At 34.4% G+C, this 72,089-nt stretch overlaps 2 protein-coding genes across 4 annotated transcripts; both read left to right on the top strand.

Moving 5' to 3' along the window:
• Positions 1-44,531: 44,531 nt before the first annotated feature.
• Positions 44,532-44,864, top strand: LOC120170837. The gene has a single exon (XM_039178692.1). It carries the CDS (start codon positions 44,532-44,534, stop codon positions 44,862-44,864), a length of 333 nt encoding a protein of 110 aa, XP_039034623.1.
• Positions 44,865-67,513: 22,649 nt separating this feature from the next.
• On the top strand, positions 67,514-71,061 carry LOC120170796 (phospho-N-acetylmuramoyl-pentapeptide-transferase homolog). Of its 3 annotated transcripts, XM_039178665.1 has the most exons (8): positions 67,514-67,597; positions 67,658-67,943; positions 68,303-68,487; positions 69,071-69,518; positions 69,626-69,690; positions 70,113-70,300; positions 70,474-70,682; positions 70,809-71,061. In XM_039178665.1, exons 2-8 carry the CDS (start codon positions 67,695-67,697, stop codon positions 70,989-70,991), a joined length of 1,527 nt encoding a protein of 508 aa, XP_039034596.1. In that variant the 5' UTR covers positions 67,514-67,597; positions 67,658-67,694; the 3' UTR covers positions 70,992-71,061. The 3 variants fall into 3 exon arrangements, with proteins under 3 accessions (XP_039034596.1, XP_039034595.1, XP_039034597.1); XM_039178664.1 differs by lacking the exon at positions 67,514-67,597 and having other exon boundaries at positions 67,604-67,943; XM_039178666.1 differs by lacking the exon at positions 67,514-67,597 and having other exon boundaries at positions 67,815-67,943; positions 68,343-68,487.
• Positions 71,062-72,089: the final 1,028 nt, after the last annotated feature.

Below are 72,089 nucleotides of genomic sequence, written 5' to 3'. Positions count from 1 at the left end.
TGATAAGATTGAATCCTCTGATGCACCTCTGATGCACCTCTGATGCATCTTTTGTTTGTCGGGCAATCTTCCCAATGATTATATAAAAGCTATTGGATCGTTTAAGGAGAAATGAGAGCGTTAACTTGCAATGCCGGAAACATGCAGCGCTACTGTTTCTTAACATCATATTGAATGTCGGAACCAACTTATATAGCATCAAAGAGCACGTAAAATGGAAGAACACCCACCCACCGCTTCTCGCTTGCTGTGTTGTTTCTCTTTCGACAGCGGATTAAGAAATATTTTTCAGGGTGAGCACCAACGTAAACAACATAAAATTTTTAAATGAGACGAGTACAAATAAAATTTCAAGGTAGGCACCGTTCATAAAATAAGTAATTAATCGAACAAAATTCAAATTTCAGGTTGGACATGTAAAATTTCAGAGTGAGCACCATCAATAAAATAAGTAATTGATCGAAGGAAATTCAAATTTCAGGGTGGATACGTGCCAATCCTGATCAAACCCTGGCTCCACCACTGCTTCCAAATCTTGAAGAAATATGAATCAAGCCGCTTCCTGCTGACAGAGAAATAAAGTTCCACATGCAATAACAAACTTCAATGGCAGGGAATGATAATTACAATGTCACATACGACATTGTAAGAATTAAAAACATCGGATAAAAGGCTACTTGCCCAAGCATGTTAAAAAAAAAGGTGCATTCGATTACAACACTACAACAGAATAGGTCTATAATGACGTTTTTGAGCGACGTTTTGAGTTAATGTCACTAACTTTAAATATATAGTGACATTTATATGATAAACGTCATAAAATGACAATTTTAGCGGCGTTTTTTTATAACAGCCACAACATATTTGTACTTTAGCGATGTTTTTATAGGTATCATATTTAGTGACATTTTTTAGAAAATATATTGACATGCTTATACGTTACCACTATATAATGATAAATAATGATGTGTGTGTCTACAAAGTCCACAAACTTTAATAAAACCCTAACTAAGAACTCCCCTACCTCTTCATCTAAATGGTAAGATCTTTGTTTTCATTCTCTGTGCGTATAAACTCAAAATGGAAAAGAGGAGGCTAAGAAATCCCCCAATTCCGACCAAACCAATACCTTCAAAAGTACATCATCATCGGCGACACTGGTATTCCCCCTCTCTCTCTAAAAGCTTTCTGAAAATCCCTTTTTTGAAAACAAATTGTTCAAAGTTTTTCTATTGGTTTTAATTGGGGTTTTTTTTACAAGCGTGGGAAAATCATGTTTAATCTTGCAGTTTACCGACAAGAGATTCCAACCGGTTCATGATTTAATAGGGTTTTTTTTACAGGCTTGGGAAAATCATGTTTGGTCTTGCAGTTTACTGACAAAAGATTCCAACCGGTTCATGATTTAACCATCGGTGTTGAGTTCAGTACTCGGTTAGTCACCATTGATGGCCGACCCATCAAGGTTCAAATCTGGGATACTGCATGAATGTTCTTTTTCTTCCCCTTTTTGGTACTCTTTGTTTGGTTATTTGCTTAAAAGGGTATTCATAATTACATATATTCCTATACTAACGATAGGTTAGTCTTCTTTTCTTTTCTACATTAAACCTGAGAAACTGTTTGAAAGAATACAATGAATTTCTTCTCTTTCTTCCCTATTCTTAGATGTGTGCAACTTAAATTGTGCATGTGCCATATCCTGTTACAATTTCTTAGAGGTGGAACATACTCTTTTCTCTTCCTTCTTTTACTTACATACCACATACTAGAGTCACTTCAAATTTTTTGTACTCATCTCTAATGCTTATAGGTAGTGTTTGCATCATTTTCAAGATTAACATGATAATCTAATCTTTATGGTGGTTTATCATTCATGATATCGGATGTACTTTGGTTATCGATCATAAATATTATTAAACTATTAGCAAATACAAAAACATTTTGAGAGGCAGTAGGTTTTAAACTCAAACTAGAAAAGGATGTTAATAAAGTGTAAACAACATAGTGGAGAAGAAAATGAACTCTTTTTATTTATATTGTGAATGGTGAAAATACATATTTTTATAGGAAAAGTTAGGAGTAAGTTTCCTATTAGAAGTAAACTACTTAGTAGTTATCCTTATCTAACTTTCTAAGAGTTAGTGTTATATTAAAATACTAACTAATTATCCTTATCTATCGCATAACCTACACTCCCACTCAAGTTGGGGAGTAAATGTTGAAAAGACCCAACTTGGATATAATATCGTCAAAGGTAATTCTTGGAAGTGCTTTGGTGAGAATATCTGCTAACTGATTCTTCGTTGAAACATAATTGAGCTTCACCGTTCCACCATTCACCTTTTCAGAGATGAAATGTCTGTCAATCTCCACATGCTTCGTTCGGTCATGAAGAACTGGATTCTTTGCAATACTTATTGCATATTTACTGTCACTTTGAAGTTTAAACCATTTGTTGGCACATAACCCCAACTCAGTTAACATTCTTTGAAGCCAAATTCCTTCGCAAATTCCAAGTGCCATTGCTCTAAATTCTGCTTTAGCGCTACTTCGAGACACCATCGCCTATTTTTTACTTCTCCAAGTAACAAGATTTCCCCAAAAAAATGAACAATAACCAGTTGTAGATCTTCTATCCGTTAATTCACCTGCCCAACTTGAATCCAAAAAAAATCTTATTGTTCTATCATCACTCTTTCTAAAAATTAACCCATATCCTGGTGTCATTTTCAACTATACTGGCAGGGAACGCAATATCAGGTCTAGTAAGTGATAAATAAATTAGTTTTCTACTAGCCTTTGATATTGTTCTTTGATCACAGGACTTCCCAATTCTTCTCTCCTTAGCTTAAGATTTGCTTCCATGGGTGTTTCTGTCGGCTTACATCCCTTCATTCCAGTTTCTGATAGTAGATCAAGGATATAATTCCTTTGGTTGATTACTATTCCTTCTTTTGACCTTGCAACCTCCATGCCTAAAAAATACCGTAAAGTTCCCCAAGTCTTTGGTTTCGAACTCCTTCACCAGTAGCTTTTTCAATCTTTCTATCTCCATACAATCATCACCTGTTAGAATGATATCATCCACATAGACAATCAAAATTGCTTTTTTGTTGTTTGAAGGTGTTTTGACAAATAAAGTGTGATCCGATTGACATTGCTTGTAACCATCCTGAATGATCACCTTTGTAAATCTGTCAAACCAGGATCTTGAAGATTGCTTAAGTCCATACAAGGACTTTAGTAATCTACATGCTTTTCCTGTATTACTATTCACACCCGGTGGAATTCACATATATACTTCCTCCTCCAAGTTTCCGTTTAGGAATGCATTTTTGATGTCTAACTGATGAAACACCCAATTCTCATTAACTGCTAATGACAATAACACTCTCACAGTGTTTAGTTTTACTACCGGAGCAAACGTTTCATGATAATCAACTCCAAAAGATTGAGTGAATCCTTTCGCAACTAATATTTCCTTATATTTTTCAATGCTACCATCAGCTTTGTATTTTACCATGAATACCCATTTGCAGCCAACTGTTTTTTATCTTTAGGAATATCAACTATAATCCAAGTATTGTTGTTTTCCAATGCTTTTAATTCCTCTTCTACTGCTTTTTTCCACTTTGGATCTTTCAATGTTTCTTCCACCCTATCTGGAACAGTAATGCTATCTACACTTGCTATAAAGTTCTTAAAACAAGGAGTTAGCTTTCCATATGCAACAAATATCTCAATTGGATAATTTCCGCATTTTCTTACTCGTATTCTTTGAGCAATCGACAAGTCATTATCATCAATTAATGCATTTAATTCAGTGGAAGAACTCTGATTACCTTCTTCATTCTCCAAAGGATTCTCATTCGGTTCTGGTTCATGACAATGTCCATGCTGTGTGGGAGACTTGAGATTAGGTCCAGGGATTGATTTAGAAATTTGATTTAGAAATTTGATTTAGAAATTGATTTTTGTCGTCTCTTGTAAATCTGCAACTCGGATTGAGGTATTTGAGGCAAAGTGATATGTTGATCATGCCGAGGTAAATGTGTTTCAGTGGACTGGTTTGGCAAGGATACGTTTTTTGGGTTCGGTAGTGTTGTTTGGTCTGGCTGTAGTAATTTTGTAGGCTTATTCGACTGGTTTAACTGGTTTGACGGTGCTGGTTGATCAAAAAGAGTTGGTTGCAAATCAAGTGACAATTTTTGTGAGTCAACAAACTGATATTCATTATATAACTCCCATGAATAGCAATTTTAAGGAAAAAAAGGTGTTTTTCAAAGAAAATAACGTCCATGGTAATAAATAATTTCTTTGTATTAGGATAGTAACACCGAAAGCCCTTTTGAGTCGACAAATAACCCATAAACACACACCGAAATGCTCGAGGATCTAATTTGGACCTGGAAGGAACATTGTTATGAACAAACACAGTACAACCAAAAACTCTAAGGGGTAGCAATGAAGTCATCGTTTAAAATTGGGAAAAACTGAAGAAAAACATCTCTCGGACACTTAATTTGTAACGGTTTACTAGGGAGACGGTTAATCAAATAAGTGACAGTTAAAAGGGCTTCCCCCTAAACATAGTTAGGAACATTTGTGGAAAAAAGTAGAGACCGAGTAACCTGAAGAAGATGAATGTTTTTTCGCTCAGCAATCCCATTTTGTTTAGGATAATTGACACACGAAGTAAGATGAACAATCCCAGTTCCCTGAAAGAAAGAACCCAAAACATTGGCAAAATACTCACTACCATTGTCAAAATGAAACATTTGGATTGAACACTGAAATTGGGTTTCAACCATCTTATGGAACCATTTAAATATTTCACAAGCTTCAGATTTGGTTTTCATGAGAAAGGTCCAGGTAGTACGAGTGTGATCATCAATAAATGAGATAAACCACCGAAACCCATGTAAAGATGCGACCCGAGATGGTCCCCAAATATCACTATGGATCATGGTAAATGGTTTGGACATTTATATGGAGAAGGTAGATAAACACTCTTAGTTTGTTTAGCAAGTGGACAAATATCACAAGAAAAAGATTTTGGACTTTTATTGACAAACAAATGTGGAAACAGTTTTGCAAGATAAAAGGAACTAGGATGTCCTAAACGAAAATGCAATAACATAACATCGGTTGAAGGTTCAAGTAAAGGAAATTGTTGTATAACATTGAAGGAAGTAGATGGGTGGGAAAATAAAGTTGCTGGAAGTAGGTAAAGACCCCCACAAAGCCTAGCACTGCCAATCACTTTCCCCGAGGTGGAATCCTGAAATTCATAAAAATCAGAGTTAAATTTCGTGGTACATCATAAATCGACAGACAACTTGCTATTGCAAGTGAGATTGGGAACATAAAGAACATGAGATAACAAAATGTCTTGATTTATTCGAATAAACCCATGACCAGCAACACCAGATAGAGAATCATCAGTTGTTCAAATATGAGAGATAGACAGGTCGGCATGAAAAGTGTGAAAGAGTCAAAGATCACCTATCATATGATCACTTACACCATAATCCACAATCCAAGTAGGAGTGGTGGATGTATTACCCAAAGTAGAAGAAGGAATTCTACCTACATGTACTGATTGGGAATGAGTGTTTAACTTACTAAAAAACTGTTGTAACTCTTCCATTTGTTTTTTAGTAAACGAACTTTCTTGTAAATCAATATTCACAACACAGTTTCCTTGAGTATCACGTTGTTGATGCTGTTTTGAAGACTTCCCATCAGTAGGCTTGCCATATAATATCCAACAGAAATCTCGCAGATGGCCAACCTTCTTACAGTAGTCACACCAAGGTCTCCCCTTCTTTGGCCGAGTAGTAGTTTAGCAGACAGATTGGGACCAAGGGATATAATTGTCACCATTCAATCGGTGATAGGTGATAGAGGCTGAAGAAACATCAGAAAGGTTTGAATGGGGAGAATTAACGAGGAATTCCGAAGTGACCTCCGATGAAGAAGTGGCATAATTCATGATCGATGACTAGATTTAAGGTAAAAAAATTGGATAGATTTAGGTGAAGAATCGATCACCTAGCTGATACCATGTTGATAAAGTGTAAACAACATAGTGGAGAAGAAAATGAACTCTTTTTATTTATATTATGAATGGTGAAAATATATATTTTTATAGAAAAACTTAGGAGTAAGTTTCCTATTAGAAGTAAACTACTTAGTAGTTATCCTTATCTAACTTTATAAGAGTTAGTGTTATATTAAAATACTAACTAATTATCCTTATATATCGCATAACCTACAAAGGATTACATTGCTATAGTTGAATTATATATATATATATATATATATATATTTCACCTTAGTAATAGGGAGGGGAACTAAATCACCCCACGAGAGATTTATCCTTGGATCATATAATGTTGCAGTACCTTAACTGGTAAACGTGATGAGCAGTAATTGTTCTCTTTCCTTCTCGATCGATACTCTTGCTCTTTTGAATGGATTAGAACTCTTGTTTAGTTCCTGACTGGTCTAAAATGTAAGTATAAACTCGAAATTTTTATGAGGTCCAAGCTTAATTCAATTGATTCGTATAGTCGTCCTTTAAAAATAACATTAACCTTATCATTTTCAACCCCTCCTTTTATTTCAATAGCTTCCTTTCATTGTTACTATTGGAAAAATAATAGTTTAATTGAATAAAATTGATGCTATTTATAATAAGTCATGTCACTTGGTGAATAGACGTGTTATAATAAGTCATGTCACTTGGTGAATGGACTTATTTTTTAGTTTAAAGTTGAATCCATTCAATCATACAAATTCAACAATTCTCTTCATGAAAAGATTAAATCATTTCACGAAAAGGTTAAGCCCTTTCATCAAAAGGATACGTCCTTTCAAAAGGACTTAACCCTTCAATCCATTTATTCTCCTTATATATAGGTTACTTAAGGCACAATTAGAAGACACAATACAACATAAGTTACAAGACACAATTCACAGTGTTGAATTAGAAAACACTTAGAAAATTCCTTCCAAATTCATTCTTTCCGCTGATAGAGAAAGACAATATTGTGTTCGAATGATCACTATAGTTGTGCTTACTTTTATGATCGTTTGTTGTTGTATCTTGGGAGACCGACGTCCAACGTTACTAAAAGCACCTAGGAGAGGAAGAATTTGTCTTAAGGAAACTGTTCATACAAGCCTCTTCAAAAATCCTTCTTCGGTTTATCTTACTCTACTCATCATATTCAATGTCTACATACGAGTAAACAAATCACGTTCCTCTATTTTAATTCTTTACTTATTTTACTTCGTTCGATTATATAATAATATTTATTTATTATTATTATTTTTATCTTAGATTAACATTTTGTCTAACAATTTTAAGATAGATTAATATTTTTATTCTAATACGAGAGGTCATAAAAATGATTGTATTATTGAAATTATAGCCAAGGTGAATTACCAACGAATGAACATATGTGAGGCTTGTGCTTTGTCTTTTGTGGATGTCTTGCGCTTTAAACCATAAATTGTCCAAGCCGTGCATTATGTAAAGCATCAAAAGCTCTTAAGTGATTGTGCACCAAGCTTTGTTATTTGTTGTTGCGCACATAGCTTTGTCCTTTGTTGATGCTTCATGTTGGCAGCAATTAAACTAAGGATGGAATAGGTACCAAGTGACTCAAGATATGTTATCACTCTGATAATATGAATACGAATCAAAATAGTTTTAACAGGCACTTCAACAAGTTAAGCCTTATAAGACACGTAAGTTTCCAGATTTTTTATTTATTTTTCAAAGTTTTTTCAAAAGTGATAAAGAAGATTGTGATAAAAGAAGATTGTTGGAGTTTTGGAATCAATTCCAAATTGATGAAAGACAAGACAACTATATTGTTGTCCACGACTACATTCGTCAAGTGAATAAAGAATGGACAAATTAGTGATTTGAATTACTCTACTTTGAATTAAAGTTGAATTGTGATGGACATGAAAAGATTTCTATTTCCAAGGAAATGTAACATATTTTCCTAACCATTTTCAAGAAAGGTCACACACTTTCATTTGAATTCATATACATATGTTTATGTTTTGGGTTGTTGTGGATAAATCTAAACAAATTACCAATACATACTAATGAAGCAGATTTCACTCTTTATTGATTTTATTGCTTAATTTAACTAGCCATTTTTAATGGCTAAATTACATTGGTTGGTTGGAAAGGACGTTCTACATATAAAGGCTCCTAGAAGATCAATAAATAGTTATCTTCGTGCTCAATCTTTAAGGAAGTTGAAGGCATTATGGATGCATAGGGTAAGGCCCCATTAATTTTGTGTTATGACTTCAGAACCTTTTGCAGGTTCAAAGGAAAGAATCTATATTTTTATCCTGTTCACAATCCTTGATGTAACGTGATAAGGCTCGTATTTTTTGTGTGACGAATGTTGAATTTCGATCAAGAAATCGAAAAGGTATGTGTATTTATACATTGAGATTATACTACTGTTTTAGGTTTTATTAAATTTTCACCGTTCAACAGAAGTTAGTTTTGTTTCGAGATTTAATTTATTAAATTCTCGTCATTCAACAGAAATTAGTTCGGTATTGGGTTTTAATCTCGTTGTCCAACAGAAGTTAGTTTGGTTTTAAATCCTGACATTTAACGGATTCAACAAAATAGTGTTTATTGTACATTTTTGTTTTGGGTTTTAGTTTTACTAAATTCCCTCCATTTAATAGAAATTATTCAATTGTTAGATTTTAGTTTTGACTAAAATTTGTTGCGATAAATAAGGCATCGAACGAAATTATGATATGTCGGTGAACAAAAATCGGGTTTATAATCATGTTTCAGGATTTTAATGATGTTGTTTAACAAAATGTATTTGATTTAGTATTGATAATAGAAATTGTTTGGAGGTAACAACATTATTACAAATTTTGTTTTAGAATTTTAATTTCTAATTAAAATTTTGTTGTTTAACAGAAACAAATGGTAAAATAAATTGAATTAACTTTCAATTTATTGTTGGAATATTTTCAAATTTTGGTTACGTATTTTAAACGAAACAATGGTAACCCCACCTAACTCATGATTTGAAATGTTAAGTTATATTCAGATTTTGAATAAAATTCAACTATGTCAGTGGTTGTGAGCCGCAACGAGAAGCATGTGAAATTCATATATAGAATTTCAAGACGTAGCGACATAAGATTTTATATTTAATCATGTTGAATATGGTCAAATATAGGATGATCCTCCTATTCATAGAGAGGATGAGATAGACATTATTGTCATGAAAGCTTGAAAGCATTCTAAGTTTCTATGTCGGAATAACATCTTGAATAGATTGTCAGATACACTATATAAAGTGTATAATAACCATAAGATAGCAAAAGAATTATGAATGACATTTGGCCATGTTCTGAGTTGTCTTAGAACATGTGGAGGAAACTATTTTATTAGCAAAGTACATTTAAATAAGGTAACTACAAGAAAATAGGGGAGACACCATATGAGTTATGAAAATGTAGAAAATTTTCCTACAACTACATCAAAGTGTGAGGGTGCCTTGTATAAGTGTAATGGTAAATCGAGACACATACATCATCGACATAATATCATTAAGCAATTGATCTCAACTAGAGTTATCTATATTGATTTTGTAAGATCAAAAAATAACATTGTGGATCCGCTAAACAATGAGTTGAATCGGGATCAAGTTGATAAACATAAAAAAGAATGTGACTAAAGCCCATTAATATTTAAGGCACTATGTGAAGGAAAACCCAACCTAGTTGACTGGAGATCCCAAGATCTAGGTTCAATGGGACAACCTACTTGCATAGACCTTGTGAGGTCATTCTAGGGGTCCTTATCTCAAGTCAATTCCTATGATAAAAATAGTGACTAAAATGTAGAAAAGGTTAAACAATGCTTTTAATGACCACTATGTGTTTCGGTGAACCGAACAACATAAGTCACCTATGTGAGAATGAAGTGGAGCCGCTTCAAAGAGACTATTGGAGCATAGTTATCTAAACTCTTGCAGAACCAGGAGATGTCCACGGCTATATGGACATAACCATGAGAACCAAATTCTTGTCAGTGAGATATTTGTGTGAGGTATGTAATCGCTTACACCAACGACATGACAGTTCAAGGACATCGTGTCTACTGGACAGCCAATAATATAAACATATTTTCACAAGAGAATGTTCAAAGATTATCTTATGCAAATATCAAACGTAAAATCTATCACCATATCGAGTCAGTGTTTGAAATCATCAATTTCATTCATGTGGGGGATTGTTGGGAAAATAATAGTTTAATTGAATAAAATTGATGCTATTTATAATAAGTCAAGTCACTTGGTGAATAGACTTATTATAATAAGTCATGTCACTTGGTGAATGGACTTATTTTTTAATTTAAAATTGCATCCATTCAATCATACATATTCAACAATTCTCTTCATGAAAAGATTAAATCTTTTCATGAAAAGATTAAGCCCTTTCATCAAAAGGATAAGTACTTTCATCAAAAGGATAAGTCCTTTCATCAAAAGGATAAGTCCTTTCATCAAAAGGACTTAACCCTTCAATCTATTTCCTCTCCTTATATATAGATTACTTGAGACACAATTCTAAGACACAACACAACATAAGTTACAAGACACAATTCACAATGTTGAATTAGAAAACACTTATAAAATTCCTTCCAAATTCGTACTTTCCGGTGATAGAGAAAGACAAGATTGTGTTCGACTGATCACTACAGTTGTGCTTACTATTGTGATCGTTTGTTTTTGTTTCCTGGGAAACCGACGTCCAACGTTACTCAAAGCACCTAGGAGAGGACAAATTTGTCTCGAGGAAATTGTTCATACAAGCCTCAACAAAAATCCTTCTTCGATTTATCTTACTCTACTCATCCTATTCAGAGTCTACATTTGAGTAAACAAATCACATTCCTATATTTTAATTCTTTATTTATTTTGCTTCGTTCGATTATATAATAATATTTATTTATTATTATTATTTTTATCTTGGATTAACATTTTGTCTAACTGTTATATATACTTCTGGACTCATCCAACAATGTAAAAAGTCATCATCTCCATGATTCCGAATCCTCTACTTTCCCAGTTAATGATTTTCATGCTTTGAACATAAAAATTGACACAGTTTTACTCAAATAGGGTTATTCCATTCGTATAATTATATTTATCTAAGATTCCAGGATTTGATATACTCTCTTGTGATCTTCTTGTAATTTGCGGTCGACTATAGTGAAATTGTTTTTCCTTATTCCCGGGAATTGTTGTGTTGTTGATCAGCTTATTTACTTTTGGTTCTAATGCTTTATAATGCAATGTTAGGCCAAGCAGAGCATGGTTTTCGATCGGCAGGCAACATCTTCAACCAGGATTCCAAATTGAACTTACAAACACTTCTTTCATACGATTAGGAGCTAGTTCCATCTGAAGACATAGGATGACGACGTAAATGCCCCGCTATCTAGCATGACATTGTTTAGTTCCATTTGAAATTAGATTGCATAAGTGGGAAGCACGAAAATACACATGAAATTAGCTTGCTTTTCTGTTTCTTGTATATGTAATACATATATGTATACGTTTGTATCTATTTTGTGATATTAATACTTTCCACCCTTTTAGTTTCAAATGAGTTGTTTTTTATTTAAAAACCTGGAATATATGCTTTGATGATTCCTGCTGTGGGTGTAGAATGGTGTTTTAAGCTACGTATTCAGCTGTTCCTAATTATTTCTTTTGCAGCGTTTGTAAAGAAAAATACCACTATATATCAAACATATAATGGAGTTTGGGTAAAAATGCTACGAAAGACAAGGTAAGTCGCGGTGTTTGTTCACAAAACAGCACTATATGTCTCGACCTTTTGCGGCATTTTATGTATAAATGCTGTTATATGTCTCAACCTTTTGTGGTACTTTTGCAAGTGTCAGAAGAGTTTTTAGTGACACTTAAAAACGTCGTTAAAGGGATAAAAAATGTCACTAAAAACCTATTTTGCTGTCAACTTTGTAAAGATGGGAGTGAAAATTCTTTCAACTGAATAAGAAATTAACCTTCTATATGGATGAACCAAGTAACATCATTACGAATGGGAAGTTTACACGTAACATTAGATATTTTACCATAGAAGTTATTTTGCAACCATTTTTTCCCTTTTGAGGTGGATACACGTACATGCACAACTATAAAGACAATCATAATCAATGTACTCGATTCTCTTGCGAACATTCGCATTGGCCTCGGCTAAATCCTGCTTCACAAGCACCGGACCGACCAACTTGTACACATTTGCATCCTCCTTTAATAAATCCAATTCCTAATAACATTTGCATCCTCCTTTAATAACATTTCTTGTTAAGCTCTAAGATGATTATAAAATAGTATCTAAGGTGATTATAGAGTAATATATGTTTTAATCTGCTGTACAAGTTGATAATGACCGGTCAATTACCCTACTGTAGTCACTGATGCTCGAACCTGTGACCTCTAGGAACAACAATGATTTCATTAAGACCGAAGTAAGTTGATTCGTGCACAAATTAGCATCTAATTAAAAAATTTTAACGTTTATATATATATATATATTATATATTATGCAGACACAAAAATAAATTTTTTAAGATAAATAAAAACTTTTTCTACTTCTAATACTCTTCAATGGACTTTTTATGCAAGTTAAGAAAATAAAATTAAATATTTTAATTTAAAATCTTTGATTATATTTTGACACCCAAAACCTACGGTTAACTTTTAAACGAATTTTTTTTATTGAGTATTCTAGTTTTACTTTTTAATTTTATTTTTAAAAAATCTATGTTGGATTTGTGGACACCTATTTTTGCGTGGGATTATTTTTTGAATTCTAAAATATTTTACAATATGTGTGTATATATATACATACATACATACATATATACACACACATATTTATAATATTACATACATAATACATATTATATATAACATACAGTAGTGTAGATATTATATATAGTATATAGTAGTATATGTATTATTTTAATATATATATATATATATATATATATATATATATATATATATATATATATATATATATATATATATATATATATATATACTATAAATATATGTATTATATGGTATATTTTTGAAAACATATATATTATATATCGTATAGTATATACAAAATATATAGTACATATAATATATATATATATATATTATTAATTTTTTTTTAATCTTTTTTGGTTCATTTCAGTTCAACTGTCCATGTCCATGTTCAATAACACAAAATGAGTCCAGGAAATAGTCCTTATTACGGTCCAACAACAAAGGTCCAAGAGGCCAAATCAAGCAAGCATGCTTGACCCAGCAAGTATGCCTGATTGGCCCAACAGGATGACCTTACCTGACCCAACAAGTAAACTCGATTGAGGCCCAGAAGAAGATCCCATTATAGAAACTAGAGTTTCATATTTTTTCCTTAGCACCGCAAGAAGGAGGATCATCAGATTGAAGTAAAAGTCAACGTCCTGTAATTAAAGATTGCATTTATGGTTAAATAAAACCCTAATGATGACAAGCGTTGCAAGCCTCACAGTTGTTGGATCTGATCAAATGACTCAATGGCCCATAAATGCACCAGGAAGACTAATCGACCAATGACCGACACGTGAAGGCCATGCGCTGGCGAAATAACCCATGAATGACATCACACACCGAATAGAGACAATTTCTAGAATTAAATCAAAACACACGAGGAAACAAATCTGAAGCAAAATAAAACCAAATCAATCACAACAAACCCAATAACATGTGGATTCAAAACCAAATAAAAAACATGCTTTTTTTAATCAAATCAAAGATGATTGGGAAAAGATCCCTTCATTAACGCTAAATCCGGAAGGGAAAAAATCTCTCATCACCCCTATAAAAACCTACAAAGATTAAAGAAAAGGACATGAGCAATCAATTGAAAACATTCGAAATAGAAAACCACAAAAAACCAAAAATCAAATAATGGAGTGATGCACTTAGCTTGCATCCTTCACGCCACCAGGGAAAGAAGAAACATCCTCGGAAGAATCAAACACGAATTGTCATCAAAAAGAGAGAAGGTAAAAACCGAGTATGTTTTGATAGATATAGGAAGAATGGGTTGTTACATGGTTGTTTTGTGGCCGGATTTGGTGTCGGGCTGAAGTGAGCTTTCGATTAGTGGCTTTTTGGGTATTCTAGCACCGTGTGGTGATCGGAGTGGCGACAAGGACAATGGCTCATCGAGGAAGGTAGTTGGTTTTTGGGTTTGCTTTGGGGTTGGACGAGAGAATTTTTAAAGTTTGGGGTGAGTATTTTGGGAGAAAGGTTGAAATAAAATAAAAAAATTGGTTTGGGGGCTATTTATGGAAGGGGATGCGTGTAATTACCCAATAGTTAAATCGTTCCCGCAATCCCCATATCTTTGAAGTGTAATTTGTTTCGGTCCCTTTTTGTAATTTCACCTCTGAATTTTGATTTAACTTAATTTAATCCTCTTTTTTTATTTTATTTATTTAATTTCTTTAAATTGATGCATTAACATTTTTTTAATTTTTAACATTTACTTATTTTTATTATATTTGTGTTATCCTCTTTATGTTAATTTTAATTTATTTAATTCCCCAAAATTAAAATTAAAGGTGACTAACTTTGGATCGATTTTTTCAATTTTTGTTTAAATTATAATTTTCGTAATTAAGACAATCTAGTATGGTACCAAAAAGGGCGACTCGAGGGCGCTCATCCTTCCTCGATCGTAATTGACTCCCGAATCTGAAAAATTCTAGTAAGACATAGACTCGATAAATGGTAAGTATCTGTTCAATCTACCTCATTCGAAATGATCGGTGGCAACTCCATCACGATTCCAAGCCAAAGCGTGAACCCGAGATCACCTGAAAGATCGTTGCAACAGCTTGTCGACACTGCTGGGGAGACAAGAAGGTCAAGCTAAAAATTGATTACCTGGTTGTCTTTTTAAGCGAAAGTTGTAATTTTAAATTTTAATTTTTTTCGATCAATTTTATTTACCTTTAACTATTTTTTCAAATAAATAGTTGGAGTAACTGTTTTCTAATGATTTTAGTTTTAAAAAATAAAAGGACTTGCATCTTAAGATCTAAACTCGAGCTCCAAACCCATTTAAGTGGGGGTGAAAGCGATGCCTTCGTGAGAATTTATTCTCCGTGTCATGCCTAGTAATTAGCCCTCGAGATTCATATGTCTTATGCCTTAATAGGAATTTATTCCTCTTGTCAGACATAGAGAAATGTGTTCCGTCGAGTTTAACTCGGTCCGCATAAGCCTGTGATGGGATTAGGATCGAGGGTATGACAAGCCCAAGGGGGCACCAACAAAGAGAACTACAATCCCTTTTCTAGAACCCAAACTGCTTCATTGCGGTAGATTAGAGCCCACCCCGAAACCACGTGCAGAACCCTAGGATGTTGATCGTTTATTTCTATTATTATTATATTGTTATAAGCATGTGAACTAGAGATAAATACAGCTAGGATTGTATTTCCAATGAAAAGCATGAGGGATTAGAAATCATGTTTGGGAAGGAATAAAAGTGTGTGGGGTAGATATTTTGTGGGTAGGAACTGCTATGATTTTTTTTTTATCAATTTACTATACTAAATCATTTCTTTTGTTTCTCTTTATTTATTTTCATTTGCATCATTACAAAGAGGTGCTAATCTACAAAATGTTAATCAACTCTCAATAATCTTCATTAATGGGCAAAGTGGTTGTGATGCAAAAGGTTAAACAGAGGTTATTGATTATGGAAAACATTTTTTGGATCAATGCCTCGAACTCCTCATGCATTCATCATGCATTATTGCATAATTGTAAACATGCATTCATTATTAAAACATAAAGGACTGATAAAATGTATTTTATTTGAGAAGAAAAAGCACATGACACACCACGTCTGCATAATACCTGACTAAAACCAGACAAATGGAAGCCAGACTCAAGGACATCGAAGAAAACGTCATCAAACTATATAGGGAAATAGAAGAGAAATACAAGAGCACTTTTGACACCATAGTGAAAAATCAAGATAGCTTTATCGATCAGATTGTGGCAAGGCTAGAGGGAATAAATTTCGTAAATACCCCTATGACAGGGGGACCTAAAGAAATTGGGGCGCTGCCGCTATCACCAAAGCTAATAATCACACCAGGAGGTTTCCAAGGATATCCAGGGAACTCTTTCTCCATAAATCCACAGGCTTCCGTGATCGAAAGACTACATCCCAGACTTTGACGAGAATGATAAGTCTTAGAAAATGAAGTAGAAAATAAAACAGTTAGAGGACCAGATGAAAATCGTTAAAGGTGAAGAAAGCTTCTACGAAATTGATGCAATGGATCTGACTTTGGTCCCATATATGATCTTGCCTCCAAAATTCAAAGTTTCAAATATTGAAAGGTTTGATGGGAACAACCGCCCCTCTGCCATATCATAATGTTTTGTGGGAAAATAACAGGACATGTAGGAAACAACCAACTCATGATGCATTGCTTTTAAAAGAGCATATCAGGTGTAGCTATTCGATCATACAATAAGCTAAACAAGGTTCATATTAGGACTTGGAAAGATATCACAAAGTTCTTCCTGGAATAATATAGATATGTGAATGATATGGAACCTGATCGGGTAACTCTGCAGAACATGGAGATGGAGCGTAATGAGAACTTTAGACAATATGCACAACGATGAACAGATGTTGTGATCCAAGTACGTCCACCATTGATTCAATGAGAGTTCATTACCCTATTCATGGACACACTGACGTCACCATACATCGACTACATATTGGGAACTGGTACCAAAAGTTTCTCTGACATTGTCATGTGCGGGGAAATGATTGAAATTTTAATGCCCAAAATATCAAATTAGGGACTTTATTGAAAGGATTTAAAAAAATTGAGGATTTATTCGATTAAATGATAAAAAAATGAGAATGATTTGGATTAGTGGTCTAGACTAAATTGTAACAATGGATGATTAAGAGTATATTTTGGTCCTTTAAAGGAAAATAAATTAAAAATTCATTATTAGTAAGGTATTAAAGTTAGGGGAAAAGAAGAAAGTAGATACCAAAAGCTATTTCCCTTTTTTTCCTTCGTTCACGTGGTTAATCCCTCCTCTATAGCTCCAAAGGTAAACTTCAATCAATCAGTTTTTCCTTTTGATTATGGGTTGTTTTTGCAACCTTAAGTGATATAGAAGCTTAAGGAAAGATTAAATGAGATTAAAACTATGAGATAGATGAAATATTTGAGATTTTAGAAAATGAGTTTTGGAATGATATGTTAGTATATTAGTGTTTATTGATGTTTACTGGTAGATTTGACTTGTCAAAGAGGTAAATGAGATATTAGAAGCATTGGATAGGATTAAGAACATGTTAGAAAAAGTGGTGTGATTTTTAGATTTGAATGTTCATGGAATATTTTAGATGTTTTACGAAGTTAAATGGAGGAAAGTCAGTATAAATAGGTAGAGAAGAGTTTAATAGTATTGTTAGATGTAAATATAACAAAATTTAACCCCAATTGGGTAATGATCAGGTTGAAAATTGGAAAATATGGGCACGAGTATCGGTACTGATAGAACAATACTATACTATAGGCTTTAAATGGGAAGAACAACTGAGTAGTATTGATACTTATTCAAGTGGTATGGATACCAAGAGTGGAGTATCGATATTGTGAGAAAGATAATGTTACCATTGTTAACAGAATGAAAAAATGGTATCGATACCGTATAAGAGTATCTGTATCATTGTATAGTAGTATCGATACCATGGTGGGGGTATCGATATTATTGAGCCAGAAATGTTAAAAATAGGCTAAGATTGTTATAGAAAGTTAATAATATGTACTTTTGAGTATTGTTTAAGTATAATTCTTAGGAAATATACTAATAATTGACATTATACGTGTCTTTAATGGATGCTTGAGTAGATTAAAATCAAGCTCCCGAGACAATAAAAATGAAGGGCAAAGGCAAAGTACCTGAGTAATCAGCTTTGCATTTTGGATATGCTAGCGAGGCAAGCCAGGTGAGTGCACTTAATTATGTAACTATATGTTATAATAGTTATAGATGTATGATTGTTTAATATGTGTGTGTGGTGATTAACAAATAGGCACTAAGTGTGCAATTCATGGAATTCATCATATGTTGATGAATAACCGTTTTGACACTAAGTGTGCAATTCACGGAATTCATCATATGTTGATAAATAACCATTTTGGCACTAAGTGTGCAATTAACGGAATTCATCATATGTTGATGAATAACCGTTTCGGCACTAAGTGTGCAATTCACAGAATTCATCATATATTGATGAATAACCGTTTCAGAACTAAGTGTACAATTCACGGAATTCATCATATGTTGATGAATAACCATTTCGGCACTAAGTGTGCAATTCATGGAATTCATCATATGTTGATGAATAACCGTTTCGGCACTAAGTGTGCAATCCACGGAATTCATAATATATTTATGAATGACCCTATGGGCACTACGGGTGCATTGCAAAGAAATGATAATGACTGGAAAATAATGAATTGGTAATTGATCGATAAGAAATAATGATATAATGATTTCATTTTATGATTAGTTTTTACCTCACTAAGTAATACTTAACATGTGTTTATTTCACGCGTAGGTTTAATACAAGCTGAGTAAGAAGACCATCGGACATCAAAGCCAGAGTTGCCTCGTCAGTAACAGTATGACATACATGTCTACTTTTGATGTATTTTAGTTGGCATGTAATAGGTTTAGTAAAAATGCTCTTAAAAGCATTTGAATTAAACTTTTGTAAACCGATGAAATGTTGAACATCTCTTTTTGTTGTCTATTTAAGTTTAATGCATGTTTTATTATAAGTAAATTAAAATGTTTTATAAAAAGAAACAAAATTTTACAGGGTTTCAAATGAGGAACTGTTTTGAAAGTGATGTGACATTTGTATCTCATATATGGAAAGGTATACGAGAGACGGGTATTATAGAAAGAGCTATAAGAAGTGGTAAGATAAGGGGCACTAGACATTGATGCAAAGAATGAAACCGAGATCAATGGGGTGGAATCTTACCAAATAATTGACTGACCAAATCTCAAAAAAAAATCTAGAAAAGACTTATATTAGTCCAATTTCTATGACCTATGAGGAATTACTCCCAATTCTTATTAAGAAGAATTTTCCTTCTACTGTTCAATCGAAACCAAAAGAACCCACGTATCCTGAAGGCTATGATGCCAACATTATATGCAACTAACACATAGGGAGTTCATGACATACTACTAAGAATTGTGGGGCACTAAAGCGCAAGGTACAGAATTTGGTTGATTTAGGAGCGTGGACATTTCAGGAGTAATTAGACATTCTCATGCATTCATTATGATGCACTTGTATTCTATCTTGTTTGAATTTATAAGTCGATTGATGTTTAAAACACTTAGAATGAAATGTTACCTTCTAAGGTTATGAGCAATGAGCAAAATTTTAGTCTTTAAGTTCTTTAAGTATCAATTGAATTAAAGGATCTTCTAATAATTTGGGTTATAGACCTTTGACAAGTGACTTGATTACACTAATCCTAAAAAAAGATCCCTTTTATGTTTCACCCTAGACAAGATCCATTGATTCTATGCAAAAAATAAAATCAATTTATTAGACTTCCTCAAAATATGACTCTAAAGGCATGCCCTAGAATGCACGAATGAGGTTTTCTCCCGATACAAGTCGTAAGTGAAGTACGGGTCTTCTCGCAAACATGTAAAATGAGTCATTCGATGTACATGATATTGCTAGACCATTTAGACTGTAATTTATTTAGGTCATTCGGTGATGATTCATAATCTACACAGTTAGAAGGTGGAATAGATGAAACTAGCTTACATCAATTACTTGAAAATTGAGCTCTAAAGAAGAAATTTCCTGACTTTCAATGAAACTCAGACTATAACAGATTCTTCTTGACGAGCTTAAGAAATCTTGAAATCAAAAACTCAAGGAATAATATGATATTGATGCAAGTTATTTCAACATTGTTGGGGTTACTCCGCTGAAAGTAGTAAGTTGTTTATCTTCAGAGGTAATGTCTGAAGTAGCTATGGAGTTAATGTATAATCTTTATGAAGTAGGTTCTATTCGAGTTGTCAAGTTGAAGACTTTCTGACACTTGAATCCTCTAATTAGGGGTATTCTGCTAAAGTAATGGGCCACATTAATAGCCCTAACTTTATGAATAGGATTACATCCAGATCATGACACTATTCTCTATTTGTCAAGATGAATCTCTCAACAAAATCAAAAGTGAGAACATTAAACTTAATGAAGTATAATTTAAAGAAAAGCAGTAAAGCCTAAAATTTCAAATTGAGAATGAGTTCCGATGGAATGTGGACTAAGGGAGTTGAGAAACATCTATTATAGTCGACTACATAAAAACACTAAAAAAATTGTTTTTAGATTGATATTTCTGCACTGTCTATACTAAAGGAGTCTACGAGACCTGAACGAATGGAAGATTTCATTGGACTAGAATATGAACACTTTTTAAGCACTATAATACCAAATGTGCCCATTGAATCCCTTGAAAAACAAAACCGATCTAAACCTTTCCCAAATCAACCTTTACCATTAGTCCTGTCACTTGTCAAAGAACTATAACTTTGAAAGATTAAAAGAGAATTTGATTCTTTTTATATATAATGAACTCACGTTTTACAATTTGCTTCAATTGTGAGCCTAAAAAAAGGGGCATAATTTTGTTTCTTAAAAAAACTTTTTCACACTTTGTAAAACAAAATAAAAAGAACAACATTTTCGAACAAGATAATCTCTCTATGGGAATGAATGTAACACCCTCAACCTGCAAACATACTCAATTACGAGTTAAAGATGTCACATTAACTTATAAATACTTACTAAATAAAATTAGGTTAAAATTGGAACTTTTTCGAAACCTGCTCATTTATTCCCTTTTTCATCAAATTGAGTAACCACGTAATTTAAAATTTAACATTTTGACCTTATAATCATATTCAATTGCAGGTAGTAATTTGGCAGTTCAATACTGAATCATATATAAAATGAAACTGCCTATGTAAAAATTCATTTCGATAGTGTCATATTTATAATTTAGTAATTATTATTCAAGAAAAATAATAGTGATATCTAATAATATTCATATTATCTAAACTTATTTATATAATATTGTAACGCCCCGAATTTCTGGTTAGGAATTTCTTGTTAATTTGATTTGGGCTTCAATTAAAACCCATAGCTTGTAGGAAGCTTTAACCCAAGAATAAGTGAAATTGGGCTTGGATTGAACCCAATAATAGATAAAAAGTATATTTTTAGTTTGCAATCAAATTCATAAAGACGAAGGGTGTAATTAGACTAATTTTAATTTGAAAGCTTGAATAACCATTCATTTAAGTGATCTCACGTTGTCCTCCTTGTAACGCCCGTTACCCAGCTTAGATGTTTTGACCAAATATTGGATGTCACCGCGCTCCATAGAGTTACTTAGAAATTTTATATGATTAAAATAAATATTTCATAGTAATATAGAATAAAAATTTTAACATAATATAAAATATGTCCAAATACTTGAAAATTATAAAAGTCTGTTCACTTTAAACACTGTTGCAGTGTAATTAAAAATAAAACCAAATGTCACAGTCTGTCAAATATTGATAGAAATCATACGAGTAAAATACTGATAATTGAGACTTGATCCTCCATATACCAATACGATCCTAACATTTCGAACCGTCTAAAAGGGAAGAAACAAACTGTGAGTCGAAGACCAGTGTGGTCTGAAACTAATCCAAACAAATAATAAAATTTGCAAACAATATACACACATTTAATCATGATATCGTATAAGAAATATATAATGAACATCATATATGAGCAATTATGCATTTAATAACCATTACCAAAGCACCACATCCTAACACTTGTGTAATTTAAATTTATCAATATCAGCATCTCTGGTAACATCTCTAATAACAACGACTCTATTAACAATAATTCCGATAACAGCGACTCCGGTAATAAAATACAATCCCTCTAACCTCCGATACTCCAATAACAACGACTCCTTTAACAACGACTCCAATAACAGCAACACTGATAACAAAAATATAACCCCCATACTCCATTAATAGCGACTCCAATAATTAAAACTCTAATCCCCCAACCCCCAAACTCTGATTTATATATATAATTATGCATTTCAAGTTTCAACATATATAAATTAATATATCCACCGCAAGAAATACCATGCTTCAACATTTTCAAATTTCACACAACAATCAATACCACATGCTTCTACATACATATAAATAATTTAATCATGCATATGAATTTACCTGAAGTTCACATTTTCACACAATCGCTAACATGGGAAACACACACGTACATACTAATATTCGACAAAGGTAACTCGATAATATTTACGTGTCTATGGGGAAAGACACACACCTGGAATATCTAAAATCCGCTTATTTAACGAGCAACACTCTTTCCACGTCCCGACGAGGTATTAAGTACAATTTGATTTGATTAACGTTGAGGTGAATCATATTCACTCCTTACATCGAAATGATTCATAATTTAATAAATCCTAGCCGATACATATTATTTAACCCCCTCTATATTGGATTCATATTGTACTAATTGCAAAATCATTTGAATTTGTAATTAAAATGGCATATTTATATACTGTACGAATGTATTACCCTATTTAATATATATATATACTCTGTACGCATGTGCTAGCCAATTTGAATTTGCAATTCAAATAGCAGCACCCAAATCCATTTGCTTTTCTTAGATATATATATATTCTCTATCACTCGTAAATGCCCTTTATCAGCCTCCATACTTTGCTTATTTTTAACACAGTAGATACGCATTAACCAAACTTGGTCGTAGTCCACAAGTCTCATGGCGGTACGGTTAAAACTTGATCGAGCAAAAACATTCATTCCCAACCAACGTTTAGCATAATGAAATGAAACAATTAAAAATAAAATTGTGAACTTACTTAAACAAGAACGTGTGCAGTCTCCCTCTCCGACAAGACCCAATCGATAAAACGAATAGTAGATAAGAACAACGTCGACACTCATGATAGAATTCGAAGAACTATTATTTACACTCTATAGTTTTCTTTCAGTTTTGGAAAGGAGTAGTCATATTTGTCTCCTTTAATCCCATTTTGATATATATTTATCCTAATAATATATTAGTCCCTTAAATCCCCTTTAGACAAAGCTTTGAATTCCATTTAACCATCGGTAAATTAGTTGTTAATTCAAGGAAATATGAAACTCCAAAAGTTCACTAGTTATTAATTCAATGGAAGATGAAACTCCAAAAGTTTACTTAGAATGAAAGCTATATATTTTGATTCTTAAGGGAAAAAAGGGTCAAATCATTCAACAGTCCCTTATCTTCTTGGTTTTTCTTATATTAATGCTTATGCTTACAATTTTTATCTATTTAGTTAAAATTTTAAAATTTTCTTTTTTTTATTGAATTTTAAATCTCTATCTTAAATCTATTTATGAATCGAATAAATCTAATTAAAATTTTAACTCTTATTTCGGGGTATGACACTCCTTTTCTCTTTTTCCTTACTCTCTTTTGTCTTCTTTTCTTCCCATTCATCATCTTCTTCTTCCTTTAGCAATAAAAAGGTGGAAACTTTGAGATGTTAAGCCTAGCCCAAGAAAACTAAGGTAATATCCATAATATTTATCACCTCATCTTCAAAATAAGCCAACAATCTCTCTATTTCACCAAGTAGCCAAAAACGGGTTTAGTGGAGGTTTTACAAAAACCAAGTGTTTTCAGTTAGTTTTGGGAAGATTCAGACTTCTAGAACCATTTTAAATCCTCCTCTAAGCTTCCCAACAATATTAGTAACATGTATGTTTGATTTTCGCTTAGTGAGAGAAGTTGGAGAATGCTCCAAAGCAAGCGAAAATGAGAAGCTCACCTTGGGTTGATCTTTGGACACTCCTAGCAGCTTAGAATCATCAGGTAACTCACTTCTAACTCAATCATATCACATGTAGCTCATTTAGGTGAGATTTAGTAGCTTGTATAAGCTTGTAGCATGTCATGGTAGATTTCATTGTTTGGGTGTTTTTAGCATGTTTATGTACTCTTTATAACCCTTAATATCATATAAAACACTTAAAACATTAGTTGGAGACCTCTATAGGGATTTTGAGGCAGAAAGATAGGATTTTTCGTGTCAAAACAAGGTACCCTGTAGCAGTGGCATCAATACTATAAGAGCAATATCGATATTGTTCTTCATTTAGGCAAAAATGAGGGAAATTTAAAAGGGGGCATCGATACTCATCCAAGGAGAATCGATATTGGGGCCACGATTTCGAGATTGATCAGGTTGGTATCGAAACCAATAATCAAGTGTCCAATGTTGGTACCAATACTCACATAGAGTATCAATATCAAGGTAGGGGTATCGATACTTCAAGGGAAGTATCGATATTGAGGATATTTTTCAAAAACATTGAACCTAAAATTGGTATCGATACTCATACCAGTATCAATACCCCAATACCATGAGTATCGATACTCACCCCATATACCCAAGGGGTCAGTGTATTCTCTAACGCAGTTTCAAATCTCACCCAACCACCCAAGGGTATTCCGGCAGGCAAGAGGGGTGCGTGAGCTCTTAGATACAAAACCCTCAATTGCACCATGATGCCAGCCATAATTTAGTATACCATTATTTGCATGTTTCTATGCCATTAGCCAGTCCATTTAATGAATGCATGCAGTATAGTACAATTATTAGTGAGGCACTGAGCTTGTAAGCTCAACGTTCGAAATATGTTTTTGTGCGTATGTTCGTAGGGGGCAGTTCTTGGGGAGTTATCGTCACCAGATATTCTAGTGCAACATGTCAGATCAGCAGAGACTTTCAGACACTATAAGAAATTTCTATTGTTTCAAAAAAATTATTTATCATTAAAAGTACCAAATTTGTCATGATATATTTATTTTAACTAATTTTATTTGTTACCATGTTTGTTAGAACAACCTTGTCATGTAAAGTATATTGTGACAAAATTTTGTTCGTTACCATTTTATAGTATTTATTGTAACAATTAAATTTTGTTATTATAATTAACTTATCACAATAAAATATTTGTCACAATCAATTAATAATTTCGTCACCAAAACTACATTTTGTCATAACTAACTTATATTTTAACATCAAATATAAAATTTTTGTGCCAAAAACAAATACGGTAACAAAAATTATTTGTCACAGTTTCTATTTCGTAACTAAATGTAAAATACAGAGAAATAATATTTGTTAAAATAAAATATTTATTTTATCAGAAAAAGTAAATTTTATCACAATTAACTTAAATTATGACATCAAATAAAAAAAATTCGTGACAAAAAGACATATTACAACAATTTAATTTATCACTACTTTTATTTCGTCATTAAATATTTTCTATAAATTTTTTATGTGACTAAATAATTTTTTGTTGCAATTTGTTATAGTGAAAGATTATTATTTAGTCATAATTTTTTATATTGAAAAATTAATATTTATTATAAATTGCTATTTTGATTAAATAAATTTGTCACAATTTTTATTTTAACAAAATATTGCAATAAAATAAATTTGACATAACTTTTTATTTTGACTAAATTTACCATGTTATTGTAACTAAATAAATTTGTCACAATTTATTATAGTGATAGTGAAAGAATGTTATTTGTCATAATTTTTTATATTGATAAATTAATATTTGTTATAAATTATTATTATAACTAAACAAATTTGTCAAAAAATAACATAATTTTTATTTTGAGAAAATATTATGATGAAAATAAACTTAATATAACTTTTTATTTTGATTAAATTTAATATTCAATATTCTATAATCAAATGAAAGTTTCAGTGGGATTTGTAGAGCAGTTTTCACCAGCCTCTTTGCAATTCCCTGCATGTAGACCAAAGCCAATAAAATGTTAATTTTTTCTGTTCTTTCGGAATCCTTATTTTAGGATGAAATTCAATATTCTATAATCAAATGAAAGTTTCAGAGGATAAGAGAAAAGATTACAGTTCATGACATTAAACATTGAGGTGGAAACTTACACTTCGTGGATGATTCTGAACTATACCAACAGCTTCTTGATTGTTTAGGTGCTCCCAGAGCCCAAACTGATCATGTGGCTGCAGCTGGTGCACTGATATCGATGGATCTACACTCAATATTGGCTTTTTGAAAGGTTCACGAAGGCAGAATTTAGGATATAAAGGCTCCCTGTTGAACTCGGCCTTTTTCAAATATACATCACCAATAGATCCGGAAATCTGAAAGGTTGAGAATTCTATCAATAAAATTCTCAAGAAAAAGAAAAGGGAGGGCATAACATTCTATGGAAAACCATAGCATCAAAATTACAATTCTGAACTACTAGACAGAGAGCATGCACTAAACTTAAGACAGCAAAGCTTTTCGGCAGCAGCCGGTAGAACGATTTTTCACCTCCCATCATCTTTCTTAATTACCAATATTCTCATTGTCAAAAATATTTCTTATTTCCCTTTCATCTTTTAGCTTTACAGATAAACCCAAGTATCCAATCGGATTGAGAATTATAATCGGTAATTCTTCCCCTCGATAGCTCCACCCTATATCTATATAAAGATCAAAACCCTTCATTCGCTTGAACATTGTCCTCAACTTGTAATCAAAAAATATATTTTCGCTCCAAAAACACTAAAGACATGTTTTTAATTCTTCTTTGAAAAGCATAAGCACATAAACACTCAGAAGCAAGAGCACCTCATTCTTTTTATAAAAAGTCCCTCTCTTCGCCAGCCAACAGCACCTGTGACTTGTAAAGTTGCATTTGGAACAGGCTTATCTGAAGGCTAATGATTTGTTCCACACCGCTAATGGAAATGGTTAGTTATAATGTAACTTTACATGAAAATGAAAGCACAAACTAAATCTATATATGCCATATAAACATCGCCTTCATGCATCAATCCTCAAATACAATAATCCATAACTCACAAAATATAACTTACCTTGGATGAGAATGGAGACCGAACTCCTTCCTGAGTAATGTAAAGCTTTAAAATTTCAGGAGAAAGATTTTGTGGGTAGCCAAAGTCCATAATCTATGCAATGAAAATCAATGAATCAGACATTTAGTAACTCAAATGAACTCAGCCTTAAATGATTTTCTCTTTCCTTGAATCCTTTCTACAAAACAAATGCCTATAGTAATTATTTAGTTTTCAGTTTTTTTATCAACCGAATCTACAAGCAATCTTCAATCTTCCAGCAGCTACAACTAGTAAAAACAAAGTAAACCAAGCTTACTATCACAATCCATAAGGCCAAAAGTCAAGAATAATAGCTAACCATCAAATGTACAATAAAGCACAGCAATAGAATATCATGATTCAAACCAAAAGAAACAGCATCTAAACATACTAGAAATCAAGAAAGACAATGCATGCTGAAGGATAAGCATTCATCTGTCATTGAATACATACCATTCAACAATTCATAAATCAGAACGAAATTATTACGAATAGCATCTTCATCAAAAGCACCACCGAAATATGATTTAAAAAAAGCAACAGCCTGCAAAAAGGGAAGAAAAAAATGCAAGCATCAATTGTGACAGATGATAAGGATTTCACATTTTTCTAATGGAATACGAGGCTAATATTTTCATATTAAACATAAAGAACAAGAAATCTTCCACTACCTCAATAACGAACTTGAAAGCACAAGCTACATTGGCATTATTGCTGACAACAATTACGATGTAAACATTGCTAATTCTCATATAAAAGAAATAGCAGCCTCCAATCTGTCGCACGGGACAAGTTTCGAGTTCTTTTGTCTGCATAATGTGCATTCGGAAGGCATCCACCATATTTCCCCTAATGAAAAGTTATACGAATCAAAAACACTTAAAAATAAAAAACTCAACAAAACTACACCGTCTCATGGAAAAATATAAACCTAGCTATCGGAGAAACCTAGATGCATTCACGGCGATACTACGCATACCTAAATCTATTATTTTAATAGTAACTAGAACTGAAAAGAAGAAAAGAGAGAATTACCCGACATCGTCGCGGTAGAGACGATTGATGAGGACGTCACCGCGAAGATTCAAGAAGTAGATTGCAGAAGCGGCCACCGCCATCTTCGATCCAGTGGATCGCGTAACACGCTAAATGAAGTGAAATCAATTGGTGAACTTATTGGATTGGAGGTTGCTGAAACCGGCGACGGGACCGTATCTGGAGAAATAGAGAGCGTTCGCGTTCGATTTCAGTTCGGTGATCAAAGCCTCGGCGAAGGAGATAATTTAGAAGGAAAAAAAGGAAATTAAAAATGAGCTTCGTACAGTTCGTTGTACGGAAAGATATACAGGCCAGTTCAAGGGACATTTCGGTCTTCATAGATATAAAAAGTATATCTTTTGAGTATTTGACCTCACCCGATATCTGACATCCTATCTAATTCGACTTGATATATATATTATTTTTTTATTAATATAGGATGATTATAAGTGGTAGTATTCTCTAAAGATATACTTAGTCATTTGACAATAAAAACTCAAAAACCTTAATAGTCGCTGGTGTTCAAACTTAAGATTTCTAGATATAACAATAATCCTTTTAACTAATGAGGTCAATATATAATACAGAGGATATTTTATTATATTATATTATTCAATTAATTGATCGTGTCTTTAAATCTCAAACTAACGTTAGTTTGTATAATGAAATTTCCTGCAACTATATGTGTATATATAGATGGAAGTATACATATAAGAAATTAAGGGTTTGCAAATGGAGTGGTGGAGATAAATTGTTGTGGGGCTTCTGGTTGGAAGACACACATGGGAGTGTTTTTCACCTAAACCTTTTATGTCGAGTTGAATTGACAGTAACTGAATCAATTTGGATCAGATCAATTAAGGTTTTAAAACAATTCTAATTCGTCGATCAAATATTTCGAATTCAAATTAAATATGTTATCATTGTATTTAATATAAGTCCCAATACAAGCAACAGCATGAGGGATCACAAAAGGCATGCGCATGCCAATGTGAGGGTGGCTTTGTCCTTGAAGGCTAAAGCCCTCATAAATCCAACTTTATTTACGCCTTTGCATTTTCCTACTCTCTCCTTTCAACGAATTATCATTTTGGGTAACCAACTAGAGAGATCAGAGGATGAGTGGAAACAACAGCCTAGTTTATTTTAAAAACTTGAGAAGAACAAGATACTTATTAAAAACTTGAATTTCATTATTTTTTGCGACAATTTTTTTGTAACAATAATTATAACTTATAGTTACAAAACATGTCACTATGTGATTTTGTTTTTGTACCAAAAATTAGAGATAATCATTTGTGACTATACATTTTGTCACTATAATTAAAATATATAATTACAAATAAATTTTGTCAGAACAAATCTAAATCTCATTATTTGTTGTGAAATTTTTTTCTGTCATAGTTACTAAAACTTTTTGTTACAAAAGTTTTCACTATATGCCTTCAATTTGGTGCCAAAAAATTGGAGGGAAATATTTGTGACAAAAATTCGTAATAAAATTTATTTTGTTACCATATGTTACACTTGTTTGCTAATTGTGACAAATTATTATGACGATTTTAACTTTTGACATAATTGTATATATTTTCTTAATCTAATGTGACGATTATTTATTTTGTTACCAAAAAGCTACTAATAGTGACAAAATTAAATTTGTCACAATAGTAGAAATTTCTTGTAGTGAGAGTACGTCTTGAGTCATTCTTAGAGGGCATGTACTATTTATGGACCCTTATGTGTATTCATTCGTAACTCTCATTTGTACTTAGTATTTGTATTATTCTGGATATGTTTTGGGAGCTTCCCATATTTTGTAAACTCATATTATTATCATGTATTCGTAACTCTCACCGTTCAGCAGAGTCTACTGGATACTACTGAAGATATTTGATTCTGAAAATTTACAGGTGGTTTCTATACACATCTAAAGACATTCAAGAATTTTTGCATAATGTTTGGACACTGGTAACCCCCTAAAAAACGTTGCTCAATTTGACCCATCATTTTCTAGATTTCTGGTTTGGTTTTTCTTTCTTTCTTTGACTCTTAGTGCTTTAGGTTCTTTTGTTTTCCCTTTTTATAATTATTTTACATTATCTAACACATTATCTTTCTTGCGTTAGTAGGACTAAAGAGTTTACATACTTCTTCCTTTTGCATTATCGTCCCCTTGGAGTCTAACCCTTGTTTGGCCTCTTAAAGCTTTTAGGTTTTCTTATCGCCTTTGCTAGTAATCAAACTCCGATACAAACTGTGGAAGACTACTTGGTAAAGTGAGTTTTAAATAGTACAAGACCGACTCGTTTGCCTCTTGTTGTATTATTTTTTGGAGTGACTAGTGAGGTTTCTTTTTTTTTTCTTTCACTTTAAATTTTCTTTTGAGTGTTGTGATTTCAAGATGGGTGAAAATAAAAACGAGACACTTACGGCTATCTTATCCGCACTTGAACGACTCACGACTCAATTTGAAACAAGATTTGATGAACTTAACAATGTCGTGAGAGAAAGACAAGAACTAGAACTGAATCTACCAAACCATAATCCAAGACCAAACAATATTGAACTTTTGCCCCCATGTGAGCACAACCATGTTTCCAAGCACCCGAACTCTTTGCAAAACAAAAGTTCATGATCCTTTTTTTCAAAGGAGACTATGATCCAGACAAGTACATTGATTGGGGATGTAAAATTGATCTCATGTCCGCATACCATGACTGCCCCCAAGTTGAATAAGTTCCCTTCATCACCTTGAAATTCAAAGGATATGTTCACACTTGGTTGATGCAAACAAGGAAAAATATCGATAACTTCCAAATTCAACCAATCACTTCTTGGACCGACCTCAAACAAGCCATGAAGAACGATTTCTACAGACACGTTATACACGAGAAGTTAAACAACGACTACACCGACTTTGACAAGGTATAAGTTTAGTTGAAGACTACTACAAGGAGCTACAGTTCTTACTCAATAGGGCTAACATAACCAAAGAAGAAGAGAACGTCGTGTTAAGATTCGTCATTGGCTTAAATTCAAACATCACTGACCTTTTTGACCTCTATGGGAACAAAAAACATGAAGATACACTAAAGAAGGCAATGAAAATTGAAGCACAAATCCAAAGGAGATTACGATTCAAAGAACATTACCAAGGTACTTCATCCTCTTACCAAGGTAATCTTCAAATCCTTCCTCATCTTCTACTCCATCTTCTCAAAAAAACCAAGAGATGACAAACTTGACAAGGAGAAACAACGACTAGCAAAGAATGACACACTTCCAACCCCTAAAGACGACACCCGAGCAAGATACATCAAGTGTTTTAAGTGCTTAGGAAGAGGCCATATCAGCCACAATTGTCCAAACACGAGGATCCTAACCATACTAGGTGATGGATCTTACAATTCTGATTCCGATGATGACATTCCAGACATTCCAGCACATGCCTAAGCCAAAGAGGATAGTGATGACTATGGAAGCGATGAGTAAAATGGAACATGCTTAGTGATTCGTCATACCTTGAACTTCCAATCATCTGACAAGTCTGACATACAACGTTCCAACATCTTCCACACACGCTACCAAATCAAGGAACAATCATTCTCTATCATCATTAATAATGGTAGTTGTGTCAACATCATTAGCTCCCACACTATTGAATCACTCAAACTTCCTTGCCAACGACATCCGAAATCGTATTGCTTACAATGGTTTAATGAGAATGCATAGATTAAGATGGTTAAACAATGCCTCGTCAATATCAAGATGGGAAAGTATTATGACGACATATGGTTTGATGTGATCCGATACAAACATCCCACATCCTCCTAGGACGGCCTTGGTAATACAACAATTACGTCATATATTATGGTCAAATGAACACTCATACAATTCCAATCAAAGGTAAATCGTTCCAACTTAACCCTCTAGCCCCTAAAAATATTCTCATAGATCAACAACAAATTCGCAAGAAGATTGGGAACTTGAAACAAAAGGCAAAAGAGGTCACAACCGATAAAAGCCAAACAATGTCCCACAGGTGGTGAGTGACCCTCAATGTGAAAATAAAATAGTGTCTCAAAACATTTATGTGAGTGCAAAAGACATGAGAGAGATCATTTTTCAAAATAAGTCGTGCATTCTAGTTCTTTTCAAGGACTTCGTTTTATCAACCATCACTAATATCACATATTTTCCTAGTGTATCTTATTCTCTATTATAGGATTTTGAAGATGTCTTAAGGGACCCACCGAACGCTTTACCACATACAAGAGGAATCGAGCATCAAAACGACTTCATCCCCAGATCAACCATATCAAACCGCCCTACTTATCGATGTAATCCTGAGGAAACAAAGGAATTGGAACAACAAATAGATTCATTGTAACAAAAAGGACACGTCCATGAAAGCCTTAGTCCTTGTGCAGTTCCCTTCATTCTAGTTCCAAAGAAAGATGGCACATTTCGGATATATGTAGATTGCCAACCTATCAATTGGATAACAATCAAGTATAGACATCCTATTCCATGCCTAGATGATATGTTGGATGATCTACATGGTGCACGTATCTTCACCAAAATTGACTTGAAGAGTGGTTACCATCAAATTCGAATGAAAGAAGGTAACGAATGGAAAATAACATTCAAGACAAAGTTTGGCTTGTATAAATGGCTTGTTATGCCTTTGGTCTCACAAAAGCTCCAAGCACCTTCATGAGATTGATGAATCACGTCCTCAAGGAGTTTATAGGTAAGTTTGTTGTCATATAATTTGATGACATTATTATCTACTCATCTTCTCTTGACTCTCATGTCATTCATGTTCGAATGGATCTCGAAGTTATTCGATAAGAACATTTATATGCTAACATGGACAAGTGCGTGTTTTATAGTGATAAGCTTATGTTTTTAGGCTTTATAGTTAGTGCACAGGGTATCCATGTAGATAACGAAAAGGTAAAGGCAATTCAAGAATGACCCACACCTACTTCCATCACTGAGGTAAGATCTTTTCATGGTTTGGTAAGTTTATACCATCGCTTTATCAAAGATTTATCAACCATTGATGCACCATTAACTGAGATCATCAAAAAGTCGATTGAATTCAAATGGAGACCACTACAACAAGAAGCTTTTGAACTTCTTCAAAATAATTTATGTTTTTCCCCTATTCTTCGTCTTTTCGATTCTTCTAACACCTTCAAGCTAGAATATGATGCTTCAGGCATAAGCAATGGTGTCGTCCTCATGCAAGAAAGACAACCGATCTCTTACTGTAGTGAAAAACAAAAACATGCACAATTAAACTATTACATCTATGACAAGGAACTTCTTGCACTCGTCCGAGCACTCAAGGTGTGGCAACATTATCTTCTCCCTAAAGAGTTTGTCATTCACATGAACCATGAATCACTAAAATGGTTAAATTGATAAGGTAAGTTAAATAAACAAATTGCTCGATGGGTTGAGTTCATTGAATATTTTCCTTACATCATCAAATTCAAACAATGGAAAGATAACATTGTAGCTGACGCATTTTCTCGACGATACACGCTTATCACTCAAATGCATGCTATTGTTATGGGTTTTGCACATATCAAAGAATTTTATCCTAACGACCCAAATTTTTCTTAGATTTATACATAATGTTTAAAAGGTGTTTTTAACAAGTTTTATCTTGTAGATGGATTTCTTTTTCGCATGAACAGGTTGTGTATACCATAAGGCTCTTTACGAGAGTTCTTGGTTCATGAGTCACATGTCGGAGGACTCGTGGGACATTTCGGTGTTCACAAAACACTCAACATGGTCATGGAATACTTCTTTTGGCCACACATACTTAAACCAATGGAGAAGATTTGTGTATCATGCATCACGTGCAAAAAACAAAGTCAAAGGTAAATCCTAATGATTTGTACACACCTTTGCCGATTTTTTCTTCTCCTTGGATCAATTTATCGATGGATTTTATACTTAGCTTACCCCGCACTAAGAAAGAGAGAGATAATATTTTTTTGGTTGTGGACAGATTCTCAAAGATGGCATACTTCATTCCTTGCCATAAAACAAACGATGCCACACACGTTGCTAATTTATTCTTTCGAGAAATAGTCCACCTTTATGGAATTCCTCGTACTATTGTTTCTAATCGTGACATTAAGTTTATTAGCCACCTTTTGGAAGGTATTATGGGGTAAGATTGGCACAAAATCCTCTATTTTACCGTTTGTCATCCTCAAACTGATGGACAAATCGAAGTAATCAATCGGATTCTGGGATCTTTACTAAGAATTGTGGTAGGTAACAACACTCGTAATCAGGAAGATTGTTTACCTTTTGTTGAGTTTTCTTATAACCGATTCATTCATTCCACAACAAGTTACTCTCTATTCGAAATAGTTTATGGTTTTAACCCATTAACTACTTTGGATCTTATTCTCTTACCTTTAGATCAAGTTGCAAGTTTAGATAGTGAAAAGAAGGTTTCCCTTTTCAAATGCATTCACGCCAAAGCCAAACTCAAGATAGACAAAACCTACGAGGTAATTGCAAACCGAGTTAACAAGGGCTGACGACATGTCACCTTTAAACCAGGAGATTGGGTTTGGGTTCACATGAGAAAAAAGAGGTTCCCAACACAAAGGAAATCCAAGCTAGAACCATAAGGAGATGGCCCATTCCAATTCCTTGAACGAATCAATGACAATGCCTTACGCATTGATCTTCTCGGTGAGTATAACATGAGTATATCCTTTAATGTTTCTGACTTGTCTCCTTTTGATATTTTAGATTCATGGACGAATCCTTTTAAGGAAGGGGGAGATAATACATGCACCATACGCCTTAAAGCTAAAGATTATGGATTTATTATACCACTTTGCCCTATCACACGAGGCCGGACCAAACTTCTTAAAGACAAGCTTTAAATCGTAGTTCAAGAATTCATCTATAAGGGCTTGATAGCAGCAGATTTGAAACGACTTTTAGAAGGGGATCTAGTTGTTATCCAGTCAACATGTTTTCTGTAGATACAACTTTTTGTCTCTTATCTTTTCAAAGGTTCTTGAATCACATCAATTTGATATCGGGAACTCAAGATATGTGCATTTTAGTAAAGATAACGCATGAATAAATTCCTATACGATATTAATACGTGATTTTGTAAATATTACGAATTTTCAATATTTGTATTGATTATTTGTAATATAATTTAATATAGGATGATTCATTATATTTTAGGATTATATTTATCATTTTATTAGGAATTTAGATCAAGTTAAAACATTATTCTTATTTTTTTATTATTTTATTAGAATTAGGATAGAATCAAAACATTATCTTTATTCTTTAATCATGTTAGGACTAGGACTCCTTTACATATATAAAGGATACTCCTCTCACAACTATACACATCTTTTCTTGAATATTAATATAACTTGAGTATATCTTTGCAAGTACTTGTGCCTTCGAAGCTTCATCTCCTAGAGTTCTTTCAAGTTCTTGTGAGGGACAGTAATCTTCACACTCCAATTTGCCTTTTCATCGTGACTAAAAGGGTTGGTTAGAGCCATATTATCGAGTTTTCCTCTTCATCGCGATTAGGAGGGCTCAATAGGACATTTATCCATCTATTTTCCACAAATCCATCCACACCATCAATCATCTTTACCGTTCACCTTCATAAAGGAGATCTTTTACTTTCTTTATTATCTTACTTTATTTTCAAAGTTCTTTGTATTTTGTTTATCTTGTTCCAATCTTGTTGCCTTGATTCCAACACCTAAAAAAAACCCTAAAGAATCCTAATTGTTGCTGCCACCTTCCCCTATTCATTCCACTTTGTTCTTCATCGAGTCTAGAGCTTTCTATGCTTCATTCTTCAACAAGAGAAACGTTTATTAATTCGCCACCGCTTCCCTATCAAATTACCATTAAAAATATCCATAACACAAATCAGAATGATTAGGTAGTTCATACTCGAAATCATGCTTAAATTGTTTCAGAAAATATTATGAAAATATTTCATAATAAAATTCATATTCATTTTTTTTAAAAAATTAGAGGTTGACTTAACATAAGTCTTCCTCGTATCATACTAAAATAAATAAATAAGTAAGAATGCACTAACCTTAATGCCTCGCTAATAGACCCTTACTTCGATATTCCTTACTTGGATACTTTTTCCTCAGCTATGGGTTCACTTTGATCACATTTTTGTTGAGTATCTAACCAAAAAAAAATATTCACAACACATATAATTTAAAGTATATGTTAGTATTATACTAACATAATCAAAATCCAAATGATAAAATCTATAAATTATATTTGATACTTATTCGCTATAAAAATCACTTCACTATTCCATAACATTTTCAACATTTCCAAAATGACACTTCAATTTCTAATATTTTTCATATTCATCACCAAGTCACTTAACTTCACAAACCTTATAATTTAGTCACCATTTATGAATTCTTTTAGAATTCATACCAACTTTCTCAATTAATTCAAAATGGTCCTTCACCATTTTATTCAATTCAAATTCAATACTAAAATTTCCAACACCAAAATAATATACTAAATCCAATACTTTCACATTCGTAAACTTGCAATTCAATCCCTAATTTCCTAATCCATTCGAATTAACCACCAAACTTCACCAAATTTTGTATTTTGATCCAAAACAATATTCTAACTTCAAATTAATCATTTAAACATAAATTTCCAGCATTGAACACTCTTAATTAAAATTTTATACATCATTGTTGCATAATTTCCAAAACGTGCAAAATGGTCCCTTTTACTTTCACAAGCTTCCAAGTTGATCCAAATCAATCTCCAAAACATGAAGAATCCATCTAATATCAATTCTATACATTAGGAATTTTTTTAATAATTTTCCCTAATTATTAACCCCTTGGCTGAATCTAATTAAGCAATGGAAAAAATTACATTCAATTTCAAGCATAATTCAAGCTTCTATGACCAAATTCATGCAATTCCAATCATTCTAACATCAAATTCAATCTAAACTCAATCAATTCTTATAAACCCTAGCTTGTACGAATTAAATATATACAATTCTACTGGATTTTAATAACCACACATGCTTGGAAATTAATCTACAAAACCAATAACATAAAAATCATACTTTAACTCTTCAAAATTCCACATGTTCTTCATGAACCCTTATCATGAATTTCATCACTCAAGTATGTTTTCCATGAATCAATTATACCAAATGATAGAAAATTTCAAGTAGATTAATTCTTTTTCTATTATCTTAATTCAAAAATCAACAATCGAAGCTTAAAAATCAAATTAAAAACTCCCATTACCTTCAATTGAAGTCACGACTAGAAAATGAAGAAGTTGCTGAAGTTTTTCTTGATTTTTCCATATTTATCGCTTAATACACATGGCTTGATTCAAATATAACTGAATTCAAAACTCAATTAATGTGAAATTATCATATTACCCTTAATGTGTTCAATGTATCTATGCTCAGAAGTTACCACTATGATCTTTTCACATGTCATACCCTTGGAGCATATTGAGGTTAGCCCAGATATGACCTATAGAGAGGAACCAATCATAATCTTAGCAAGCAAAGGGAATGAGCTAAGGAATAAGAGAATCCCTTTAGTTAAGGTACTATGGAGGAACCTTGGCGTCAAATAGGTAACTTGGGAAACCAAGGATGACATGCAGCTTCAGTACCCTTACCTATTTTATCCAGGTAAATTATGAGGGCGAAATTTTAAATTATGAGGGGAGCGATATAACAACCCAGATTCTGAGTTAGGAGTTTCAGGCTAAACCGAGTTAGACCTTGACTTAATTCACAAGTTCATATGAAGCTTTGACCCAAGTTGATGTGGCTTTGGGTTGGTTTAGGCCCAATAGAGAGTAAATATGGGCAATTTCAATTTACAAATAAAACCATAAGGACCAAGGAAGCAATTATACCCTAGTTCAAAAATAAAGTTGGAAACCAATTAAAATGGTGGGATCACGTCTGTAGCTTGTCCCCTTCTTCTTCACAAGATTGTCATATCCTCTTTTTCTTCAAGCATTATAAGGTAAGAATCAAACTCAACACATCTAGAGCATCCTTTTAAGACAATAAAATCAAAGTCTGACCACTTTAGAAAATGGGCTTTCTAAGGGTTTAAGGAGCTTGGATGATATACTTTTTAGTGATTTCTAGACCTATGAAGAGTATTTAAACCCTTTTTAGGTTATAAATTCAATTAGTAATCTTGGTTTTTTCTTATTGATAGAAAGAGAAGTTGGTGAAAGCTCTAAAGTAAGGGGAAAGGAGAAACTCACTCTTGGTTGAGTTCTTGGGAGCTTTTAGTAGTTTTAAACGTTAGGTAACTCACTTCTAACTCAACTATACCATGTGTAGGTCATTTAGATGAAATGTGGTAGGTTGCATGAGCTTGAAGCATTTCTATGGTAGATGCATAATTTGGGTGTTCCAACATGTTTTTAGACCTATTTATGACCTCTAATATCAAATAAAATACTTAAATATCATTTGGGGACCTCACTAGGGGTTTTTGGGGTAGAAAGATGAATTCTTTCAAGCCAAAATAGAGCTTTTCGTAGAAAAGGTATCGATACTAGTCATACAGCATCAATATTGTTCTTCAACCAAGCATTAATTAGGCATTTTTATAAGGGTGACATCTATACTCATTTATTGGGTATTGATAAAAGGGTAGGAGTATCGATACTCCCCATAGGGGTATCGATATTGGAGTATTTTTCAAAACATCGAACTGAAATTTGGTATTGATACTCAATCAAATATTGATACCCCAATACCTTAGTATTGATACTCATATGAGGGTATCGATACTGCCTTGATCCAAAAGCCACGTCAGCTAGGAGTATTAATACCAACATGTGGGTACTGATACCAAAGGTTTAGTATAGACATTGAAGGGTCAATATCAGTACCTACAAATAGATTTTGATAAATAATCTAAGGATTTAGGGATGAGACCTGAGGTAACCCAGATACACTCTAACAACAGCAAATAAGACTTCAAGTGAGAACAAAAATTAATAACAGGACATTAGAAATAGTAACGACTAGCTTTACATAAAAGTCGCCTTGTTTGATGCTCGAAAACCATCTTGGACACACGAGTTCCTTCTAGAAGAATACGACAGTCAGTGAATCCAAGTTAGTGCCAAGCACTTTAGTGGCCAACTGGGCACAGATTCCCCAGAACACGACGGAGTAAGTTGGCGGGTGTACGTTTTCGATCCAGAATTTCAGATCTCACCCCAAGTGTACCCGAGGGTACATCGGCAGTGCTAGAAGTTTGTACAGGCTCCGAGATACAAAATCCCTCAATCGCATCATGATGCCAGCCATAGATTTTTAATTCAGTAGTTGTATGCTCAAACATGTGTCACCTGTCATTTCATTTAGTGAATACATGTAGTATAACATAGTTATTAATGAGTCACTAAGCTCGTAAGCTCAACGTTTGGAATGTGTTTCTGTATGCAGGTTCTTAAGGGCAGTTTTTGGGGAGTTATCATCACTAAATATTCCAGTACAATAGACTAGATTCTTAGAGATCTTCAAAGTACGTCTTGAGTAATCTCTAGAGGCTATGTACTGTATATGGACCCTTGTGTATATTCAGTTGTAACTCTGATTTGTATTTGGTACTCTATTATTTTAAAATATGATTTGGGTGCTCCATATCGTTTTATAAACCCATATTATCTTATTTTATTTTGATTACTATGGATGGTTTATTTTTAATAATTATAACAATTTTAAAAGAAAATTTTCGGGTTATTATTTCAGTAGTATCGTGTAACATTGTAATCCATGGACCTTCGGGTGGAATTAGATTAGGGTGTTACATTTAGTAGTATCGTGTAACATTGTAACATTATAACATTTTAATCCATGGATCTGCGGGTTAGAGTCAGTCAATGTATGTATATATACATGCCTCTAGGGATTAAAGAGTACTATAACAAATAGAATGACGATAATGACCCTTTTCTCTTTTTAATTACAGATATAACTCATGGAAACGTTACATCCTATAGTCAGGAGGGCAGAGATAAGAGGCATGCGTTACTAGCAGCAAATTTTGGTGACGAGTTCATCCCAAATATAGTTCAGAGGCAGGAACCAATAGATGTTGGGGTCGAGGAGGTGACCTTTTTCATGGACTTCATCTCCTTACTTAGACAGATAACTAGGTCTCTCCCCAGTTCCTCAGTTGCCCCACCTCCCCTACTAGTACCTCTAGCTCAACCAGTGGCTATTCCTCATAAGTCTCTAGTAGATAGAGACTTCGTAGATATAAGACCATTGAGTTCTTTAGTTTAGAGGATAAGGACCCGATAGCGGTAATCCAATAGCTCAGAGAGATGTTCTATACTCTTAGACAGTTACATCTTACCCCAAAGGGTAACCTAGAGTACGTCACCTCCCTACTTGAGAGTGACACAAAATATTGCTTGGAGACTTTCGAGATGGTTATGGAGCCAGAAAGGCAAACTTGGGAGAAGTTCCTCACCGAGTTCAGAGAGAAGTACATTGGATAGATCCATATCAATACCTTGATGGAGAAATTCATGTATTTGACTCAAGGTGATGACTCAGTGTTGGAATACGAGCGAGAGTTTCTCTGACTTAGTAAATATATCGCAGAACTCATCCCAAACGAGGAACATCGCTATTATCGGTTCAGAGAAGGATTTCATGGTGACATTTTGACCCACCTTATGACTGATCCTCCCAGAATCTTCGCTCATCTGACTCGCCATGCAAAGGAAGTTTAGAGGGCTTTGAATAGGTAGTTTAGAGGGCTTTGGATTAGCAGGTTAGACAGTCTAGTGAGGTGACAAGACATATTAAGAGAGCCACTGAATCAGCGAGGCCTTCATAGACTGCGGCCAAGAGGGCCAATGACAGTCAGGGTTCTTCGAGGCCCCCAGTAACATAGTCCAATAAGATCATACAGAGTAAATGTAGGTCTGACTCAATAAGGAGACCATTGAATTTAGCGTCGAGGAGTGATGCTAGTAAGCCAAATAGGGGTTCACTTATACCACATGTTCTCGATGTGGGAAGATACACCTGGGCATATACCAGCTAGGATTTAGAGGTTGTTATATTTGTGGATCTATGTTTCATTTCGCCAAAGACTGCCCTAGAGCTCAAGGTGCAGTATCAGCGTTGACTCAACGATCGACACCATATAAAGAGGGGTTGAGGGCCAGCTATGGGAGGTAGCACTATGCCTGGACAATAGATCCATGGGACGGCTAAATTGATGGCTGATGCAAAACTGAGAGTGTCCTCTAGACAGTATGCAGTACGAGATTAAGAGTATGTTGATATGGAAGATGTCATATCAGGTACCTTTATAGTATTTTACTTACTAGTTACCGCATTGATAGACCCTGATTCTACCTACTCTTACATCTACTTAGACCTAATTAAAGAAATATAAATCCCAGTAGAGGATCTAGAGATATGTGTACGAGTTTCAAGCCCACTAGGTCTAGATGTCCTGGTGGATAAAACTTTTAGACGTTGGCTAGTGAGGATTCATGATCAGACTTTTCCAGCAGACTTGATGGAGTTACCATTCGGGGAGTTTGACTTGATCTTGGGGATGGATTAGTTAACCGAGCACAATGTCAGTTTGAAGTATAAAGCCAGGTGATTTAAGCTTAGATCAGTCGATGGAACCAAGTTGGTGATTACTAGTGAGACGGGGATATTATTAGTTCTAAAAGCCCAAAAGATGATCGACCATGGGTGTGAGGTCTTCTTGGCTCATGTGGTCAACATACAAATTTCAGCACCTACACTCAAGGATATTTGAATAGTGTGAGATTTTTTCGATGTGTTCCCAGAAGATTTCTCGGCTGGAAGTTCGACATTGAGTTCATGTCAGTTCATCTCTGGTATCCATTGCTCCCCATCACATGGTATCGGCTGAACTAAATGAGGTAACTGCTTAGATTCAAAAGTTGCTAGAGAAGGGCTTCATCAGACACATCGACTATATGCAGTTGAATAAGTTAACCATAAAAAATCGTTACCCACTCCCCATAATAGATGAAATCTTCTACCAATTTAGAGGAGCGTTTGTTTTTTCAAAGATACACTTATGATCAGGCTACTATCAGTTGAAAGTCAAGGATTAGTATGTGGAAAAGATCATTTTTAGAACAAGGTATGGTCACTATGAGTTCTTAGTGATGTCGTTCAGACTTACCAATGCCCTGGTAGAATTTATGGACCTAATGAACCTCATTTTCCACCCATACTTAGATCAATTTCTGGTGGTGTTTATAGATGACATCCTGGTGTACTCTAAATTAGAGGATGAGCATGATCAACATCTTCGTATTGTTCTTCAGACCCTTAGAGACAGATAATTGTATGCCAAATTTAGGAAGTATTAGTTTTGGTTATCAGATGTTTCATTCTTGGGCTACGTCATGTCAACAGAGTATTAGAGTCGAACCTCATAAAATTCATGTTATAGTTGAGTGAGAGCCACATAAGAATGTGTCAGATGCATTTTCATCAAGTTAGTTAGGTAATATCATTGGTTTGCTCAAGGCTTCTTGATGATAGCAGCCCTGTTGACTAAACTACTTTATAAAGGAGTTCCCTTCCTTTGAGATGAGAAGCATTGGGAGAGCTTCGAATAGTTGAAGGTCATCTTGACCCAAGCTCTAATATTGACCCAACCAAAGTCAGGTAAGGATTTCACAGTTTAAAGCGATGTTTCATTCAATGAAATTGGATGCGTTTTGATGCAGAAGGATAAAGTTGAAGCTTACAGGACTTGTCAGCTTAAGACTCATGAGCGTAATTACTCTACTCATGACCTGGAGCTAGTAGCAGTGGTGTTCACTTTGAATATTTAGCGATACTATATTTTCGGTAAGAAGTGTCACATCTTCACTGATCACAAGAGCCTTAAGTATATCAGAAAGAGTTGAACCTCAGACAATGTAGGTGCGTTGAGTTGCTGAAGAACTACGACTGTGTGATAGATTATCATATGGGAAAGGCAAATGTGGTGACAGACGCCTTGATCAGGAAATCAATACCATGTTGGGAGCTCTCCTAGCACGTTTGAGTTTATCTAGTGATGGTGGATTGCTAGCCGATTTAAGATTCAACCCAGAGTTGGTAGGAGAAGTGAAGAGGATGTAGAGTTCAGATTACTGGAGCTCAGATTGAATATGTTCGACAGGGCGAGGTCACAAGTTTTGGACTTAGTGATGGAGATGTGTTATATTTCCAAGGTCGGTTATGTGTACCCACAAATGCTCAGTTGCATAGTAAGATTCTCTATAAAGCGCATTGCAAACCACTTGTAGTGCACCCAGACAGTAAAAATATGTATCAGTAGCTTCACCGATTGTTCTATTAGTCGTGTATGAAAAAAGGATTGTCCAAGTTCATCGCTAAATGTCTAGTGTGTTAGAAGGTTAAGGCGAAACACCAGGTTTCATAAGGTTTGCTTCAGCCCATACAGATTCCTCAGTGGAAATAGGACAAGGTAACCATGGACTTTATTATTGGGTTACTGATGACTAGACAGAGACATGACATAGTTTGGGTCATAGTAGACCACCTAACCAAATCAACCAACTTCCTTCTAGTTAGGATGGACTACACCTTAGAGAGGTTAGCTCAGTTGTATTTCTATGAGATAGTGAGGTTGCAGGGTGTGTTGACCTCTATCCTATCAGATAGAGACCCTTGATTCACTTCTCGCTTTTAGAAAGCCCTCCATGAAACCTTAGGCACCAAACTACACTTCAATACAACCGTTCATCCTCATACAGATGGTCAATCAAAGTGAGTTATCCAGATTCTTGAGGATATGCTCAAGTGTACTATCATCTATCTAGAGGGTAGTTGGGAGGACCACTTGTTGTTAGTGGAGTCCTACAATAACAGTTTAAAGTTAAGTATTCAGATAACACTGTACGAGGCCTTGTATGGACGAAAGTGTAGGAATCTGCTTTATTAAACAAAGCTCAGTGAAGGTAAGATTGTAGGACCAGACTTGATCAAGGAGACAAAGGAGGAAGTTCGATTGATTCAAAGCTATCTTAAATAATATTCGGATAGACAGAGGTCTTACGCAGATTTGAAGCATAAGGAAATTGAGTTCACAGTTGGGATAAGGTGTTCCTCAAGGTTTCCCCTTAGAAGATGGTACTCCGCTTTGGGCGTAAAGGAAAGTTGACTCCATGCTTCATAGGACCTTATGAGGTACTTGAGAGAGCTGGACCAGTGGCTTATAGGCTAGCCTTACCACCAGAGTTGGAGCGCATCCATAATGTGTTCCATGTATTTATACTCAGGAGTTATCACTCTGATCATTCTCACGTCATACCCTTAGAGCATATTGAGGCCAACCTAGATATGACCTATACAAAGAAACCAGACAGAATCTTAGTAAGCAAAGTGAAAGAGCTAAGGAACAACAGAATCCCCTTAGTTAAGGTTCTATGGAGGAATCATGGAGTCGAAGAGGAAACTTAGGAAATCATGGAGGATATACAGTTTCAGTACCCTCACCTCTTCTATTAAGGTAAATTTCGAGGATTAAATTTTAAATTAGGAGGAGAGTGTTGTAACACCCCGGATTCCAGGTTAGGAGTTTCGTGCTAAATCGAGTTGGAGCTTAACTTAATTCACTAGTTCATAGGAAACTTTGACCTAAGATGATGTGGTTTTGGGTTGGTCTAGGCCCAATAGAGAGTAAATATTGGCAATTCCAGTTTGTAAATAAAACTAGAAGTACCAAGGAAGCAGTTATACCCTAGTTTAAAAATAAAGCTGAAAACCAATTAAAATGGGTGAGATCACGTCTGTAGTTTGTCCCCTTCTTCTTCATAAGCTTGTCTTTTTCTCTCATTCTTCAACTTATTTCTTCTTCCTCTCCCAAGATTAAAGGTAGAGGCTATATAATGTTTTGGACTCCAATCAGTATTCTAAGGTAAGAATCAAACTCAACACATCTAGAGCTTCCTTTTGAGATCACAAAATCAAAGTTTTGGCCATGGCTTTAGAAAATGGGTTTTGTAGGGGTTTAAAGAGCTTAGATGATTCAATTAATTTTTCAGTATTTTTTAGTCTATGGAGAGTATATAAACCCTTTTAGGTTATAAATTCAGTTAGTAATCATTGTTTTGCTTATTGATATAGAGAAAAGTTGGTGAAAGATCTAAAGTAAGGGGGAAGGAGAAACTCACGCTTGGTTAAGTTCTTGGGAGTTTTCAAAAGTTTTAAAATACAGGTAACTCACTTCTAACTCAGCTATACCATGTGTAGGTCATTTAGATGAAATGTGGTAGATTGCATGAGCTTGAAGCATTTTCATGCAAATGCATAATTTGGGTGTTCTAGCATGATTTTAGACCTATTTATGACCCCTGATATCAAATAAAACACTTAAATAGCATTTGGGGACCTCACTAGGGGTTTTAAGGTAGAAAGATGGGATCTTTCAAGCCAAAAAAGAGCTTTTCGTAGTAGGGTATTGATATTGTATGAACATTACCGATATTTTTTTCAGCCAAGCATAAATTAGGCTGTTATATAAGGGTAGCATAGATACTCATTCATTGGGTATCGATACTAGGGCAGGAGTATCGATACACCCTATAGGGGTATCGATTCTGGTATTTTTTAAAACAACGAACCAAAATTTGGTATCGATACTCATTTAAGTATCGATACCCTAGCACCTTAATATCAATACGCATATGAGGGTATCGATATTGTCTTGATCCAAAAGCCACATCATCCAAGGGTTATCAATATCAATAGGTGGGTATCAATACCAAAGGTTTAGTATCGATACTGAAGGGTCAGTATCGGTACCCACAAATAGAGTTGGATAAATAATCCAAGGATTTAGGAATGAGACCTGAGGTACCCCAAATACACTCTAATAATAACAAATAAGACTTCAGGCAAGAACAAAAATTAATAACATAACATTAAAAATAGTAACCGTTGGTTTACATAAAACTAGCCTTGTTTGATGCTCAGGAAATAGCCAGGACACCCGAGTTCCTTCTAGCAAAATACGATAGTCAATGGATCCAAGTCAGTACTATGCACTTCAGTGGCCAACTGGGCACAGATGCCCTAAGACTCGACAGAGTAAGTTGGCAGGTATACATTTCAGATACAGAATTTTAGATCTCACCACAAGTGTACCCGAGGGTACATCAGCAGTGTTAGTGGGGTGCACAAGCTCCAAGATGAAAAATCCCTCAGTCGCACCATGATGCCAGCCACATATTTGTAGTTCAGTAGTTTTATGCTCAGACCAGTTCCACCTACCATTTCATTTAGTGAATGCAAATAGTATAATACAATTATTAGCGAGGCACTGAGCTCGTAAGCTCAACGTTCAGAATATGTTTTCGTGCACAAGTTCTTAGGGGTAGTTCATGAGGAGTTATTTTCACTAGATATTCCAGTATGGCAGACCAGATTCTCAAAGACCTTCATAGTACTTCTTGAGTCATCTTTTGAGGGCATGTATTATATATGGACCCTTGTGTATATTCAGTTGTAACTCTGATTTGTATTTAGTACTATATTATTTTGAAATATGATTTGGGAGTTCTTTATCATTTTGTAAACCCATTTATCTTGTTTTATTTTGATTACTATGGATTGTTTATTTTTAGTGATTATAAAAGTTTAAAAAGAAATTTTTGGGTTACTATTTCGATGGTCCCGTGTAACATTGTAATCCATGGACCTTCGGATCAAACTGGATTAGGGTGTTACAAGTGAGGGATCAATGTAGGGACAAATAGAAAAAATATTATGGCAAGAGTTTATTAGAGCATAAAAAACAAATTTTTGCAAGCCAATAATCTCGGCAATAGATTCAAGTGAAATAGTATGGAAGATTGAAGAGTTCGAGAATGCTGACTTCCCACTCTTCTCTGCATCATTATCATTCATGAAAGCATGCACTTGCATCATTGACGTATTCGCATCAAACATTCATCATTCATAATTTTCTTCTTATGAGGATATTCTAAAATGTTTTTAAAATCATTTTTCTCCCATGAGAATATTTTCAAAATTGTCTTTCTCGAGACCATTTCCTCTTTCTAGAAGATATCTTTAAATTTTCAGAGAATCTCAACTTTCTTAAGATCATTTTTTCTCTCTTCGGAATACTTTAAATTTTTTCCAAAAATTTTACCTTCTTTATGATCATTTCACCTTAAACATAAATTTTGTCTTACATAAGACAAATTTCCCTTAAAACAGAAATTTATCTCACTCGATATAGCTTTCCTCAAGAACAAATTTAATCTCACTTGAGACAATTCTCTTGAAATAATTTTTTATCTCACTTGAGATAGTTTTCCTCGGAAACAATTTTCTTCTCACTCAAGACAATTTCCTTGAAACAAAAATTCACTTGAGATAGATTTCCTCAAAAAAAATTACATCTCGATTGGGATAGTTTCCCTTGAAACAAAAATTTTATCTTACTTGAGATAGTTTTCCTTAAAACAAAATTCGACTCACTCTAGATAGTTTTCTCTTGAAAAACAATTTCATTTCACTAGAAATATTTTCACTCGAGATAGTTTATCTTGAAACAAAAATCGCATCTCACTTGAGATATTTTTTTTTCCTTGAAAATTTTTGTCTCACTCGAGACAGTTTATCTCGAAACAAAATTTCATCTCACTTAGAATATTTTCGCTTGAAAATTTTTGTCTCACTCGAGACAGATTCACTGAAACAAAATTTCATCTCACTTGAGATATTTTCCCCTGAAATGTTTTGTCTCACTCGAGACAGATTCGGCCGAAGCAAAATTTCATCTCACTTGAGATATTTTCCCTTGAAAATTTGTCTCACCCAAGACAATTTCTATGGAAACAAAATTTTATCTCATTTGAGATATTTTCTCTTGAAACATTTAGTCTTATTCGAGATAATTTTTCGGCATGACTTAACTCGCGATAATTTTTCGGCATGACTTAACTCACAAAGGGGAGTCATCTAAAATTCAACTTAACTCGCAACGGAGTATTCGTCCACAACTTAGCTCAACTTGTAACGAAGAGCTAATTTTCTACAGTTTAGGCATGCCTAGGAGCATTGCATTCATGACATTACACACATGTGTATGATTTTGTAGATTTTCGAAGTTAATTTCAACTTTGTAACGGAGGATATTGGGTTTGAAAGCCAATTCAGAATCAAATCCAGTCTAGCTTAACTCAGCTGCGGTGAGCTAGTTTCCAGTTGAAACTTTCAAGGCCAAGTTTTAACTTCATAATGAAGGATACTTGACCAGAAGTGCATTCAGAACGGACTGTAATTTGGCTTAATTCAACATAGAGGAGCCATCTTATAGTCAAATCTTTTCGAAGTCAGATTTCAACTCCATGTTAGAGGATATCCGACTTAAAGAACGATCATCTATAATTTTGAGTCAGATGTCAGCTTCAAGGTAAAGGATATCGAGTTTGAAGAAAATTCAATTCAGTGGAAGTTTGATCCTATTCCTGAAGAAAATATAAACTTTTCAACATCAGAAGAGCAAGTTCCCCTTCGGAATCCATTTATTTTGAGAATCGAATGAAAATTTGTGCCTTTTTATTTGCCCTATTTTTGTTACACAAAAATTGATAAAGAGAGGCAGCTATTGACACCTATTTTCGTCCAGGATTATTTTGTGAATTCTCGAGGATATATATATATATTATTTGTTTTGAAAAATATATATAGTATATTTTTAAAATATATACGTTATATATTTTGAAAGATACATAATATATATATATATATATATATATTATAGTATTTTAAAATAAACATTATATATATATATATATATGTTTTGAAAATATATGTATTATTTTTTAAAAGTATATATATATTATAATTTTATTTATTATAAGGTATATTTTTAAAAACATATATATTATATATCGTATAATATATATAATATATATTTTTGAGAATATCGTACATAATATATATATATATATATATATTAGTTTTTGTTTTTATTTTATCTTTTTAGGTATTTTTCAGTTTAAGTGTTCATGTTTATGTTCAATAACACAAAAGGATTCCAGACCATAGTCCAAATCACAGTCCAAGAGCAAAGGTCCATAACAAGAGTCGTAAGCCTCATAGATCAGATCCAACAGCCCATAAATGCACCAAGAACACCAACTGGCCGGTGATCAGCGTGTGAAGGTCACGCGCCAACGAAATAACTCAAGAGTGATATTATGCACCGAATAGAGACAATTTCCAGAATCAAATCGGAACACACAAAGAAACAAATCTGCAGCAAAATAAAACCAAATCAATAAGTGGACTGACCATAAAACCCTGTTCAATAAGTGGAATGCATTAGTTGTATGCTCTCAGGTTGGGCAGTAAGGGTCGAATAAGGGCAATTACTCATTCTTAAAACCAGCATTCTTAAGACCAAACAGTCAGAGGGGGAAAGCTCTCCGTTTATTTTTCCTGTAGCTAGATCCTTCGGAACCACAACAATACTTAGTTAAAATGGGATACCAACTCAGCACCTTTTGATATTTTGATAAGAGTTGCTCTTTAGAGAGTACAATATGATGAACATATGGATTCAAAACCCAATCAAAAAAGGAAAATATCCTTTTTTTTTAAGCAAATTAAAGATGATCTAGAAAAGACTGGAGAAAAGGGCATGAGCAATAAGTTAGAAACATTCAAAATCGAAAACCACCAAAAACAAAAAATTGAAAAAAATGAGTGATGCACTTAGCTTGCATAGTTCTCACCAATGGGGAAAGTAGAAATGTCCTCAGAAGAATTAAACACCAAATCATCGCCGAAGAGAGAGAAGATAAAAACTGAGTATTTTTTTATAGATCTAGGAGGAGGGGTTGTTGCATGTCTATTTTATGGTCGGATTTGGTGTTGGGATGAAGGGAGCTTTTGATTAGTGGCTTTTGGGTATTCATGCCACCGTGGGTGGTGGCCTGAGTGACGGGGGAGACGGTGGCTTATCTGGGAAGGTTTCTAGTTTTTGGGTTTGCTTGGGGGTGGGACGAGATAATTTTAGAGAGAGTTTGGGGGTAAGTGATTTGGGAGAAAGGTTAAAATGAAATAAAAAATGGGTTTGTGGGCTATTTATGAAAGGTTTAATATAATTAAATAATAGTTAATTGTGCCCGCAGTCAGGGACGGACTCATGATTCTATGTTAGAGAGGGCAAACTTGAACTTATAAAATTTCAAGGTGGCAGATAAAATTTTAGGGGGACGAAAATAGGTTTCAATATAAAATGTATAGAAAAAATCTAAAATATCTGGTAATTTTATATTTTTAGGAGGCGACCGCTCCTGCCTAGATCCATCCCTGCCCGCAATCCCCTATCTTTGAAGTGTAATTTGTTTTAGTCCCTTTCTGTAATTTCGCCCCTTAATTTTAATTTAATTCAATTTAATCCTCATTTTTTATTTAATTTCTTTAAATTGATGCATTAACATTTTTATTTTGCAGCATTTACTTATTTTTATTATATTTTGTAATCGTTTTTACGTTTATTTTATTTTATTTAACACCACAAAATTAAATTAAAGGTAACTGACTTTGAATCAAATTTTATTTAAATTTTAATTTTCGTAATTAAGACTACTCGATAATCATGTGGTATCGAAAGGGCGACTCGAGGGTGATCATCCTTCATCGATCGTAAACGACTCCAGAATCTGGTAAAACTCTTGTAAGACGTAGATTCGATAAATGGTAAGTAGGTGACTAATCTACCTCATTCGAAACGATCAGTGGTGACTCCATCACGATTCCAAGTCGAAACGCGAATGCGATACCACCTGAAGAACCGTTGCAATAGAATAGAAATAGTTAAATGACTAATGATCAATCTATGTTATTGATATGTCATTTTAACATATTCTTAATTATTGACATATGATGTCATCAAAATGGTGTGTGATATGTGTCAATTCACTTAAAAAGATAATATGATATGTGTTATATCACAACATAATATGTGTCATATTGCTTAAAGTGATGTTAAAACATATGTCACATTACTTAAAGTATTAATGTGACATGTTTCACATTATTTAAGGTAATGATGTGTCATATAACATATCACTTAAAATGATGATGTTGTATATGACATATCATCAATCAAATACATGTAAAAATAATATGTCAGCAACATACGTTACTCGTTTTACTTAATAGTAATTATTTTAACTAAAATTAAAACATTGAATGTTAAAATAAGTTTAAAAAAAAGAATATGAACTATTATGATCATGTTAACAAACTCAGAAAACTAGTTCTAATATGATAGGGAAGCAGTGGCGGGTTAATGAACGTTGCTCTTGTTGAAGAATCAAACCTAGAAAGCTCTAGACTCGATGAAGAACAATGATGAATGAATAGAGAAGGTGACGACAATAGCTATGGTTCTTTTAGGGTTTCTTTGAGGTGTTGAAAACAAGATAAGAAACAATATTAGAACAAGATAAACAAAAGATAAAGAAATTGAAAATAAAATAAAATAAGATAACCAAGAAATCAAAAGATCTCCCTTATGAAGGTGAACGGTAAAGATGATGATGGTGAGGATGGATCTGTGGAAAATAGATGGATAAGTGTCCTATCGAGCCCTCCTAGTCGCAATGAAAAGGCAAACACGATAATGTGGCTCTAACCAACCCTCCTAGTCGCGATGAAAAGGCAAATTGGAGTGTGAAGATTAATCTCTCTCACAAGAACTTGAAATAACTCAAAGAGAAGAAGCTTCGAAGGCACAAGGCAATCAGCACTTGCAAAAACGAACTCTCGTTGTATTATTAATCAAAGAAATCTTGAATTACAAAGTTTAATGAAGCCTCCTTTATATAGGGGTTGAGTTCTAAAGGTCCTAAATAACTAATGAATAAAATAATAATAAACTAAACATATCTTAACTCTAATTCCTAATAAAATAATAATAACTAAAGATAATACTTTTAACCCAACCTTAATTCCTAATAAAATAATAAATCTAATCCTAAAAGATAATTCATCATCCTATATTAAGTTATATTACAAATAATCAATAAAAATATTAAAAATTCGTAATATTTACAAAATCCCGTATTAATCCCGTATAGGATTTTCTGCATGCATCGTCTTCAGAAAAATAGTCATATCTTGAGTTCCCGATATCGAATTGATGCGATTCAAGAACCTTTGGAAAGATAAGAGACAAATGGTCGTATCTCCAGAAGACATCTTGACTAAATAAGATCAGGATCTCATTCAAAAAGTCGTCGTAAGTCTGCTTCTGTTCTGATCTTCTTTTCCAATGCTTGGACGAGTGGATCATTTGGAAGAGTTATTACTTCTTCCTTTGATGTGAGCCTTGTGATGCATGTATCATCCTATCTTTCTTCAAAAAGATTCGACCTTGAATCTGAAACATTAAAGGGAGCAACATTAGAATTGTTTAATGATTCATTCATATTATACTTACCGAATAGATATGCTTTGAATCTTCGAGACTTTGTTCTTCTAATAGGTTCGAGTAGAAAAATTAGTCCAAAGAAGCATGTATTATGGAATCTGGTGCATGTATCATTCCCCCACTCCTCAAAAGGATTCGTCCTCGAATCTGAAAATCCAAGAGAAAGAGACTTAGATGTGTTGAAAGGAAAACTTGTGAAACATTTACCATGATCAATGTGATGTGTCTTTATGCGTTTCAGTCGAGGTTTCTTCTTTGTAGGAACTGATTTCTTGTAGTCTTGAAATCCTCTTTTGTATACAAGTCTTGTAATCTGATGTTTAGGTTGAAGTTCAACATGGCACTGACCACTGTTGGCTTTCTGTATGATTGCTTCAGATAATTTCTCCATGGTTTTATTCGTGTGTGGTGAGAATGAGTGTTTAAAAACCATGTCAACTGGTTTGTTAAAGTAATCCCTTAAGTCTCCTAAGTGTGGTTCATGAATTAAGAATTCTCGGGAGGAGATTTGTGGACTGTAGAACCTGTTTAGTTGGCAAGGAAACTCATATACCTTCGAGTTATTGTGATATGCATCTTTGATATGTTCAATTCTCGGAATAGTAGTATGCGTTTGATAGGTAAGAGTATACCTTCGTGGTAGTGCATTGTCTACTGTGTTTTGCTTACCTCGGTATGTTACGTACTTAAAGGAGTTGTGTTTAGTATGGATGACAACTTCACGAGCCTTACCTTGTAAGAATGAGAAGAAGTACGTTACAATGTCATTAGAATGAGTAATAAAATACTTACCTTTGGACTCTCGTAAATCGTGATTCTTCATTGATATGACATTGTGATTAAGGCTTTCAAGTGGTAACCCGTCAGGAGGGTCACCTAGCACTATTCGACAACTCATGGCGATGGAAGATGGTGTGGTCCAGTCTCGTGTTGCTTTTACTTTCTCATCATTTATTTGGATTCCATGTGCACGAATTATAAAGCATGTGGAGTTGTTCAAGTCATGTTTCTTCATTAAGATGGCGTAACGACTAAGGCTTTCCTGGATGTAGCCTTTTTGTAACAAATCTAACTCTTTGGTTTCTTCGAGATTGTATGTTTGATGAGGTATGATGGAACCTTGAATTAGATTGGTTTGGTGTTGTTTTTCTCGTTTCGGTGGTAATTTGTTAGGTGGATCACCTAATACTTCTCAAAAATCCTATAACAAAGATGAAAACACACTAGGCAAATCTTTGTTAATGTTAGAAATCGAAATAATTGATTCTCTAAAGCGAACAAGGATGGAAGGTTGTTTGTAAAGAAGGTTCTCTCTCAATTCTTTTGTGCTCACACATAGATTTTGAGTCACTCTTTTCTTTTTACAATTAGGTTCACTCACCTCCTATGGGTCATTATTCTTTTGGCCTTTGTAACTAGTGACCTCTTTTTCTTTTGCCTCTTTCTCAGCTTTTTCTTTTTTTTGCTTTCCCTACCTCCTCACAAATTATCATTTGATCTGTAGGGGCTGGAAGTGTGTCATTCATTGCTGGTCGTTCTTTCTCCTTGTCAGGTTTGTCATCTCTTAGCTTTTTCAGAGAAGATGGAGTAGAAGATGAGGAAGGATTTGAAGGATTACCTTGGTAAGAGGATGAAGTACCTTGGTAATTTTCTCTGAATCGGAATCTCCTTTGGATTTGTGCTTCGATTGTCATTGCTTTCTTTAGTGTATCTTCAAGGTTTTTGTACCCATGTAGATCAAGAAGATCAGTGATGTTTGAGTTTAAGCCGACGACGAATCTTGACACGGTGACCTCTTCTTTTTCGGTTATGTTAGCCTTATTGAGTAAGGACTGCATCTCCTTATAGTAGTCTTCAACTGAACTTCTACCTTGTCGAAGTCGGTGTAGTCGTAGTTTAACTTCTCGTGTATAATGTGTCGATAGGAATCACTTTCTCATGGTTTGTTTGAGGTCGGTCCAAGAAGTTATTGTTGGAATTTGAAAGTTCTGGATCTTTTTCCTTGTTTGCATCCACCAAGTTCGAGCATATCCTTCGAATTGTATGGTGATGAGGGGAACTTGTTTAGCTTGGGGGCAGTCATGGTATGCGAACATGAGATCAACTTTTCCTTCCCAATCGATGTACCTGTCCGGATCATTGTCTCCTTTTAAAGACGGGATCGTGAACTTTGGTTTTGCAAAGAGTTTGGGTGCTTGAAAACGTGGTTGTTCTCGCCCGGGTACCAAAAGTTCAGCATTGTTTGGTCTTGGATTCTGGTTTGGTAGATCTAGTTGTGGTTTTTATCGTTCTCTCACAATTTCATCAAATCTTTCAACTTGAGTAGTGAGTCGGGTAAGTGTGGCTAAGATAGTCGTAAGTGACTTGTTGTTATTGTCGCCCATCCTGAAATCATAACACTCAAAAGAAAATTTTAAAGTAAAATAAAAATAAAAGGAAGAAAATTCAACAAAGCAAGAAACCTCACAAGTCACTCCAAGAAAGTAACACAACGAGAGGAAAGTAAGCCGATCTTGTACTCTTTAAAACTCACTTTACCAAGTAGTCTTCCACAGTTCGTATCGGAGTTTGATTACTAGCAAAGGCGATAAGAAAAAACTTAAAAGTTCTAAGAGGCCAAACAAGGGTTAGACTCCAAGAGAACGAGAATGCAAAGAAGGAAGAAGTATGCAAACTCTTTAGTCCTACTAACACAAGGAAGATAATGTGTTAGATAATGCAAAAGAACAATAACAAGGAAAAACAAAAGAACCTAAAGCACTAAGAGTCAAAGAAAAAGGGAACAAACCAGAAAACCTAGAAAACGCTGGATCAACTTGAGCAATGTTTTTGAGGGGGTTACCGGTGTCCAAAAATTCTAGAAAAATTCTTGAATGTCTTTCAATGCGTCAAGAAACTACCTCTAAAATTTTAGAACCAAATACAATCAGTAGTATCCAGTGGACTCTGTTGAACTGTGAGTCCTCAAACAATCTGTTTTTCTTGATTGCTTTGTTCGAAGATGTTATTGATCTCCAAATATTCTGTTTTTTTGTTTAAATGATCTTCAATATATGAAATTTCAATATGGAAATTTTCACCACAAAATTCCTCATGTAGAATTTTCAAGAAATTCGACAATATTCTAGTCCGAATATGAACTCTGATTGAAGTGAATTTTGGACTGGAGATTACACTTAAGATGAATATGATATCTAGAGAAAATAAGCCATAAATACCTTCTTTTGCAATTTTTTGAAATTTTGGCTTTTTTGTTTTTTTGTTTTGATTTTTTTTGCCTTTTTTTTGAAAAAAATAGCAAACTAACAAGAAATATTTGAATGTAAATTAAATTTAAATAAAAATAACCTGAAACGATGAATCTTCTCTGAACTAGCTCCGTTGGGTACCTTGACGGTGTTGTGTGCAAGAACAAACAAGATTGCTTGCTTCTTTGCAAGAATCGACCCAACTCTGATACCAATTGATAGGGAAGCGGTGGCGGGTTAATGAACGTTGCTCTTGTTGAAGAATCAAACCTAGAAAGCTCTAGACTCGATGAAGAACAATGATGAATGAATAGAGAAGGTGGCGGCAATAGCTAGGGTTCTTTTAGGGGTTTTTTGAGGTGCTGAAAACAAGATAAGAAACAATATTAGAACAAGATAAACAAAAGATAAAGAAATTGAAAATAAAATAAGATAACCAAGAAATCAAAAGATCTCCCTTATGAAGGTGAACGGTAAAGATGATGATGGTGAGGATGGATTTGTGGAAAATAGATGGATAAGTGTCCTATCGAGCCCTCCTAGTCATAATGAAAAGGAAAACACGATAATGTGGCTCTAACCAACCCTCCTAGTCGCGATGAAAAGGCAAATTGGAGTGTGAAGATTAATCTCTCTCACAAGAACTTGAAAGAACTCAAGGAGAAGAAGCTTTGAAGGCACAAGGCAATCAGCACTTGCAAAAACGAACTCTCTTTGTATTATTAATCAAAGAAATCTTGAATTACAAAGTTTAATGAAGCCTCCTTTATATAGGGGTTGAGTTCTAAAGGTCCTAAATAACTAATGAAAAAAATAATAATAAACTAAACATATCTTAACTCTAATTCCTAATAAAATAATAATAACTAAAGATAATACTTTTAACCCTACCTTAATTCCTAATAAAATAATAAATATAATCCTAAAAGATAATGCATCATCCTATATTAAGTTATATTACAAATAATCAATAAAAATATTAAAAATTCGTAATATTTACAAAATCCCGTATTAATCCCGTAGAGGATTTTCTACATGCACCGTCTTCAGTAAAATAGCCATATCTTGAGTTCCCGATATCGGATTGATGCGATTCAAGAACCTTTGGAAAGATAAGAGACATACGGTCATATCTCCAGAAGACATCTTGACTAAATAAGATCAGGATCCCATTAAAAAAGTCGTCGTAAGTCTGCTTCTGTTCTGATCTTCTTTTCCAATGCTTGGACGAGTGGATCATTTGGAAGAGTTATTACTTCTTCCTTTGATGTGAGCCTTGTGATGCATATATCATCCTCTCTTTCTTCAAAAAGATTCGACCTCGAATCTGAAACATTAAAGGGAGCAACATTAGAATCGTTTAATGATTCATTCACATTATACTTACCTAATAGATATGCTTTGAATCTTCGAGACTTTGTTCTTCTAATAGGTTCGAGTAGAAACATTAGTCCAAAGAAGCATGTATTATGAACTCTGGTGCATATATCATAATATTATTAAAAAGAATTATTAAAATAAAGTATCATGTTTAAAATTCAATCCAGAGTAACATTTTAAAGTAAAAAGGGAAAAGATAATTAATAACAAAGTAAATTAGGTTAGAGAAAATAACCTCAGTGACCAAAAATGCCTTATAATATACGATTTTAACCAACTTTTTTTGGATTTACCAAAATGACCAACTAAATCGCAATGCGATCGATAATTCGCAACGCGATCTCCGGTATCGCAAATCAGTTTCCAGATTCGCAACGCGATTCTGACTATCGCATTGCGATTTTCCAAATTCGCGTTGCGATTTTCTTAATTCGCAATCCGAATACGTAAATCACAATGCGAATACGTAAATCGCAATGCGAATACGTAAATCGCAATGCGAATACGTAAATCGTAATGTGAATACATAAATCGTAATGCAAATACGTAAATCGCAACGCGAATCTGACTATCGCAACGAGATTCTGACTATCGTAATACTGAATTTCAAATTCGCAACTCGATTTCTGAATTCGCAACAGGTTTTAGTTTCACAACACAAATGTTTTGGGTATATAACTACGCAGCAGCAACAACTCATAACCTAAATCCCTAAATCGCAACTCATTTCATCTCTATCTATCACTCTCTCCGGCGACATCCGTTCTTATATCCTACGACATCCTTCCCCATTCGGCAACATGTTTTAGTTTCGCAGCTCGTTTGTTTAGTAAATTAATTTACAATAATGAAATCATCTAATGTTGATCATGTTTGGATAGATTTGTGTTTTGGAGGGTCATGGGAGAATGTTCATGGTGTTTTACAATATATGCCTTTACCCATGAATCTTCAACTAAAACTGTCATTAAAAAAGTTAACTTATGAAACTCTAATGTTACATGTTGCAAATAAATTGAATTTAGAGCCCCTAAGTGGATTTAGGCTATCTTATCAGAGAAATGGTAAAGTTTATTTGTTAACCGACAATAAAGATGTTGAACGATTCATTGCTTACATTAGTGTTTCAAGTGATGATGTTACATTGTATGTTGTTGAACCTAGAAGTAGTGAAGTTGGGTCAGTAGCGGGTAGTAATCAACTAAGTTTTTCAACCCCAGTTTATGGTGCTCAAACTTTAATGGTTCGACCACAATTTCATCACCAAGCAAATATTGTTTCACCACATTTCCAATACCAAACACAATCTCAAAACCCACAACCTTTCCCTAATCCAAATCCCAATCAACTTTCAGCACCAAATTCCAGTTTTCGTATTGACCAGTTAGACGATGATGAGCCAACATAAAAAATTGTGAGTACTAGTCAGTATTCGAAATTTGATCTTGGTCAATACCCGGACATTGATCTTGGTCAATACTCGGATTTTGATGATTTTTCAGAAGAAGAAACAGACCCTATGTGTAATGATTTTGATATTGGTCAATACTCGAATTTTGATGATGAAACAGCCGTTGCCGAGGAAGATGTTGTTGATGATAATGAGGAGGAAGTTACGACTGTAAATGAACATGTTGAACATCCATTCTGTAATTCATATAACCCTGAAGAAGAAGAAGAAAAAATCCCCAAAGAAAAGTCCCCAAAGAAAATGCCACGTGAGTATAACTGGAATATGCCAGAATTACTTCAGATACCGGAAGAAGAGTTGGTAAAGATAGCAGTTGATTGTTACACAAAAATTATTCGTATCAAGAAAGATGATTATTTTGATACAAAGGAAGACTTGAAGATAGCTTTGTATACGAAATGTGTGGAAGATGGCTATCAACTAAAAGTTAACAAATCAAGCAAAGATCATTTCAAAACAAGGTTTATGATTGACAAAAACTGTACGTGGCGTATGATTGCAAAGAGGATAAAAGATTGCAAAATGTTTCAAGTTAGGACTTTTATTGATAAACATACATGTTCAAGAACCCAAGTTTTTCCTCACCATAGACATGCAAACAAAAAGGTGTTGGGTGGTTTTCTGGCTGAGTTAATGTTTTTGAATGGCAGGGTATATCGGGGACATGAAATTATGACTGACATGAATGCTCGGTTCAAGATTAGTATCTCATATTCTCAAGCTTGGAGAGCCAAATGTTATGCCTTGGAATTGTTGAGGGGGTCGCCAGAAGCATCGTTTGCCCAATTGCCGGCTTATTGTCACAATTTAAAGCTGAAAAATCATGGGTCGGTAACTCATATCAAAACAGATAGAGATGGACGCTTTGAGTTGCTGTTTATCTTCATTGGTGCTGCGGTTAGTAAATCAATATAATTTTGTTGACTCATTTTTGTTAGTTACATGCATTTCACATTTAAATGATTATATTTCTTGTGTATATGATTTTGTAGATTCGTTCGTTTATTACTTTCATGCGCCCAGTTATTATAGTTGACGGAGCACATTTAAAAGGTCGATACCTTGGAGTAAACTTATTAGCAGTAGCCATGGATGCTAACAATGGGATACTGCCAATAGCTTACGGGGTTGGCAAATCTGAAACCTCTGATTCATGGACATGGTTTATGGGGCATCTTAGGGATTGCATAAGTCCTATTAGCAATCTGACAATCATATCCGATAGGGCAAACTCAATTGACAACGTTGTTAGAAGGTGTTTCCCAGATGCTTTTCATGGACTTTGTGGTGTTCATTTATATAGAAATCTAAAATCAAGGTCTGTTGGTATAAAAAATCACAAATGGACATACTGGAAGGCTGTAAAAGCTTATCGGGAAGTGGATTTTAATAAGCATATAAACTGTTTAAGACGTGTTTTGCCTCAATGTGCTCAAACACTAGAAAATGTTGGGTTTGAAAGATGGTCAAGAGTACATCAACTTGGAGCAAGATATGGTTTCATGACGTCTAATAGTGCAGAATCAATCAACGCTCTAAGTCGTCATTCTCGGAAATTACCCATTACTATGTTAATGGAGTTTTTTCGAGCCTCTATTCAACAGTGGTACTACAAGAAAAGAAACCATGCATGTATTATTTCTTTAAATTCGTAACTTATCATATATTTTACTAAGTATTATTTATTTAAATTTACAGGAACATTGGAACATCGTGTTACACCATGGACTGAAAAAAAGATAACGAAACGTGTTGTGAAGTCAACGTCATGGAGAGTTGAACCATGTTCAAACACTTTGTTTGAAGTACTGGATAATAACTTAAATGGGTTTGTCGATCTAAATGCAAAGACGTGTAGTTGTATGAAATGGAAAACATCTGGTTATCCGTGTAGCCATGTTATAAAAGTTGCTCTTCATCTAAACCAAGATGATTCAAGCGCATACGCTATGGATTACTACACTACAAAAGTATATCGACAGACTTATGTTGAGATTGTCTACCCTATTTCACATCCTTTTGAGTGGGACATACCAGATGACTTACAAACAGTTTTTCCACTAGCCATGGATAGAAGACTACCTGGCCGACCAAAAAGTCACGATCGTATACCGTCTAAGGGTGAAGAGAAGAAGAGATCGACATGTAGTCGGTGCAAGGAAAGTGGTCATACAAGGTTGACATGTGGATCACCAGTTCCATCACAATCATCTTTTCCTCTACCAAAATATGGATCCTCATCAAAATCTCAATCATAACCGGCTTCACCTTTTGGGACTGTTAACTTAGGTGATTTTTAAATGCAAACGTTGTATTTTGTGTATATTATGTGTGAACTTTTAACATTTTCAGTTAGGCATGTATTAGTAACTTGAGTTTGAACATTGCTATGATATGTTCAGTTGTTATCACTTATTAGACATTCATTTGACTATCGCAACGCGGAAATCGCAACGCGAATATGACTATCACAATAATGAAATGACTATCGCAACGCGGAATTGACTATCGCAACGCGGAAATGACTATCGCAACGAGAGAATCGCAATGCGAAATGAAAATCGCAACGAGAGAATCGCAATGCGATTTTCATTTTCGCATTGCGATTCTCTCGTTGCGATTTTCATTTCGCATTGCGATTCTCTTGTTGCGATAGTCATTTCCACGTTGCGATAGTCTGTTATGCATTCAACATAATGCAGATTGAAATCAACAAATCAACTATTACATTTCAATCAATTAAACAAGCACAAATAATAATTATGTACACATCAATTAAACAAATCAACATTTACAAATCATCTTTTACAAATCAATTAAACAATCAAAAAATAATAATAAGAATTATTTCCTCATCAATTATTGAATCAACTTTTGCACCCATACATCCATTTCACGCAGCTCACTTCAGGATTAACCTGCAGAAACCAAACATTGAATCAACAACACTTTCTACACATCTAAAACCTACATACAGCAAATTATTGAATTCTAGCTACTTAACCAAACATTTTCAAACCAAAAAGAGTATATATGTTTAACAACACTTGTATTTGACTTAAAAATTATTTATGGGCACTTTCATAAAGCGGATGTAGGTAGGCAGCATCTCGCATATATCGTTCTAGCCATAAAATGCCAAAACCACAAGCCTACTGCACCTCTATCTATATCGGTGGGAGGTAGAAATTGTGTACTTCCTGTCGTCAAACGCTCCAAGCACATGCATACGAGAGGACCACAATCCCCTCTGGCTTCCTTCATTTGTTGTGACGCAGTCTCGTCTCTGATAACTGTAACATTGAACTTCTTTGGCTTCTTTTTTCTAGAATTAGTCTAATAATTAATTGCATCCAAGAATTTAGTCAAATGAGAGCTCCATCCCTTAATAATATCTCTCAAATCAGACAATGATATGTAATTTATCATGTTGTCATATACTATTGTCTTTAGGTATGGGAGCTGAAGCTCGACGAGAAGCCAATGAGTACATTCCAAAACAGGGATAAATACATGTATCGAAATGTAATAATTCAAATTGCGCACTTATTTATGAACACCTTTAAAATATTTAAACAAATAAATACTAACCTTATCGACCTCCCACCATGCAGGATAAAGTTTAGCTTGTCCATTAGCCAACACATATGATTCCTGTCGTTGATTCTTCAAGTGAACTACGTGAAAAGACGTCAGCATAATTGTATATCGCATTTTTTTTATATTTTTCTTCAATTTCCTTACAATTAGAAGACGTGTCACCCATGCATCAATATGCTGTTTTACAAAAAAAGACATATATTAGTGAATTACATAAATTTTAAAAAAAAAAATTAATCAAACTGAAATATAAGAAGAAATATAAGACTTACCCCCCCCCCATCGAAATAGTCGTTGTCTTCAACCCCTAATAATACACCCCATCAAGACCGTTCAATCAACAAATGCATATCATCGTTGAGTTTGTATATGTCAGTGTAACACCCTTGGCTCCGCTCATGTAGATAAAAATCAACTGCGGTCTTAGCCCAAAGGGTATTATCCAGAATTATTTCTGGTAGTTGTTTCCTCTCAACTTCTTTTGCCGGAATGGTACTGGCCGGTAACTTATACGAAAGCCAACAGTCATCCATCATGTCCGGCACGTGAGGGGCCTTCTCAATAATTCGATATATATTACGCCGTGTGAATCGGGCTCTAGAATGTTGGGAGGGACCTCTTCAACGATGAAAATGGCCTCTTGAACGGTGGGAGGGGACTCTTGAGGGATGATAGGGGCCTCTTGAACGATAGGGGAGGCCTCTTGAATGATGACAGGTGAGTCAGGCTTTTTCTTACGGATTCTTTGCACTATTGGGGTGAACGGAGACGTAATGGCACGTGCACACCGTCTGATGCGTGAACTCCGTCTTGCAAGAAAAACCCGACGTAGAGCATCCACCTTAGCGGGCCGCTAAAAATAAATTAATACATAAATCAGTAAATAAACAGACATGATATTAAACAGTGAAAACAAAGACAAATATATTTCAAACTTGCACGGTATTCACCCAAGTCATTATTATATCATTGTTCACAAAATGCATCAGATAGCATTCCAGAAGTAAGCACTTATATAAACATTTAAAAGGACAACATATAGGTTTAGTGCAGGTTCAATGACAACATAAAGAGTAGTAGTTTATTCTTGAAACTTAAATTTTCAACACTGTGAAGTTAGTATTTGTCTTTTGGTTGAAGTAATACAATTCATTCAAGTTTCAATTTGCAGAAGAATAATAGAATCTGAAACTTAAAATCGCAACGCGAAAATGACTATCGCAACGCGAAAATGACTATCGCAATGCGAATTTGACTATCGCAACGAGAGAATCGCAATGCGATTTTCATTTCGCATTGCGATTCTTTCATTGCGATAGTCAAATTCGCATTGCGATAGTCATTTTCGCATTGCGATAGTCATTTTCGCATTGCGATAGTCATTTTCGCGTTGCGATTTTGTTGTTGCGATTTTCATTTTGCATTGCGATTCTCTCGTTGCGATAGTCATTTTCGCGTTGCGATAGTCATTTTCGCATTGCGATAGTAAACTATTCTTCTTCTGCAAATTGAAACTTGAATGGATTGCATTACTTCAACCAAAAGATAACCAAAAACAAATACTAACTTCACAGGGTTAAAGAATAAACAGTTAAACAGTATTGGCAGCAACCGAATGAATTTACTAAGCAATCTAAGTGAAATTACGAGTAAATTTATCATCAAGTTAAATATGAAAAATATTAAACTTACCTCGTTGCGTAGAGTATGAACCTCGTTCTGCAACGATGCTACAACCTCACGTAGAGCTGTTACCTCACCACGTAAAGTATACACCTCAACACGCCATGCACCATTGTCATTGCGTAAAGTACCGACCTCCTCACGCAAGGCATTGACCTCATTACGTAGCTCCCCTAACTCATCCCGTGGAGGTGGAGGTGGAGAACAGGGAGATAAACGTCGTGGCATCTTTGCCGGTCGCCTATCATGAGGTGATGGTGGAGAAGAGGCTCGATGATGTGACAAAATAGGTGATGACTCTCGTTGTGGAGGTGTATATTCTGGTCGATCAGGTGATGGCTCTGGGTGAGGTGATGGCTCTCGAAGTGGTGGTTGCTCATCATCCGTGCCATCAAAAAAAGGCTTACTAGCTTGCCACCAATCAGTGGCAAGCTCAGCTTCCGTGGGTGTCAGCCTCTGTAATGGAGTGTTGGCCTCCTAACAATATAAAAGCACAAACAAAGTTAAACGTGTACTAGTAATAACTTGTTTATAAACATATGGTAGTATTTGTGTTAACTTACATTATTTATTGTAGTATACGGTAGTAAATCTTCCCATTGCTGCAAGGACCGTTTCCTCTTCCAGGAAATAGCCCTAGGAATATCATTAGAAGTTTTTAATTCATATGTCTGCATGGCGGGAAAGGCCTCAAATATCCAAATCTACAAACAATATAATAACAAACATTAGTAATTGTTAAAGAATTAATTATAATTTTGGAAACATTATATAAAAATTATTACCTTAAAGGCCCAAATAAAGCCCGACAAAGTGTATTTGGAACCATCGCCACACAAACTTTTACGATCATCAAAGGCAGACGACAACTTATTCCATGTAGCTTTCCATAGATACGAACCCCACGGAAACAGGTTCCATGCATTTAGGTCCTCTACCAATTTAATTAGATCATTAGGAATAGGCTGTCAGGCCTCTCTGCTTAAAAAGCCAGCTTGCAAAAGTATTAGAAGGCATACTCGGACAACATCGACGTCATCCATCCGAGTAAAACCATCTTTCTTATTCAATAATCTCGTCAAGTCTTCCACATGTAAATTCGACTTCTCCGTTGACAGCTCAGGAAAAACCCGGGAAAACCATGATAGGCGGGTAATATGTCTAGTGTACCGATCTACATCATCGTGTCCGAAGCGTAGACCGGTGATTAAGCAAAACTCCTCCCGCCCAAAACACGTATACGCCGGTGGAAAATCAAACCATATCTCTTCATCACAACGTTGTATAGTCTCTTGTAGATCGCTAGTCATGGTTTGAAGAAACAGATGGGTCAACATAGCATCTCCACCCGGATGTTGTACTTTTAGCCATGGCCCGAAGCACGTATCCTCAAATATTTTTCTTTGTGCAGGTGAAAGCTTCGACGCAATTGTTTTGGCCAGGCTTACTTTATTTCTTAAGGTCAATTGAGCCGAATAAAAGTTGTGCAAAAACAATAAATATACCAATTTAGATATACCAAAAATTACACTGTGAAGATATAACAAGAACAATAAACATAAAGAGTAGTAGTTTATTCTTCAAACTTAAATTTGCAACACTGTGAATTTAGTATTTGTCTTTGTTTTTTGGTTGAAGTAATGCAATTCATTCAAGTTTCAATTTGTAGAAGAAGAATAGTTTCTGAAACTTTAAATCGCAACACGAAAATGAAAATCGCAACACGAAAATGACTATCGCAACGCGAATTTGACTATTGCAACGCAAGAATCACAACGCGAAATGAAAATCGCAACGACAGAATCACATTGCGGTAGTCATTCTCGGTTTCAAATACTAAAATTGAAAGAAACTTGAATGGATTGCATTACTTCAACCAAACCACAAAACAAAGACAAATACTAACTTCACTGGGTTAAAGACTAAACAGTTTAGCAGTATTGAAAGCAATCGAATGAATATAATAAGCAATCTAAGTGAAATGGATAATCTATTATTGAAAACGCCAGTAAACTTATCATCAATTTCAATATGAAAAACCTAATAATAATGCAAAAATTTCAAAATAAAAATAATTAAAAACATTAACCCTCGGTGGTTGATTTGGTTGATTTTCCATTTCTGACCGTGAATGATTTCGCCGGAGATGGAGATTGATATCGCCGGAGATGGGGACTGATTTCGTCGGAGATGGGGACGGATGTTGCCTTAGAGAGTGAGAGATGGAGATGAGACTGAGTTGTGATTTAGGGTTTTAGGTTATGAGTTGCGATTACGAGATATAATGTGGACGGTTCAGTGTTCCGATATATTAATATATTCATGTTTGGAATTTGAAAAAAAAAATACGCGTTGGATAAGAATGGCGCTATGTAGATCGCATTGCGATAGTCAGATTCGCGTTGCGATTTACATATTCGCATTGCGATTTACGTATTCGTATTGCGAATTAGGAAAATCGCAACGCGAATTTGGAAAATCGCAATGCGATAGTCAGAATCGCGTTGCGAATCTGGAAACTGATTTGTGATACCGGAGATCGCGTTGCGAATTATCGATCGCATTACGATTTAGTTGGTCATTTTAGCAAATCTAAAAAAATTGATTAAAATTATATATTATAATACATTTTTTATCATTGAGGTTATTTTCTCATTACGTTATCTGTTAATCAACTAATTACTTTTACTCGATAGCGAATTTGGAAAATCGCAATGCGATAGTCAGAATCGCGTTGCGAATCTGGAAACTGATTTGTGATACCGGAGATCGCGTTGCGAATTATCGATCGCATTACGATTTAGTTGGTCATTTTAGCAAATCTAAAAAAATTGATTAAAATTATATATTATAATACATTTTTTATCATTGAGGTTATTTTCTCATTACGTTATCTGTTAATCAACTAATTACTTTTACTCGATAGCGAATTTGGAAAATCGCAATGCGATAGTCAGAATCGCGTTGCGAATCTGGAAACTGATTTGTGATACCGGAGATCGCGTTGCGAATTATCGATCGCATTACGATTTAGTTGGTCATTTTAGCAAATCTAAAAAAATTGATTAAAATCATATATTATAATACATTTTTTATCATTGAGGTTATTTTCTCATTACGTTATCTGTTAATCAACTAATTACTTTTACTCGATATGAATTATTTTAACTAAAATTAAAACATTGAATGTTGAAATACTCTAATGATAATTGGCCTCAGAAGTCACACGTAAGCAGCCCATTCATCCAATGCTCGGACAAGGTGAAGGTCCATAGATTCGAATGTCCCCTCGCGAATGGCGCGTCACTCTTAAACCCAGAGTCTCCACGTTACCGGTGTTTTCGAAGTTTTTTTTACAAGATGATCTGTTATTTATTTTTATATATTATTATTTTTCAACCACCATTTTGCAGTTAATTTTCTCGAATGGCCTCTGATCTCTCCATCAAATGGAACTTTCAGTCGTCACGCGATCTCATCCATCGTCTTTAAATCTACACCGTTTCTCTTCTTCTACGGGACTCGCTCGATCCCAAATACGACACGAATCCGTCGCCGTTTCATCTCCTCGGGTTCGCGTCGCTGCTTCTTCGAGCTTCTACTGTCCGATCAGGTTTCAGTTAAAATGGTCCAGAAATGTCCAGAAGCGAAGGCGACGATCAGGGTACGACGTCTTTAGAGCTAACGCCGCCGATGATGTTAGTAAATAAACATTACCTTGGTTTCTGAATCTAATAATTTTCCATTTTGCAATATGGTTTGTGGAAGGTTTAATTCTGTATCAGTCCCCAAACTATTTACTTTTTTTAAAATTTAGTCATATTTTATACTGCTAGGTGTTTGTTTTGATTAGATTTGAATGCGGGGCATTTCGATATTTACAATATTAATTTTATGAATTGGATAAACAGGCAGGGGAATCAAATTATTGATATTAAAATCAGAATGCCTAAATTTTGAATTTTCAAAGTGTACAGGGACCGAGAGCTTAATTTGATCTTTATGAAATGAATTTGTTAGTGTAATGATTGGTTTTTTTTTTGGGTTATTGTTTTAGGATCCGTTTGATGACTGGGCCATTGACGATACAATGGCAGGTTACATGCTTTCATCTGACGGGGAATACAGCGACGGGGATTTGGCATTAAATTCTTTGTCCGATGAGGATTTGCCTCTCGAAGAAGCGCTAGCCAAGGCTTCCCATCGGCTTGCTTCGCGTGGAAAAGGCATAAAAAGACACAGGCAAGATCTTTTACCAAGTTTCTGATGCTACAATTCTATAGGAGCTATCGTATTATGCATTTTATACAATGATCAAATTATTTTACGAATTAAAGAAGCAAAGTTGGCTTGAAGATACACATCTCGAAATCATCAAACTATGATACAATGACCAAGTCCATAGTGTTGATGGTTTGAGTAGAATCTTAAACTCCCCACGCACTGTTGATCGTTTTCTTCATTTCTTTTCTCTCTTTCCTTTAGACTATCATCGACTATTGTATGTTCCAAACTATAAATTTTATTCCAAAAGGTGAACTTCTGAAATTTTAGTAATGGACGAACTTGTAAAATTTTATGGGTGCGAAAACTCATTATCAATAGAAAATAAAGAAAATAATTAAAATATAATCCGTCCTTGAGTGCGGTTCTCGATCTGATGCATAGGGGGTGTACCGCGTAATATCATCATCTTCCTAATCAGACCATCAACGTATACACGATTGGACCATTTCTTATCCATGAACTTCATATTTGTAAGCTGTTTAGGTGCATTAAATATCCTTTTAGGCATTTATTGATGTATTGTCCAACTTAACTGCAGGATCTACCCTGGGTTGATTTTGAACTTGACTCTTATAGTCTTCGTGACAGTGGTTCTTTTAGTTGTGGATTGGTGTGGATGGAAAATTGTCAGGCTACCTTTGGCTCCATTCTACTTGACTTCCCCATTTTTTATATCTTTGATCTTAGCTTCATGTGCAAGCTACGTCGGTGTCCCATTGCTTAGGATCTTTAAGTTCCATGAAGTAGTTAGGAAAATAGGGCCTCCTAAATATATGAGAAAGAAAAGGACCCCAACAATGGGTGGACTATTTTTTGTACCAGTAGGTATAGCTGTTGCGAGATTCGCAACTGGTGTTTATTCCGTTGAAGTCGCTGCTACTGCAGCGGCAACCTTTGCATTTGCTGCAATTGGACTACTCGATGACGCCTTAAGTTTCAACAAGCGAAAGTGTGGTATGGATCCATGGTTAAGATTACTTTTGGAGGTATCCATTTTCTTCCTTCTATCTTTAGACATATATGCACCGTCCCAGTCGCCTTTGGAGTTCGTTTTATCATCATTGCACTGATATTGAATTGTTTTTCATTGCAGGCGGCTGTTGGGGTTTGGTTTTCATATTGGTTGGATACTACGAATTTGTCGACACCCTATGGCATGTATATCTTCTTGTTAACTATTCTGAATCACATTAATCTGGTAACTAACATCTATTTCTCAACTGAAAAAGGGGGCTGAACTAATTGAATACAAGTATGAAAGTTGAGATACTCATTTTAGTGAGGGAGGCTTATCATACAAGAGTTTTTAAGGGGAACTATAGCGCTTAGATGACTATCTATATGTGTGTGTCAGCTCATTCTTTCTTTCTTTTTATTGAATTATTTTTTAATTCTGGAAAACAATATAAAAATTACAGATTACCCTCTTTCTTGTCAGTATAAAGGGTCTTAAATGAATCCGTGATTGAGTAAATAAACCACCATTGCTTCAGTTCATGTTTTAGGCTATCCTTTGAAGACCATACTTCATATTATCTTCTATTCTGGAATTATTCTTTTGGTTTTCGCTTATTTTGCAGGAAAATGCTGGTTCCTCTGCCGCTCGGCCTTCAGTACTTGGGAAAATTATACCTATTGTTGACTCCACTTTGTTTCGTTTCCATGGGAAAGGGGGCTAACTTAGCAGATGGTCTTGATGGTCTCGTTGCTGGGACTGCTGCATCAGCTTTTATTGGAATGGCGATTGCAGTGCTTCCGATATGCCCAGGTTAGTATAGATTTCTTTGAACAAGCCATGTCGTTACATTTCTCGTCGACTCCACTTTGTTTCGCTTCCATCTTATCATATTAGCCGACTCCGCTTTTTACGAGCATTACCTTGCTCCGCCATGTTATGTAAAAGTCTTCAACACTTGATTGTTATTTCTCAATCTCAATCAGAACTTAGTATATTCGGGGCAACAATGGCCGGGGCCTGCATTGGTTTCCTTTTGCATAACCAGTACAAAGCAGCTGTAATCATGGGCGATACTGGGTCCTCGGCCCTCGGTGGCGCATTAGCTGCAATGGCTGCTTGTACCGGAATGTTCTTTCCCCTATTCATTGCATCTGGCTTCTTCGTTTTGGAAGTATCATCAGTTATTATGCAGGTATTCAATATGCATATCAGTTCAACTTTCCGACTTTGCATAACACATCGTTGTCGGCCGCAGCTAGCAACGAATGTCGATAACCGTGCCTGTTCCGGGGCATGATAACTGACTGTGTTTTCTCAGGTGCTATACTTTAAATACACAAAGCACAATGAGGGAAGTGGACGTCGGTTGTTTAAAATGGTACCTTTGCATCTTCATCTGGAATTATGTGGGCACAAAGAGACCACTATTGTCGCTGGTGCTTATGCTGTTTCCTGTGTGTTGGCTTTATTTGCTGCTTACATTGGCCTTAAATCGGCATAAGAGCTCTGCCTCTCATCATTTTAACCCCATCTTCAAAATTTTTGTTCCCCGTTATTTCTATATATTTAATTCATCACTCCCTTTATGTGATTTTTGTTCGAATATATTTTGTTATCTAATTGTATTTTGCAATATTTGATTAGATTATAATTATTTATATTCACAATAGCTTAACGGTGATTTATATTCAACTCATTAATTAACTAATTCAAATCGAATATAATAATCGAAGCTGCCTTTTAAAAGTCGACACTTTAAAATATCTTTTTTAAAACTCTTTATAAATTTATATAAAAATATTAAGAATAAAATTTATTTCTTTAAAGAAAATTTAAACCTACCATTAGTCTCGGCCCATAAAAAAAATATTATCAAATTTTCTAAAGTTAGACACATAATCAAAAAATTTTGGCTTCATGCTATAGAATATGGTGCTTTATCAAGTAAGTCGATCGCGAGTTGGGTAATACTTAATTCGTGCTCATTAAAAAATTTTGTTGCTCGACTCAACTTGTTGCTCGCTAAGCTCGTTAAGAAATTTTGTTACTCGACTTGTTTCTCATTAAGCTCGTTCGCTTCGTTGTTCGTTAGGCTCACCGAATTTTTTATTTTATTTTTTTAACTATAAGTAAAATTTACTAATACTATATATAAATTAATATAAACATAAATTAATAAATTTAACAAAAAAAATTATCTAAAGAGCAGATGAAACAGATTAAAAGTCTAAACATCAAAATAACAATCCATAAATACATTAAAATAATAATTAGGATTTGATTTTGGGTGTAGTAAAATAATAATTATTAATTAATAAATTAATATTTTTAATTATTTATTAGAAAATTAATAGATTAATAATTTATCATCTTTTTTATTATCTATTAACAAATTAATAATTTTTTGAATGAAATAAGATAACTACTAAAAAGTTAAAAAAAATTAACGAACTGCTTGCAAACTTATCGAGTCAAGTTAGACTTTGTTCGACTTAACTCGTTAAGGTTTCTAGTCGAATTAACTCGATTCGAACTTTTACCGATTTTAACTAAGTCGAGTTCGAGTTGTTCAACTCATTAATCACCCTTACTATAAAAA

The sequence above is a fragment of the Hibiscus syriacus genome, unplaced genomic scaffold, assembly GCF_006381635.1.
Source record: "Hibiscus syriacus cultivar Baekdansim isolate YM2019G1 unplaced genomic scaffold, ASM638163v2 tig00111794_pilon, whole genome shotgun sequence".
Lineage (NCBI taxonomy): Eukaryota > Viridiplantae > Streptophyta > Magnoliopsida > Malvales > Malvaceae > Hibiscus > Hibiscus syriacus.
Note: the sequence above shows the minus strand (reverse complement) of the source record. Positions and strands in the feature narration are given on the sequence as shown.

Excerpts from the sequence above, each read along its gene's own strand:
- LOC120170837 (XM_039178692.1), top strand. The coding sequence starts at position 44,532 with ATGGTACTCCGCTTTGGGCGTAAAGGAAAGTTGACTCCATGCTTCATA.
- LOC120170796 (XM_039178665.1), top strand. The coding sequence starts at position 67,695 with ATGGAACTTTCAGTCGTCACGCGATCTCATCCATCGTCTTTAAATCTA. Across the intron at positions 67,944-68,302 it reads GAGCTAACGCCGCCGATGAT|GATCCGTTTGATGACTGGGC; the intron begins GTTAGTAAATAA and ends TTATTGTTTTAG. Across the intron at positions 69,691-70,112 it reads TTGTCGACACCCTATGGCAT|GAAAATGCTGGTTCCTCTGC; the intron begins GTATATCTTCTT and ends CTTATTTTGCAG.